Source organism: Pongo pygmaeus, chromosome 22, assembly GCF_028885625.2.
Source record: "Pongo pygmaeus isolate AG05252 chromosome 22, NHGRI_mPonPyg2-v2.0_pri, whole genome shotgun sequence".
NCBI classification, from domain to species: domain Eukaryota; kingdom Metazoa; phylum Chordata; class Mammalia; order Primates; family Hominidae; genus Pongo; species Pongo pygmaeus.
This window is the reverse complement of record NC_072395.2, coordinates 465,144-537,232: the sequence shown is the minus strand read 5'-3', so window position 1 is coordinate 537,232 and position 72,089 is coordinate 465,144. Positions and strand designations below refer to the sequence as shown.

The following is a 72,089-nucleotide window of genomic DNA, read 5'->3' as shown; positions in this document are numbered from 1 at the left end:
GCCTGTCTAATTTTTGTGGTTTTAGTAGAGATGAGGTTTCACCATGTTGGTCAGGCTGGTCTCAAACTCCTGATCTCAAGTGATCCACCCACCTTGGCCTCCCAAACTGCTGGCATTATAGGCGTGAGCCACTGTACCCAGCCTATACATATACATATATACATATATATACTTTTTTTTTCTTTTTGACACAGAGTCTTGCTCTTTTGCCCAGGCTGGAGTACGGTGGTACAATCTCGGCTCACTGCAACCTCCACCTCCCAGGTTTGAGTGATTCTTCTGCCTCAGCCTCCTGAATAGCTGGGATTACAGGTGCACGCCACCACACCCAGTTAATTTTTGTACTTCCAGTACAGACGGGGTTTTGTCATGTTGGCCAGGCTGGTCTCGAACTCCTGGCCTCAAGTGATCCACCTGTGTCAGCCTCCCAAAGTGTTGGGATTACAGGCATGAGCCACTGCACCTGGCCTCTAGTGCACACTTTAAACCTGATGGCCAAATTACATGAAAGAAAATTCAGAACTCAAATAGTTACTATTTTTAAAAACCCTAAAATGAAAAAGTCTCAGTTCTTTTGCCTATCTATTTTTTTCCCCTGCCTACTTTGAATCTGCTGACTTGTCTACTGGTGTTGAGACAAAACTTACTGTCTGTGGTGTTACCAATTCAAGGTTACTTGGCTGAAGAAAAACAAAAGAATGAAACAATTCTTTATTTTTTTTCTCTTTTTGAGACAAGGTCTCTCTCTAAGGTCTCACTCTGTTCCCCAGGCTGGAGTGCAGTAGTGGGATCATAGCTCACTGTTACCTCAACCTCCCAGGCTCAAGCAATCCTCCTGCCTCATCCTCTCCAGTAGCTGGGACAATAGGCATGCACCACCATGCCTGGTAATTTTTAATCTTATTCTTAGTAGAGATTGGGTCTCACTATGTTGCCCAGGCTGGTCTCAAACTCCTGAGCCCAAGTGATCCTCTTGCCTCAGCCTCTCAAAGTGCTGGGATACAGGCATGAACCACTGTGCCCAGATGAAAGAGTTCTTTTATAAATACAAATAATTTAAAAAGTATTGATAAAATAAAAATAGAAATGTCTTCAGAATTGTCAGCACATTTTTGACTGTGTTTTATATTTACATTTGCTAGATATTTTAAGGTGCTAGGGTTTGGCGTGAAGGTCATAAAGCTATAAACACAGGAAAAAAAGAATATTTGTTAATGTGATTTTTAAAATACATGAGACCAATTTAATACGGTTTGTTGAACAAAAATAATGGAATTTTCTGAGTTATTGGTAAAATACCCAGGTATTTAACTTTGAAGTCCTCACTTACGTGAACACCTGATATTCACAGGCTATAACATGGTTAACAAGAAAATAACCTAGAAATGATGACCAGCTTTGTCTAATACCTCAGTTCTCACAAATACTCTAGATAAACTGTTAAAAATAAGTGAATGTAAATGGATAAATGTCTATACAAGACATCTTAATGTATTTTTGAAATTTTTTTGAGACAGTGTCTCTGTCTGTAACCCAGGCTGAAGGGCATTGGCATGATCACAGCTCACTGCAACCTTGACCTCCTGCGCTCAAGGGATCCTCCCACATCAGCCTCCCAAGTAGCTGTTAATTACAGGCGTGCACCACCATGCTCAGCTAATTTTTATTTTTTTTGTGGAGTCAGCATCTCACTATTTTGCTCAGGCTGGTCTCACGATATTCCTGCCTTGGCCTCCTAAAGTGTTGGGATTACAGGTATGAGCCACCACGCCCAGCCTATTTTTGAAATTGTAGTTATGTTAAATTAAATAATAGATACCCATAAATATCTGGGTTAGTTTCAATTTAAAAACTTACATTTTAGCCCGGCTGTCATGGCTCATGTCTGTAATCCTAGCACTTTGGGAGGCCAAGGCAGGTGGCTCATCCGTGGTCAGGAGTTCAAGACCAGCCTGACCAACATGGTGAAACCCCATCTCTACTAAAAAATACAAAAAATTAGCCAGGTGTGGTGGTGGGTTCCTGTAATCCCAGCCACTCAGGAGGCTGAGGCAGGAGAATTGCTTGAACCCGGGGGGCAGAGATTGCAGTGAGCTGAGATCATGCCATTGCACTCCAGCCTGGGCAACAAGAGCAAAACTCCATCTTAAAAAAAATATATGTTTTAGGAACACGTAATTCTAAATTATGAAATCATTCTCATCTGTAAGATATCGCTATATGACAATTCAAGATTTCTTGCTTCCTGGGTTTTTTATTAAAATTAGGGTTACTAAGTGTTAATATTGTGGTAGATATATGTGATTAAGACTACTAGATACAAGAGAAACAATTCTGTATGCAAAATGTATACTGGTTTTTGTTTCAGAGAAAGTAAATTCGCTTGGAGATTTTTAAGGATTATTTTAAATTGAAGGAATAAAAAAGATAGATAAAACTAAATGTGTATAAAAAGTTGGGAAAGATGGAAAAAATTATACAAGGTTATTAAAAGTTTATGTAAATCTTACCTCGAGGTCAAAACTGATTGATATCAGATAGATTGTTTGTAAAGTTTATTTAAATTAGCTGTAATATTAAAAACATAGTGATACAAAACTAAAAATTTTGGTTAAAACAACAAGGTTTTCTTAAAGTATTTATTTGCTCTTAATAAGAGGTAATAAATATTGACTTTTAATATTGAAATCTGTTACTATAAAAACTTTTCAGATTTGTATATCAGAAGTTCAACTTTTCCTGTACTTTCATGTTACACGTGACTCACGGATCACATCATTGTCTTCTGTTCCTTCTTGAGAAGGAATAGAAGGCTTGGCTTTTCTGCTTGGCTGGGATGATAACTCCTTCAGCTTTTTCATCAGGTCTAATTTTGTACTCTTGGCTTTTAAATATGTCTGAATTACTTCATGTAACCAGGAAACTTCCATGCTATCACTGTGAGCTATGGATCCCCACTGCTCTATGCTCTGGTTTTCCTGTTTATATTCCTCTGTAATATTATGCTCACTCACGACCCTGGACACACTCTTTCTATGTCTAATTAAATTCAAGTCTCCTTGTCATCCGGTTTGACTTCCAAGTGATTTAAATTAGCTTCCCGTAAGAAGACACAATTATGCCACAGAAGCATTTACCCTTTAAATGACTGGCCTGTAATAAAGATTTTAGGTTTTATCAAGGTAATCCATGTGTTGCCTTTATTGTTTTTTTAATTACTTGGGAAAACTGAGGTTTTTCAGTTTTCACATCCATGTAACCTTCTATGTTGCTTTTGATGTCTTTTGGTTGTCATGCTAATTAAATGAATGACTATTATTTAAAAATGACATGTGGCTGTGTGCAGCTGCTCATGCCTGTAATTCCAGCACTTTGGGAGGCCAAGGTGGGTGGATCACTTGAGCCCAGGAGTTCAAGTCCAGCCTGGGCAAAATGAAAAAACCCCATCTCTACTAAAAACACAAAAACTAGCTAGGTGTGGTGGCACATGCCCATAGTCCTGGCTGCTTGGGAGGCTAAGGTGGAGGATCACCTGAGCCTGGGATGTTGAGGCTGCAGTAAGCCGTGATTGCACCACTGCACTCCAGCCTGGGCAACAGAGTGAGACCCTGTCTCAAAAAAATAATAAAATAATAATAAAAAAAGTCATTCTGTTTTGGTCAAATGTTTTTAATTTTTTGACGTCTTTGCTAAAACTTAGTTGATAACATTGTATGTGAAGCATTGCCAAAAAATAAATAACACTAAATCTTCTTTTTTATTTTTTTCTCTGAGACAGAATCTTGCTTTGTCACCCAGGCTGCAGTGCAGTGGCATGATCTCGATTCACTGCAACCTCTGCCTCAAGGTTCAAGTGATTCTCCTGCCTCAACCTCCCAAGTAGCTGGGACTACAGACACGTGCCACCACGGCCGGCTAATTTTGTATTTTTAGTAGAGACAAGGTTTCGCCATGTTGGCCAGGCTGGTGTCAAGCTCCCGACCTCAGATAATCTGTTCAACTTGGCCTCCCAAATTGTTGGGATGACAGGCATGAGCCACTGTGTGTGACCTAAATCTTCTTTTGGTTACATTTGTAGGTATGTTATTAATATAAATATTTTAAATGTTATATAAATTATAAAAATCTAATATGGTATCAGTGATAATTTTGATGATGTTAAATCTTTTCTAAAGTTGTATGTGTATAGATATATTATTAATATAAATATTCTAAAGATTTTATAAAATTTGTGGAAGTCTGTTGGATCTGATGTGTTGCCATCAGTCATGATTCTGGCTGTTATCTTAAAATGCTACATATAGTAGAAATAACTAAATTTTCTTGCCAGTTGAGAACTTCCACTGGATTTTAACCAAAGGCTATTCTAAGTTTTTGTCATCCACAGTGATTGCTTAAAGTTCTTCTCTAAAACCCTTTACAGGCCGGGCGCGGTGCTGGACGTGGTGCAGGGTGTGGTGCTGGGCCTGGTGGAGGGTGTGGTGCTTGACGTGGTGCAGGGCGCAGAGCTGGGTGCCGTGCAGGGCGCGGTGCAGGGCGCGGTGGCTCACGCATACAAAAATCCCAGCACTTTGCAAGGCCAACGTGGGTGAATTGCTTGAACTCAGAAGTTTGAGAGCGGCCTGGGCAACATGGTAAAACCCTGTCTCTATAAAAATACAAAAATTAGCCAGGCATGATGGTGCATGCCTATGGTCCCAGCTACTTGGGAGGCTGAGGTAGGAGGATGGCTTGAGTTTGGGAGGGAGAGATTGCGGTAAGCCAAGACCATGCCACTACACTCTATCCTGAGTGATAGAGCCAGACCATGTCTTGAAAAGAAAAAAAAAAAAAGCCTTTACAATCAGCTATCATCTAAATTACTTTTAATGGAAAGGACTCTGACAAGTTCTTTTAAATATGGTTTCTGATAACTTTGGGGATCATACCATTGGACTAGGAAAATCTTCCAGGACTCTAAAAAGCTGAATGAGAATTTCTAATTGAAATCAAGCAAAACACAAAAAGCTGAATGAGAATTGCTATTTGAAATCAAGCAGAACAAGATTTAGTTACATGGGACTCAACTTATAAAAGACAGAAAAGATTTTATTCATGGCCCTTTCATTGGAAACATTGTTGATTCTCTTTATGTTTTGTTTTCCAAAGTCAAGAAATTTTTTTTTCTTTTCAGCTATTTTTAACATACAGTACATTAGATAAACTATATTGTGAACAAAAATTTGAGCCATTTATCTGTCTCTCTAACTGATTTCTTCAGAATTCAGAAGCCATTCATGAGCATTCTTAAATTATGGCAATATAATTATTTGCCTAATTTCAATAAGAATCTGTTTCTGGTAACAGGATTCAATTGGAGACACTTTTTGTTTTATCAAGGCTTTAACTTGAATGGCAGATACAACCAGACCACTTTAAGGAATTGAGGTTGGCTTTATAGCACCAATACAAAGCCCTTTAGAATGACTGGCTTGGAGTCTTGTCTACAAGGGTCCTTTACAAAGTTGCTGTCCTTGTGGTAAGAAGTAATGTCACTTTGTGATGGGCCCAGGAACCTCAAGATATTTGGGGACCTTGAGAAGAGAGGACTACACCCATTCATAAAAGTATTACAGGAGAGCTGGCAAGATGTCTGAATAGGAACAGCTCCGGCCTGCAGCTCCCAATGAGATCAACCCAGAAGGCGGGTGATTCATTCATTTCTAACTGAACCTCCACTAGTGAAGGCAAATAGCATCTGGAGTGGACCTCCAACAAACTCCAGCAGACCTGCAGCAGACGGACCTGACTGTTAGAAGGAAAACTAACAAACAGAAAGAATAGTATCAACATCACCAACATCAAAGACCAGAGGTAGATAAATCCACAAAGATGGGAAAAAAACAGTGCAAAAAGGCTGCAAACTCCAAAAGCCAGAATGCCTCTTCTCCTCCAAAGGATCACAACTCCCTACCAGCAAGGGAACAAAACTGGACAGAAAATGAGTTTGACGAATTGACAGAAGGAGGCTTCAGAAGGTGGGTAATAACAAACTCCTCCGAGCTAAAAGAGCATGTTCTAACCCAAGGCAAGGAAGCTAAGAACCTGGAAAAAAAAGTTAGATGATTTTTTGTTCTTGCGATAGTTTACTGAGAATGATGATTTCCAATTTCATCCATGTCCCTACAAAGGACGTGAACTCATCATTTTTTATGGCTGCATAGTATTCCATGGTGTATATGTGCCACATTTTCTTAATCCAGTCTATCATTGTTGGACATTTGGGTTGGTTCCAAGTCTTTGCTATTGTGAATAATGCCACAATAAACATATGTGTGCATGTGTCTTTATAGCAGCATGATTTATAGTCCTTTGGGTATATACCCAGTAATGGGATGGCTGGCTCAAATGGAATTTCTAGTTCTAGATCCCTGAGGAATCTCCACACTGACTTCCACAATGGTTGAACTAGTTTACAGTCCCACCAACAGTGTAAAAGTGTTCCTATTTCTCCACATCCTCTCCAGCACCTGTTGTTTCCTGACATTTTAATGATTGCCATTCTAACTGGTGTGAGATGGTATCTCATTGTGGTTTTGATTTGCATTTCTCTGATGGCCACTGATGGTGAGCATTTTTTCATGTGTTTTTTGGCTGCATAAATGTCTTCTTTGGAGAAGTGTCTGTTCATGTCCTTTGCCCACTTTTTGATGGGGTTGTTTGTTTTCTTCTTGTAAATTTGTTGGAGTTCATTGTAGATTCTGGATATTAGCCCTTTGTCAGATGAGTAGGTTGCGAAAATTTTCTCCCATTTTGTAGGTTGTCTGTTCACTCTGATGGTAGTTTCCTCTGCTGTGCAGAAGCTCTTTAGTTTAATTAGATCCCATTTGTCAATTATGGCTTTTGTTGCCATTGCTTTTGGTGTTTTAGACATGAAGTCCTTGCCCATGTCTATGTCCTGAATGGTATTGCCTAGGTTTTCTTCTAGGGTTTTTATGGTTTTAGGTCTAACATTTAAGTCTTTAATCCATCTTGACTTAATTTTTGTATAAGGTGTAAGGAAGGGATCCAGTTTCAGCTTTCTACATATGGCTAGCCAGTTTTCCCAGCACCATTTTCTCACTCATAGGTGGGAGTTGAACAATGAGAACACATGGACACAGGAAGGGGAACATCACACTTCGGGGACTGTTGTGGGGTGGGGGGAGGGGGGAGGGATAGCATTGGGAGATATACCTAATGCTAGATGACAAGTTGGTGGGTGCAGTGCACCAGCATGGCACATGTATACATATGTAACTTACCTGCACATTGTGCACATGTACCATAGAGCCTAAAGTATAATAATAATAATAATAATAATAATAATAATAATAATAATAAAAAGAAAAGAAAAAAAAAAAGAAAAGTCCAGAAAACAAATCTAACATAAATGGAAACAAAGATAAGAATAAATATATAATGAGTTCCTTTTAAATGAAGGCAGCAGAGCAAAGGCAGGACTACCATCTGTGTACAAACTAAACTGTTAGGGGGATGGCATGGGTATGTAGTGGTTATGTTTGGAAAGACGCAAAACCCAAATCCTTCTATCTAAATCTGTGTAAGAGGCACAACATCTCAGGACTCTGCCATCTATGATACAAAATGCATAAAGTGAAATTTCTGCTTTATCTTACATTCCATGGAAATATCTTTATTGGAATAAAGTGGCCTACATTTACATTCACTTCAAAAAAAAAAAAAGTTAGATGAATTGCTAACCAGAATAACCAGTTTAGAGAAGAATATAAATGACCTGATGGAGCTGATAAACACAGCACAAGAACTTCATGAATCATACACAAGTATCAATAGCTGAATCAATCAAGCAGAAGAAAGGATATCAGAGATTGAAGATCAACTCAATGAAATAAAGCAAGAAGACAAGATTAGAGAAAAAACAGTAAAAAGAAATGAACAAAGCCTCCAAGAAATAGAGGACTATGTGAAAAGACTGAATCTACGTTTGATTGGTGTACCTGAAAGTGACGGGGAGAATGGAACCAAGTTGGAAAACACTCTTAAGGATATTATCCAGGAGAACTTCCCCAACCTAGCAAGACAGGCCAACATTCAAATTCAGGAAATACAGAGAACACCACTAAGATACTCCTCAAGAAGAGCAACCCCAAGACAGAAAATCTTCAGATTCACCAAGGTTGAAATGAAGGAAAAAATGTTAAGGGCAGTCAGAGAGAAAGGTTAAGTTACCCACAAAGGGAAACCCATCAGACTAACAGTGGATCTCTTGGCAGAAACCCTACAAGCCAGAAGAGAGTAGGGGCCAATATTCAACATTCCTAAAGAAAAGAGTTTTCAAGCCAGAATTTCATATCCAGCCAAACTAAGCTTCATAAGTGAAGGAGAAATAAAAATCCTTTACAGACAAGCAAATGCTTTAAGATTTTGTCACCACCAGGCCTGCCTTACAAGAGCTCCTGAAGGAAGCACTAAACATGGAAAGGAACAACTGGTACCAGCTGCTGCAAAAATGTACCAAATTGTAAAGACCATTGACACTATGAAAAAACTGCATCAACTAACGAGCAAAATAACCAGCTAGTATCATAATGACAGGATCAAATTCACATATAACAATATTAACCTTAAATGTAAATGAGTTTAAATGCCCCCAATTAAAAGATGCAGACTGGCAAATTGGATAAAGAGTCAAGACCCATCAATGTGCTGTATTCAGGAGACCCATCTCATACACATAGACTCAAAATAAAGGGATGGAGGAACACTTACCAAGCAAGTGGAAAGCAACAAAAGGCAGGGGTTGCAATCCTAGTTTCTGATAAAACAGACTTTAAGCCAACAAAGATCAAAAGAGACAAAGAAGGGCATTACATAATGGGAAAGGGATCAATGCAACAAGGAGAGCTAACAATACTAGACATATAATCACCCAATACAGGAGCACTCAGATTCATAAAGCAAGTTCTTAAACACCTACAAGGAGACTTAGACTCCCACCCAATAATAGTGAGAGACTTTAACACTCCACTGTCAATATTAGATCAATGAGACAGAAAATTAACAAGAATATCCAGGACTTGAACTCAGCTTTGGACCAAGTGGACTTAATAGACATCTACAGACCTCTCCACCCCAAATCAACAAAATATACCTTCTTCTCAGCACCACATTGCACTTATTCTAAAATTGACCACATAATTGGAAGTAAAACACTCCTCGGGAAATGCAAAAGAACAGAAATCATAACAAACAGTCTCTCAGACCACAGTGCAATCAAATTAGAATGTAGGATTAAGAAACTCACTCAAAACCTCACAACTACATGGAAACTGAGCAACCTACTCCTGAATGACTACTGGGTAAATAACGAAATAAAGGCAGAAATAAAGATTTCTTTGAAACCAATGAGAACAAAGACACAACGTACCAGAATCTCTGGGACACATTTAAAGCAGTGTGTACAGGGAAATTTATAGCACTAAATGCCCACAAGAGAAAGCAGGAAAGATCTAAAATTGACACCTTAACATCAAAATTAAAAGAACTAGAGAAGCAAGAGCAAACAAATTCAAAAGCTAACAGAAGACAAGACATAAATAAGATCAGAGCAGAACTGAAGTAGACAGAGACACAAAAAACCCTTCCAAAAATCAATGAATCCAGGAGCTGGTTTTTCAAAAAGATCAACAAAATAGACCACTAGCCAGACTAATAAAGAATGAAAGAGAGAAGAATCAAATAGATGCAATAAAAAATGATAAAGGGGATATCACCACCAATCCCACAGAAATACAAATTATCATCAGAGAATACTATAAACACCTCTATGCAAATAAACTAGAAAATCTAGAAGAAATAGATAAATTCCTGGACACATACACCCTCCCAAGTCTAAACCAGGAAGAAGGCAAATTCCTGAATAGACCAATAACAAGTTCTGAAATTGAGGCATTAATTAATAGCCTACCAACCAAAAAAAGTCCAAGACCAGACGGATTCACAGCCTAATTCTATCAGAGGTACAAAGAGGAGCTGGTACCATTCCTTCTGAAACTATTCCAAACAATAGAAAAAGAGAGAATCCTCCCTAACTCATTTTATGAGGCCAGCATCATCTTGATACCAAAACCTGGCAGGGACACAACAAAAAAAAAGAAAATTTTAGGCCAATATCCGTGATGAACATCGATGCAGAAATCCTGAATAAAATACTGGAAAACTGAATCCAGCAGCACATCAAAAAGCTTGTCCACCATGATCAAGTTGGCTTCATCCCTGGGATGCAAGTCTGGTTCAACATATGCAAATCAATAAATGTAATCCATCACATAAACGGAACCAATGACAAAAACTACATGATTATCTCAATAGATGCAGAAAAAGCCTTTGACAACATTCAACAGCCCTTCGTGCTAAAAACTCTCAATAAACTTGTATTGATGGAAAGTATCTCAAAATATTAAGTGCTATTTATGACAAACCCACAGCCAATAACATACTGAATGTGCAAAAACTGGAAGCATTCCCTTTGAAAATCAGCACAAGACAAGGATGCCCTCTCTCACTACTCCTATTCAACATAGTGTTGGAAGTTCTGGCCAGGGTAATCAGGCAAGAGAAAGAAATAAAGGGTATTCAATTAGGAAAAGAGGAAGTCAAATTGTCTCTGCTTGCAGATGACATGATTGTATATTTAGAAAACCCCATCGTCTCAGCCCAAAATCTCCTTAAGCTGATAAGCAACTTCAGCAAAGTTTCAGGATACAAAATCAATGTGCAAAAATCACAAGCTTTCCTATACACCAATAACAGACAAACAGAGAGCCAAACTATGAGTGAACTCCCATTCACCATTGCTACAACAAGAATGAAATACCTAGGAATACAACTTAAAAGGGACCTGAAGGACCTCTTCAAGGAGAACTACAAAACACCCCTCAAGGAAATAAGAGAGGACACAAACAAATGGAAAAACATTCCATGCTCATAGATAGGAAGAATCAATATCGTGAAAATGGCCATACTGCCCAAAGTAATTTATAGATTCACTGCTATCCCCATTAAACTACCATTGTCTTTCTCCATGGAATTGGAAAAATATACTTTAAATTTCATATGGTATCAAAAAACAGCCCAAATAGCCAAGACAATCCTAAGCAAAAAGAACAAAGCTGGAAGCATCATGCTACCTGACTTCAAACTATACTACAAGGCTACGGTAACTGAAACAGTATGGTACTGGTACCAAAATAGATATATAGATCAAAGGAACAGAACAGAGCCCTCAGAAATAACAACACACATCTACAACCATCTGATCTTTGACAAACCTGAGAAAAACAAGCACTGGGGAAAGGATTCCCTATTTAATAAATGGTGTTGGGAAAACTGGCTAGCCTTAGGCAGAAAGCTGAAATTGGATCCCTTCCTTACACCTTATACAAAAATTAACTCAAGATGGATTGAAGACTTAAACATAAGACCTAAAGCCATAAAAACCCTAGAGGAAAACCTAGGCAATACCATTCAGGACATAGGCATGGGCAAAGACTCCATGACTAAAACACCAAAAACAATGGCAACAAAAGCCAAAATTGACAAATGGGACCTAATTAAACTAAAGAGCTTCTGGACAGCAAAAGAAACAATCAGAGTGAATGGGCAATGTAAAAAATGGGAGAAAATTTTTGCAATCTATCCATCTGTCAAAGGGCTAATATCCAGAATCTACAAAGAACTTAAACAAATTTACTAGAAAAAACAACCCCATCAAAAAGTGGGTGAAGGATATGAACAGACACTTCTCAAAAGAGGACAATTATGCAACCAACAAACATATGAAAAAAAGCTCATCATCACTAGTCACTAGAGAAATGCATCTCATGCCATCTCAAGCCAGTTAGATACCATGAGATACCATCTCATGCCAGTTAGAATGGCGATCATTAAAGTCAGGAAATAACAGATACTGGAGAGGGTGTGGAGAAATAGGAATGCTTTTACACTGTTGGTGGGACTGTAAACTAGTTCAACCATTGTGGAAGACAGTGTGGCTATTCCTCAAGGATCTAGAACTAGAAATACCATTTAGTCCAGCAATCCCATTACTGGGTATATACCCAAAGGATTATAAATCATTCTACCATAAAGACACATGCACATGTATGTTTAGTCCAGGACTGTTCACAATAACAAAGACTTGGAACCAACCCAAATGCCCATCAATTATAGACTGGATAAAGAAAATATGGCACATATACACCATAGAATACTATGCAGCCATAAAAAAGGATGAGTTCATGTCCTTTGTAGGGACATGGATGAAGCTGGAAACCGTCATTCTCAGCAAACTAACACAAGAACAGAAAACAAAACACCACATGTTCTCACTCATAAGTGGGAGTTGAACAATGAGGACACATGGATACAGGGAGGGGAACATCACACACTGGGGCATGTTGGGGGGTGGGGGCGGGGGGAGGGATAGCATTAGGACAAATACCTAATATAGGTGATGGGTTGATGAGTGCAGCAAACCACCACAGCACATGTATACCTATGTAACAAACCTGCACGTTCTGCACATGTACCCCAGAACTTAAAGTGCAATAAAAAAATAGGTTAAAAAAAGTATTACAGACACAGTCTGATTCAAATCTTTGACTTGGCTAGCCTCAAGGCTTTTAAAAGTCTAAGATTCCTTATTAAAAATTTCCAACAAAGCCAATTTTAAGAAGCCTATATGGTCAATAAATATTCTTTCTGCACTTTATGCAAATAATCAGACCAGGTATGATAAGACTAAAACTTATTTTGCACACAAATTGGTCCTACTATGATTTGTCTTTGATAAAATGATGGACTAGAGAGAGAAAATTTGTGTTCCAAAAGAAAACTATGACATATGCTATTAGATTCCAGCCCTGATCATTGTTTTCGAGTTTTTATTATTTGCCTATAATTTGGGCTGAATCCTGAATTATTTCCTGGCTCCAAGTGTTCCCTAGTGAACCTGGATATAATATATTGTAAAAAACTAGTTTTATCCTGTCAGGACTGAGATGTATTTTTGAAGGACTACTTAAACTAGCAATTACAATTCGATTATTATGATTATAGAATCTCGGGATTTCTCTTCCTTCTTGTCAAGGTCTTTACCTGATGTTTGTCTCATTAGAAAAAAAAAAAATCAGACTGATTACACTCTACTCAAGACTGAAGACATGTACTTTAACCTGTCCCTATTACCAGTAAGCCAAAGCCTTAACTTTCAGAATCTGTCAGGGACACTGTGTGGTCCCTGGATCAAGCACCCATGGGCTTATGAATGTGTTGACTGCTGGCATATGAGAGGTAATTGTCTATTAGGTTATGTGGCTCTTCCTCTTTCTATTTATAACTCCAATGTTTCTGAACGTTGAAGTAGTTCATCAAAATTATTTTCCAGGATTAGACAAACTGTACCTGCAAACCAAGGAGATGAATTTTGGCCTATGTTTGGCAGAAGTCTCTTGCAATGATGGGGAATAACCTCTCATGAACGTATAATTAGAAGCCTGTCAACCACTCTAGGTAACTTAGCAAATGAACTAGCTGAAGCCATAGCTACCAAATAAAGATCTTTTGACCCTTTAGCCAGGATAGTCATGGATGACAGAATAACTTTAGGCTACATAGTGGTGAAACAGGGAGAAATTCATATGGCAGCTAGCTAACACATCGCGTTGTGTTTAGATCCATACATCTTCTGAAGTTGAAACACATGTAAAAAAATAAGACAATATGGAATTAATTATGACAAATCCTAGGGAAGAGGCTGAAAGAGCTGTAACACAAACAGGGCTGAGATATGCCCCTTGCTCACCACATTGTGTGCAAAGAGAAGGAAAGAAGAGCTGTGGCCCTTTGGGGAGCCCAGACCTGGGAGCTCCCCGAGCCAGGGCTGTGATACCCTCTTTGGGGCCCTGTGGTTCCTGGTATCTCCAAGCTTCTGGATGCCACTGTGTTCCCAGTGTGCCAGCTATAGAAGCTGCTTGCGGTGCCCGTGGTCCAGCCACAGCCTTTTGGAGAGCTGGTGCCCGTGTTGGCACCTGGAGCTACCTGCCCCACTGCAGCAGCCGGCAAGTCTGACTGCACAGTGGCCAGACCCCATGCTCGCTCACACACCCCTTGCCACTCCATGCAGTCTCCATTGGCAGGCATGGGATCCAACGTGGTAGCATGAGCTGAGCACAGCCTGCCAGGCTGAGTGTGTGTGGCCCAGCAAAACTCAGGCAAAAGTGCCACCAGACACAGAGGTTTCTGTCCAGAAAAGTGACACTCCAAGGATCCCATAACATCACTACTCTTCCCAGCCTCTGGAAACTCTCAGTCTACTCTCTATCTTGATGAGTTCAATTGTTTTAATTTTTAGCTCCCACAAATGAGTGAGAACATGCAAAGACTGTCTTTCTGTGCCTGGCTCATTGTACTTAACATAACGTCCTCTAGTTCCATCAATGTTCAAATGACAGAATCTTATTCTTTTTCATGGACGAAGAGTACTCCATTGTGTATATGTATTACATTTTCTTTATCCCTTCATCTGTTGATGCACACTTAGGTTGCTTCCAAATCTTGGCTATTAGGAATAATGCTGAAATAAATATGGGAATGCAGATATCTCTTTGATATACTAATTTTCCCTCTCTTGGGTATATACCCAGCAGTGGGATCGCTGGATCATATGATAGTTCTATTTTTAATTTTTTGAGGGACCGCCATATTGTTCTCCATAGTGAATGTACTAATTTACATTCCCACCAACAAGTAAGAGTGTTCCCTTTTCCCCACATTCTTCGAAGCATTTGTTTTTGCCTGTCTTTTGCATAAAAGCCATTTTAATGGGGTAAGATGATAAGATATCAATCTTATTGTAGTTTTGATTTGAATTTCTCTGATGATCAATGATATTGAGCATTTTTCATATACCTATTTGACATTTATATATCTTCTTTTTTGTTCTTGCTCATTTTTTGAGACAGGGTCTCACTCTGCCACCCAGGCTGGAGTGCAGTGGTATGATCATGGCTTAATGTAGTGTTGACTGCCAGGGTTCAAGCAATACTTCCACCTCAGCCTCCTGAGTAGCTGGGACCACAGGCATGCATCACCATGCCCAGGTAGTTTTTAAAATTATTTGCCATGTTGTTCAGGTTGGTCTTGAACTCCTGGGCTCAAGTGGTCCACCCTTCTTGGCTCCCTAAAGTGCTGGAATTACAGGTGTGAGCCACTGCGCCTGACCTATGTGCCTTCTTTTGAGAAATGTCTGTTCAGATCTTTTGCCCATTTAAATAATTGGATTATTAGTTTTTTTCTTATAGAGTTGTTTGAGCTCCTTATATATTCTGGTTATTAATCCCTTGTCAGATATATAGTTTGCAAATATTTTCTTCCATTCTGTGGATTGTCTTTTCACTTTGCCCATTGTTTTCTTTACTATGCAAAAACTTTTGAACTTGATGTGATACCACTTGTTCATTTTTGCTTTGGTTGTCTGAGCTTTTGGAGTATTACTCAAGAAATCTGTGCCCAGACCAATTTCCTGGAGAGTTTCCCTAATGTTTTCTTTCATTAGTTTTGTGTCTTTGATTTAAGTCTTTAACCCATTTGGATTTGATTTTTGTATATAGCACAAGAGAGGGTTCCAGTTTAATTATTCTGCCAATGACTTTGGGAGGCTGAGGTGGGCAGATCATGAAGGCAGGGGATCGAGACCATCCTGGCTAACACTGTGAAACTCCGTCTCTACTAAAAATACAAAAAAAAAATTTAGCCAGGCATGGTGGTGGGCACCTGTACTCCCAGCTACTTGGGAGGCTGAGAAGGAGAATGGTGTGAACCCAGGAGGTGGAGCTTGCAGTGAGCCCAGATCACACCACTGCACTCCAGCCTGAGCAACAGAGCTAGACTCCATCTCAAAAAAAAAAAAAAAATTATTCTGCCAATGAATATCTAGTTTTCCCAGCACAATTTGTTAAAGAGACTGTCCTCTCCCCCATGTATATTCTTGGCACCTTCATTGAAAATGAGTTAATTGTAAATGTATGGATTTATTTCTGGGTTCTCTATTCTGTTCCTTTGGTCTATGTGTCTGTTTTATGCCAGTACCATGCTGTTTTGTTTACAATTGCTCTGTAGTATAATTTAAAGTCAGGTGATGTGAGTCTTCCAGTTTTGTTCTTTTTGCTCAGGATGGCTTTTGGTATTCTGGGTCTTTTATGGTTTCATATAAATTTTAGGATTTTTTTCTATTTCTGTGAAGAGTGTTGTTAGTATTTCAATAGGGATTGCATTGAATCTGTAGATTGCTTTGTGAAGTATGGGTATTTTAACAATATTTACTCTTCCAATCAATGAACATGGACTATCTTTCTATTTTTTTTTGGTGTCCTCTTTAATTTTTTTGCATTGGTGTTTTATAGTTTTCATTGTAGAGATCTTTCACTTCTTCTGTTATGTTTATTCCTAGAAATTTTACTTTATTAGTAGCTATTGTAAATGGGATTACATTCTTGATTTTCTTCTTTAGATTGTTCATTTTTGGCATTTAGAAATGCTACCAACTTTTGTAGTTTGATTTTCTATCCTGTGACTCTGAATTTGTTGATCAGTTATAATAGTTTTTTGGTGGAGTCCTTAGGTTTTTCCAAATATAAGATCAAATAATCTGCAAACAAGAAAACAGTAATAATTTTGCTTCTTTCCAATTCCTTTTATTGTTTTTCTCTTGTCTGGATTGCTCTAGCTAGGACTTCAAGTACTATGTTGAGTAACAGTGTTGGAAGTGGAGATTCTTGTCTTGTTCCAGATCTTAGAAGAAAGGCTTTCAGCTTTTCCCTGTTCAGGATGATACTGGCTGTGGGTCTGTTGCATATGGTTTTTATTGTGTTGTGGTATGTTCCTTCTATATCTAGTTTTTTTTGAGGGTTTCTTTTTATCACGGGGATGTTGGATTTTATTAAATGCTTTTCAGCTTCAATTGAAATTATCATATGGTTTTTGTCCTTCATTCTGTTGATATGATGTGTCACATTGATTGATTTGCCTATGTTGAACCATGTTGGCATCCTTGGGATAAATCCCACTTAGACATGATGAATGGTCTTTTTCATAGAATGAGTTTGGAAATACTACAGCCTCCTCTGTTTTTTGGAACAGTTTGAGTAGGATTGATAGTAATTCTGCCTACAATGTTTGGTAAAATTAATCAGTGAAGCCATTGGATCCAGGCTTTTCTTTGCTAGGAGATGTTTTATTATGGCTTCAATTTCATTTATCCATTTCTTCTAGGTTTGTTGTTTGGTTGGTTTTTTTTTTTTTTGAGATGGAGTCTTGCTCTGTCACCCAGGCTGGAGCGTGGTACAATCTCAGCCCACTGCAACCTCTGCCTCCCAGGTTCAAGTGATTCTCCTGCCTCAGCCTCTGGAGTAGCTGGGAGTATAGGTGCATGCCACCATGTCTGGCTAATTTTTGTATTTTTAGTAGAGATGGGGTTTCACCATGTTGGCCAGGCTGGTCTTGAACTCCTGACCTCAGGTGATCACCTGCCTTGGCCTCCCAAAGTGTTGGGATTACAGGCATGAGCCATGGTGCCCAGCCGTTTCTTCCAGGTTTTTCAATTTATTGGAATATAGTTGGTTGTAATAGTTTCTAATGATTCTTTGAATTTCTGCGGTATCAGTTGTAGTGTTTCCTTTTTAATCTCTGGTTTTACATATTTGAGTCTTCTCTCTTTTTTCTTAGTCTGGCTAAATGTTTGTTGATTTTGTTGGTCTTTTAAAAAATATTAACTTTTCATTTCCTTGATATTTTATATTTTTAAATTTCAATTTCATTTATTTCCGCTCTGATCTTTGCTATGTTTCCTTCTACTAATTTTGGTTTTGGTTTGCTCTTGCTTTTCCAATTATTTAAGATGCATTATTAAGTTGTTTATTTGAAGCTTTTCTACTTTTTTTGATGTAGGTGCTTTTTGCTATAAACTTACGTCTTAGTACTGTTTTTACTGTATCCCATAGGTTTTTTTTTTGTTTTGTTTTGTTTTTTTGAGACGGAGTCTCGCTCTGTTGCCCAGGATGGAGTGCAGTGGCACGATCTTGGCTCACTGCAAGCTCTGCCTCCTGGGTTCACGCCATTCTCCCACCTCTGCCTCCCAAGTAGCTGGGACTACAGGCGCCTGCCACCACGCCCAGCTAATTTTTATTTTTTGTATTTTTAGTAGAGACGGGTTTTCACGGTGTTAGCCAGGATGATCTTCATCTGCTGACCTCGTGATCCGCCCGCCTCGGCCTCCCAAAGTGCTGGGATTATGGGCATGAGCCACTGCGCCCGGCCTGTACCCCATAGGTTTTGGTTTGACTTTAAAGTTTTTCTTTTCTCGAAAACTCAGTGTCATGGTACCGGCTTCTAGTGCTTTGGGCAGTGAGACCCTTTTACTTGATAACAGTGGTAGCTGGGACAACTTGGCAACGTAAATAAATAAACGGCATCTAGACTGGAAAGGAAGAAGTACAGTTATCTTTATGTACAGATGACATGATCTTGCATTTAGAAAATCATAAGAAGTTTATTAAAAAGTATTAGGACTCGTGAACAAATTTAGCAAAGTAACACTATATAAGATTGGTATACAAAAATAACTGTATTTCTTTACCAAGAAATCAAGAATCCAAAAATGGAATTACAAAAATAAATCTTGTTACAATAGAATTAAAGCTAGGGAAGCTTAAACTTGAACACTAAAAACTACAATACATGGTTAGTGTTGGAAACATCCAGGTACCATCCCTGAGCCTTCTCTCCTTGGCTCTGAGGACTTTACCTTCACGGGGTGAGGAAAGGGGTTGCATTCTTGGATTTTACATTATATTACGTGGGTTTGGGGTGAGGTATCTGCAATTCAAATGAGTATTACAATCTCTACTTTTATGGATAAGAGACTGAGGCCCACAAAGAGAGGGAATGACAGTCCATATCCTGGAAGGCGAATTGTCAGGCACTGATTTCCGCTATGTAACCCCTGCCAATCATCGTGTATTTAAAGCATCCCCAGATACCATACCAATAGGTATTCAAGAGAGAGGCCTGTAATCCAAGCGTCCCAGAAGGCAAGTCTAGAGATTCCAATATTGGAGACAACACGGCTCTGGGAAGATTAAGGTTGAGTTTTCTGGATCTCTAGAATAGAGTCACTGAGGAGCAATCGCAAGATCAGAGGAGATGAAAGAACAAGTCAGGGCATGCTTAGGAAAAGAGAAAACCAGGGACAGGTTTTAGGCAAGAGTCACACTGAGGAAGGGCAGGTTCTTGGAGTCGCTCAGGAAGGAATTCAAAAGCAAGCCTGTGGTGGAATAAAGTAGCTCTACGGAGGCACTGGCGGTGTAACAGCCCTGCGTCTGCTCCTGCAGGGCAGGGAGCCCTCGGTGGGTTGTGCTCCCAGAGTAGCAGCCTAGGGGTGGCTTGTAGTCATTTTCATAATTCACTTTTAATGGCATGCTAATTAAGGTTACTCAGAAATAGCTAGAAATGGGCAGTAACTTCCAGCTGTTCCCATGGCAAGGGGTGGGGACTTCCCGTGCTGCCATGGCGATGGCAAACTGTCACGGCGCTGGTGGGAGCGTCTTCTGGTGATCTGAGGCGTGAGGTGCTTTCGCTGCCTCTCCCAGTTTCCTGCGTGCCTCTTACCTGAAAGCTCTTCACACCCCCATCTGCCCACCTACAAACTTCACTGCCCTTTCACCCCACCCCCGTTTCACACGCACCCCCACATCAACCCTGAGCATTCAAGCCGGCGTTTCCCTGTTAGGAACCTCGGTGGTAGCCGGAGCTCTGAGAAACCCCTAGGCAGAACTCCTTGCCTAGTTTGTGGCAGAAATCAGGGAACGAAAGGCAAAGTTCAGGTCTTTCTCACAATAAATAAATAAAGATAGGTAGATTTGATTGATTGATGGATGAAACGTGGGAGTTTATGGGCAAATATTTATCAGACACTGGAAGTGTAAATTGTCACAAAGATTATGGAGTGCATCTGTCTTATGACACTGTTATTTTATCCTAGTATATGCACTAGAGCATTTTTTCTAACTGTGTAAATTGAAGGCTTACAAATTAGTTTAGTGAGAGAAAAGATAACTGATTGGAAGAGAATTACCATATTCATTAGTTGTGTTTTTAAAAATTTAAAGTAAAATAGAGACATGATTTTTTTCATGATTTCGAATGCATCTATAAAAAATAGACATGAGGGCTGGGCGCGGTGGCTCACGCCTGTAATCCCAGCACTTTGGGAGGCCGAGGAGGGCGGATCACGAGGTCAGGAGTTCGAGACCAGCCTGGCCAACATGGTGAAACCCCGTCTCTACTAAAAATACAAAAATTAGGCGAGTGTGGTGGCGCGCGCCTGTAATCCCAGCTACTCAGGAGGCTGAGGCAGGAGAATCGCTTGAACCCGGGAGGCGGAGGTTGCAGTGAGCCGAGATCGCACCATCGCACTCCAGCCTGGGCGACAGAGCGAGACTCCGTCCCCCCCACAAAAAAAGTTACTCATTAACAGCATAGACCAACTGGCCGCTATTGAAATTTCTCCATTATTTTCACAATGTCCCAGGCTGTGAAACCAGGATTTAATAAAGAACCAGAATGCCACATCTGTGTCATGTGGGTAGGGACCAGTCCTGATCCATTAAGTCCAGGTCTCCGGGTAACTGGACTCACTGCTAGGCAAAACAGAATGTCCGGCGTGGGTTCCTAACGGGGGGCCGCAGAGCCTCATGGGAAATGTAGTGTCACCTTCCAATGATGTTACCATCAAGGACCTTGGAAACCTGCTTTTCTCTCTGCGCATGCGCCTGCCCGCCCACTCCGCCATTTTCCTCCGGAAGTGCGGAACCCACGGGCGGTCCTGCAGCTAGGCAGGCCTGGGGCTTGGTTCTATGTCCCTGCGGGTCGGTGCGAGGGCGAAGAGGAACCTGTGGGCCTCGGGGGATCCCGGGGAGCCGGACCAGTGTTCCCCAGTTGTTGGAGCAGACGCGTGAGCGCATCGCGGGCGGGCAGGGCCTGACGTGCAGGTGCGGGCCGCGGACCCTGGCAGGGGCTGGGAGGACAGGCGTGGGGTCCTGGCAGTGAAGCGGGTTCCAGAGGCGCAGGAGCGCGTAGGCGAGGCCGGTGGCCCTGGGCCCGGAGTCTGCAGGCCGCGCTCCTGTCCTGCCACTGAGGGGCCCGGTTATCCAGCCGCATATCGCTCAGTTTGCCCATCTGTCCCGGTGCTAACACACAGTTCTCGGGAGACGTTCCCCATTCCCAGAGGAGTAGTGCGAAACGCGTGCGCCTCGAGTCCTAAACTGGGCGTTTGTATTAGTTGGGTTTCCCTGTGTCTCTTTAGCAAGTGAAGTTTCTGGTTCCGTTCTTCACTGTGTGACCTGCCTAGTCCTCCCGGGTTGCGTTTACGGAAGTTTGTACCAGACCTAGTTTCCAGGGAAGAACTCACTGATTCCGCGAGGGAGGTGGGGTACTGGATGATGGTCTTCAGCCTTAAGGGTACTTCAGTCTTAACCGTGTGTTATAAAGTTTGAAGGGGAGGGTTCCCTATGAATAAGAAGCGCACTTGAAAGAACAGCCCTCTGGTCTAACCTCTCACTGGTGTTTCAGAGGAGGAAAAAAGTCACAGGTGAAGATCCTAGTTTTCCTCGCTCAGGAAATATTAATTCTGCTCCCTAGAACGTACAAGATTTGCAAAGACTAGATGATAGTGGAAGGTTTGGACGAACTTTCAGAAGGTTGAGGTGAATTCGGCTGAGAAGAACAGGCAAGGACCTAGGAAATATTCCTTATTTGAAGGGGCCTGAAAGTGTGGTCTGGGGTGCAGGAGTGACCTGTCATTCTTGAGATTAAAATACTCTCCAAACACAGTCCCATTCTTTCAACCTTAGCTCATTGTTTCCAGCGTCTGAGATATATTAAACCTAGTCCATCACCAAACTTAGCGTTAGATTGTGAAGTTCTATTTATTGTATTTGATTTGTAATTTAAGACTTTTTCCCCCTACATAATTTTGTTAAAAACATATTTAATTCTGTTCACTTAGGTGTAACAGTGAATACTTGCTGTTTAAGGAATTAATTAAACCTTACTGGCTTATAAAAAACAACCACCATTTTATTTGTTTGAAGTTCTGTGGATCTGCATTTTGGTGTGGTGGATTCAGCTGGGTGGTTGATATATTTGTGTTGCCTGGATCACAAAAGAGGCCTTGGTCACCTGGTGCCTTGACTGAGCCTGGTTGGTTGAAGATAGTTTCCTTCACAATCTGGCGGTTTGTGGTGACTCTTGGCTAGGCCCTGTGTCTCCAACAGGGTAGCTCCAGACCTCCTCACAATATGACTGTGTCCAAAAAAGGCAAGAACCAATGGATAGTTGCGTGACATTTTCCATTGTCCATTCACTGGACAAGTCAGATAGAAAAGCCCAATTTATTGTCAGACCATAATATGAGGGCTTGGATACAGGGAAAGGTGTTATTGGGAAATGTGAGTAGAATGGTGTACTGCAGGAAATACATATTATGTACATTTAAAAAAACGTAATTGTAGGCCAAAATTGCTGGGTTGCAAGATGCACTTTACATGATGTTCAGGTATAGAAAAGCAAGATGTACTGTCATGGGAGCACTCATGAAGTTATTTGTGGAGTCCACATATTAATAGGAAAATAGTTAATACAGCCAAGTATATTTCTATAACATTTATTTTAGTGAACTTATAGTGTTTCTTTGTATTATTAGATTATATCTTTAGGTAATATTGTTGTTAAATTAGTAGGTAATACATATTTTTATTCAAAAATAAATTGTGCATCTAATGTCTACCAATTAATGTACTTGTAGATGTATCTTATCTTAACTTGAGTCTTTGCTGCCCCTAATGAGGCGTGAAGGACTCTTCTCCCACGGGGAAGTTTTTCTTTTTCAGGAGGGAGGAGGGCTTTTCCAGGTAATGTGTCTAGAGTGTTGGGCAGAAGAATCTGGGACCACACCACACCAGTTCTCTCCTTAATCCACGTCATTTGCCTTCTCTCCCAGCTATGTTTCCAGTGTCCTCTGGGTGTTTCCAAGAGCTACAAGAAACAAATAAATCTCTGATGAGTTGTTTATTTGTTCTTCACTTTGTTTTACACTGTATTTTCTTAGTTTATGGGTGTCTGTGAATTAAAAAGGAAAAATAGAAATAAGTAAAACTCAGGTTGAAGGAAATATACATAAATAAGATAAAGCTGACCTGTAGATATAGGCAGGTTATAAGAGCTTAGAGTTGTCTAAGTTGAGTGCAAATTTTCCTCTGACGTTTCTGATGCTGTGACAAAAAAGGCAGTCGTGGTTGTTACGTGATTGGAATGGGACCCGAGAAGAGAGCATGCTGTGTTCTTGTGGGACAGGAAAGCTTGTGTGCACCAAGTCTGAACCACCACCTTCATTGGTGACAGATTATGTGCTGGAACATATTTCACACCGGCCTGGCAGTAAACACTTGTAGTGTTGTGCAGTGGAAACGGTCATCTTCCGCTAAAGCATGGCGTGTTGTGCAGTGGAAACGGTCATCTTCCGCTAAAGCATGGCGTGTTGTGCAGTGGAAACGGTCATCTTCCGCTAAAGCGCGGCGTGCTGTGCAGTGGAAGCGGTCATCTTCCGTTAAAGCACAGCGTGTTGTGCAGTGGAAATGGTCATCTGCCGCTAAAGCACAGCTTCTATCGTAAGGTATGCTCCTTGCTCAAAGAGTGTGGTCCCAAACAGCTTTTGGGAGGTCCTCCTTGATTCATGGATGAAACCCGGAACATCTTGGGGACTGAGTTAACCACAGGTCCTTAAATAACTCTCCACACCTTTTTCTTAGTTTATCTCTACGTGCAGGGTGTGCAGCAGCCTGTTCAAAGTTATATTTTCTGGGAAATATTACCAGTGTTTATTTGCAATTTAGCCCACTCTGTGTAGTCCTAACTTATTTCTTCGAAACTCACCATTAACCTAAATAATAGTCAAATTTAGGGGGACTGTATTTTCCTTACTCGAGTCTTCTATCATAGTTGAAATGGTCGTACCCGAGAGAGTTAGAGAGAAACGCCACACTTTGAGACGAATTCAGGAGTCCTTTATTAGCCGGCGACTGAGAGATGGCTAACGCACGAAATTCTCTCAGCCCCGAAGAAGGGGCTAGATTTTCTTTTATACTTTGGTTTAGAGAGGGGAGGGGGAATTCTAGCTGCAGCAACTTTACAGAAGAAAAAACAGACAAAAACGTTAAAAAGACAGATGGTTAAAGGAAAACAAACTGTTCCGAGTGCAGGGGCTTTAAATTCACCACAAAATGGTAGGTGAGGGGGCTCTGGGCGTTATCTGCTGCACAAACATGGGGGCTTTATGATACTATCTCTGAGTAAATTGCTGGGAACTGTGGACATCGCTTGCCTCAGCACTTTATCAGTTAATTGCACTCTTTGATATGTTGAAAGTCAGCTTGCACAAGTTAAAGTCCTTGAGGAAAGGGGGTGGGTAAGGAACACTTGATGTCTTATAAATGAAGGAGCCAAATGGAGTTTGTCCAGTTTTCTCTGCTAAGGGAGAGTCTATTCATATTAAAAACAAGGTTAGGTATCTAAGGAAGAGTCTATTCATGTTAATACAACGTTGGGTATTACAAAACATCTGTTCATGATCCGGAAATTCTTCTGTGTTAGTTCTGTTAAAAGAAAAGCTTTAAAGGAGTTTAATTGAGCAATAAACGATTCGCGAATCGGACAGTCCCCAGAATCACCGCAGATTCACAGAGACTCCAGCGCAGTCATGTGGTGGAAGAAGATTTATAGACAAAAGGGAAGTGGCATACCGAAATTGGAAGTGAGGTACAGAAACAGCACAGCGTTTGCCTTGTTTGAACACAGTTTGAACACTTGGCAGTGACTGAGTGGTTGAAGTTTGGCCACTGGGATTGGCCAAGATGCAGCTGTTGTTCCAGGTGCATACTCTCAGGTTAGGTTTTCATTCTTGTCTACCTATTAAGGTAGGTTGCAGTTCATCCACAAGGACTCATATGTAGAATTATGGAGTCCTTCTCAGGCCATACTTAGTTCACTTTAACAATTCCTTCTCTTTGGTTATTTTCTCAATTTTGAGAGATTGGCCAAAACTTCAGTCACTGGTGTCACTGTTACCATTGCAAATGTACTTACTTGGTTTAGAAACCCACTGGGAAATAGACCAGTGAGTTTTGAAAAGGTGGAACAAGGACTTGAGTAGAAGGTACCTTCTTATGCTGGAACGTCCTGTTTACAGGAGAAAAACAAAACCTGGTTTGTTCTAGGATTTATGTGTTTCCTTAAAGTCTTACTTTGATCATGTTACATTTAGCATGAGTGACTCCATTTTTGTCTGCTTTGGTCTGTTGGGACCTATTGCATGAGCTTAGTTTAAAACAATGGTCTCCCATAATTTTGCTTAAAAAATTCCTCCTTTTGGCTGGGCACAGTGGCTCACGCCTGTATTCCCAGCACTTTGGGAGGCCAGGGTGGGCGGATCACAAGGTCAGGAGATTGAGATCATCCTGTCTAATACGGTGAAACCTCATCTCTACTAAAAATACAAAAAATTAGCCGGGCATGGTGGTGGGCGCTTGTAGTCCCATCTACTTGGGAGGCTGAGGCAGGAGAATGGCCTGAACTCAGGAGGCAGAGCTTGCAGTGAGCCGAGATCGTGCCACTGCACTCCACACTGGAGTGAGACTCTGTCTCAGAAAAAAAAAATTCCTCCTTTTTAGTCAAGTTCTCACTTAGTTGAGAGTGTGACCAAAATGTAGGGCCTTAGCACCACTCTTAGTTACCAGCGTTTTGGGTTCCAGATTTAGCACGTCACTCCCATTGTTTTGGGTTTCGGGTTTAGCACATCACTCCCATTGTTTTGGGTTCCGGTTTTAGCAGGTCACTCCCATTGTTTTGGGTTTCTGGTTTAGCAAGTCACTCCCATTGTTTTGGGTTTCTGGTTTAGCATGTCACTCCCATTGTTTTGGGTTCCGGTTTTAGCACGCCACTCCTATTGTTTTGGGTTCTAGTTTTAGCACGCCACTCCCATTGTTTTGGGTTTCTGGTTTAACACATCACTCCCATTGTTTTGGGTTTCTGGTTTAACATGTCACTCCCATTGTTTTGGGTTTCCGGTTTTAGCACGTCACTCCCTTTGTTTTTGGTTCCGGTTTTAGCACCTTACTCCCATTGTTTTTGGTTCCAGTTTTAGCACCTTACTCCCATTGTTTTGGGTTTCTGGTTTAGCATGTCACTCCCATTGTTTTGGGTTTCCAGTTTAGCATGTCACTCATAGGTTATGGTGTCCTTATGGTTGCACATTTTTTTTTAACCTCTTGTCATTCCAGTTGAAGAGATACCATTTGACGTTTTAGAGATGGCTGCATGCAAACTCTTAAAACATTTGAGGAAGTACAGTGCACCAGGGAGACTCTTATGACTACTGGGATAACACTAAGAATTTGGCATATGCTCCTTACTTAGGGTCTCCATAAATCAAACCACCTAAAATCAAATAGATTAAAGAATAAGTTAGGTAAAGAATTTACTTGCTTAACTAAGTGGGTTTTTTGTTAATTCCATACAACCAAATCTTTATAATACCTGATGTTTTCTCCATATGCCATAAGTGTTAGCAGCTGCACAGATACTTAAGAGTTTCATGATAGTAGAGAAATCTTGATCTGTGATCTTGGGAAAAACTGTTCACATTAAGGATGCCATCTTCTTCTGGGGGGAAATTGTCCTTGTTAGCTTTACCTTAAGGGTTCTAATGGGTATACAGTTCCGAGTGTGGAGGGACCCTTCTGAATTGTGAGACTATGAACCCAAAGTTTAAGGTTTTAAAGTTTTGCTGTCTTGTGGATGGCAAGGGCAGTCCTTCTTTGATGTTCTCAGAAGATCCAGTCATCAGATTCTAGATTGTGAAGGGGTTGACTGTCCTCAGTGAACCATAAAAGGCTTTCTTTAGCTGGTGAAAATACACTTCAGAGTAATAATCTAGTGTTTTAACATCAACCCTCTTGCATGGAAGAGCTTTTATACAATCAGAAAACATGCACTGAAAATGACAACTGAATGAAATCCCTTTATAAAATGTTTAAATGGCCCATTGGGTAATGAAATGTACCTGAAGTTTTGATTGTTTTCCTAGGAATATAGGTTTCACAAACCAAACATTGGTTGTAAACTATTTTAGCAATTTAGAAATCACCACACAATATATTTAATTTGGATCATTTTATTTTTTCCATGATGAGTTATGGAATGCAGAACTTTTAATAACAAAAGCTTTAAGGACTTGAGAAGGACAAGGTGGCCATCCTGGTTCTTCATAAGTCCGTGCTTAATTAACATTAGACTTACATCCTCTTGAATACCAGCTGTTTCTCCAAATTAGGTGCATGGCACTGGTAACTGATGAGTTATAGGTAATTTGACTTAGACCATGGAGTTTATTTAAATTATATATCTAAACAATTTCAGTATTGGTGATTTAGCATGCAAATCTGGAAAAATATTTCCTTGGTATTCAATTTTTGTTTTACTTGGGTTAGCAGTTTTATAAACCAGTTGGTCTTTTTATTAAATTTTGGGAATTTTTTTTTTTTTTTTTTTTTTGAGGCAGTCTCAGTCTGCTACCTAGGTTGGAGTGCAGTGGCACGATCTTGGCTCACTGCAACCTCCGCCTCCTGGGTTCAAGCGATTCTCCTGCCTCAGCCTCCTGAGTAGCTGGGATTATAGGCGCACACCACCACGCCCGGCTAATTTTTGTATTTTTGGTAGAGACAGGGTTTCACCGTTGGCCAGGCTGGTCTCAAACTCCTGACCTCAAGTGATCCGCCTACCTTGGCCTCCCAAAGTGCTGGGATTGCCGACGTGAGCCACTGCACCCAGCCTAACTTTTGGGAGTTCTTAACCAGTCCAATTCTTGGGGATCGGGGAACTTATGGGGAATTTTTATCCATGATATTAAAGTTATTAGAAACCTGTGTTCACGAGTGTTTTTCAGGGTCCTTTTCATTCTTTCATGAATCTTCTAAGAGACACCATATTCTAGAATTTTGCATGCTTGTGAAGTTTTTAGAAACTGCATCACCATTAAGCAATTAACTGTGGAATTGACTTTAAATAGTTAAAGACAATTGACAAGGAAATTTGGTTATTTCTGTGGTCTACAATAACTTAATAACCATAATTAGGGTGGATGTGGTGGCTCATGCCTGTAATCCCAGCTGTTTGGGAGGCCAAGGTAGGTGGATCACCTGAGGTCAGGAGTTTGAGACCAGCCTGGCCAACCTGGTAAAACCCTGTCTCTACTAAAAATAAAAAAATTAGCCAGGTGTGGTGGCAGGTGTCTGTAATCCCAGCTACTTGGGAGGCTGAGGCAGGAGAATCGCTTGAACCCAAGAGGTGGAGGCTTCAGTGAGCCTAGATCACTCCATTGCACTCCAGCCTGGGCGACGAGAGTGAAACTCTGTCTCAAAACAAAACAAAACAGGTAATTGTGATAGATAGCATACATATAGACATATTAGAATTTTAGAAATCCTGGCCAGGTGCAGTGGCTCATGCCTGTAATCCCAGCACTTTGAGAGGCTGAGGTGGACAGATCATGAGGTCAGGAGATCGAGACCATCCTGGCTAACATGGTGAAACCTCGTCTCTACTAAAAATACAAAAATTAGCCAGGTGTGGTGGTGGGCGCCTGCAGTCCCAGCTACTTGGGAGGTTGAGGCAGGAGAATGGCGTGAACCTGGGAGTTGGAGCTTGCAGTGAGCCGAGATCGCGCCACTGTACTCCAGCCTGGGTGACAGAGCAAGACTCCGTGTCAGAAAAAAAAACACACAAGAATTTTAGAAATCTTATACAATTTGAGAACGGATTGATGACATACACTAAATATAACCTGAAGAAGGTTCAATGTTATTTTTTATTTTGACAGTGCTTCCCATGTGACGTAACATGTTAAATAGTCCTGTTTACCTCTCTTTTGGGTGCTTCAGGGGCCTCTGTAGCATCCCAAAGTTAGAGGTCAGAAAAGACAATTTTGAAGTTGAAATTTGATTTTGGGAAGCCTATTAAATATATTAAAGGTTTAAACACTTGATGTTATGAAATAGAATTCCAGGTCACCATAAGTCATTCATTTACCTAAAATCATGACTTAAAAAATTTTTAAACAGCAAAAATCTTTAATCATTGGTAGAGGGAAGACTTACCTTCCTGAACAATCTGCCTCTTGTTTTTCCTTTTTTTTTTTTTTTGGTAGTTTATTTACAAGGCAAACAAATTTTTCATTATTTTTTAATATTACCTGAAAATCTTCTTTAAAGAAAGCCAAATGTCACCCAATTTTTCATAAAACCTTATAGACAAATCTATTATTATTATTATTATTTTTGAGATGGATTTTCCCTCTTGTTGCCCAGGCTGGAGTGCAATGGTGTGATCTCAGTTCACTGCAACCCCCTGTCTCCCAGGTTCAAGCGATTCTCCTGCCCCAGCCTCCTGAGTAGCTGGGATTAGAGGCATGCGCCACTATGCCCAGCTAATTCTGTGTTTTTAGTAGAGCCAGGGTTTTTCCTTATTGGTCAGGCTGGCCCTGAACTCCTGACCTCAGGTGATCCAGAAGGACTCTAGTGGCTGGGGATGTGGAGCAGGCACCCAGCCCTCTTTTTGTGGCCAGCACGGACTTCCTCCCAGCCTGGCAGTGTCAGGCAGTCAGGTTTGTCTGGCTTCTCCCAGGGTGTGTGCCCAAGAGGCCCAGGCAGAAGCTGTAAGGCCTCTCATGATCACCCCTCAGAAGTCCCAGAGCATCTCTCCTACCACACTGTCCAGTCGTACTCATCACTGAGACCAGCCACGATTCAAGGGGGGAAGGTGATTAGATTCCCCTTTTGATGAGAAGCATAGTAGGAACCTGTAGCAGTCTAATAAACCACAGCTTGTCTTCTGACTACAAACTATTAACATTTCTCCCACATGCAAATTATGCTTTGCCCCTCTCAAAAGCCCCAGAATGGTTTTCCTTATGGCACTGGCTGGAAGCCCAACTGAATCCTGAATCAGGCTGTGATTGTGGTGGCCTGTCATCTGCCCCCTGACACACTCAGCCGCAGTGAGGACTGAATCAGGTTGTGGTGGCCTGTCATCTGTCGCCCACACACTCAGCCGCAGTGAGAACTGAATCAGGTTGTGGTGGCCTGTCATCTGTCCCCCGACACACTCAGCCACAGTGAGGACTGAATCAGGTTGTGGTGGCCTGTCATCTGTCCCCCACACACTCAGCCACAGTGAGGACTGAATCAGGTTGTGGTGGCCTGTCATCTGTCCCCCACACACTCAGCCACAGTGAGGACTGAATCAGGTTGTGGTGGCCTGTCATCTGTCCCCCACACACTCAGCCACAGTGAGGACTGAATCAGATTGTGGTGGCCTGTCATCTGTCGCCCACACACTCAGCCGCAGTGAGAACTGAATCAGGTTGTGGTGGCCTGTCATCTGTCCCCCCACACACTCAGCCGCAGTGAGGACTGAATCAGGTTGTGGTGGCCTGTCATCTGTCCCCCACACACTCAGCCACAGTGAGGACTGAATCAGGTTGTGGTGGCCTGTCATCTATCCCCCACACACTCAGCCGCAGTGAGGACTGAATCAGGTTGTGGTGGCCTGTCATCTGCCCCCTGACACACTCAGCCGCAGTGAGGACTGAATCAGATTGTGGTGGCCTGTCATCTGTCACCCACACACTCAGCCGCAGTGAGAACTGAATCAGGTTGTGGTGGCCTGTCATCTGTCCCCCCACACACTCAGCCGCAGTGAGGACTGAATCAGGTTGTGGTGGCCTGTCATCTGCCCCCCGACACACTCAGCCGCAGTGAGGACTGAATCAGATTGTGGTGGCCTGTCATCTGTCGCCCACACACTCAGCCGCAGTGAGAACTGAATCAGGTTGTGGTGGCCTGTCATCTGTCCCCCGACACACTCAGCCACAGTGAGGACTGAATCAGGTTGTGGTGGCCTGTCATCTGTCCCCCACACACTCAGCCACAGTGAGGACTGAATCAGGTTGTGGTGGCCTGTCATCTGTCCCCCACACACTCAGCCACAGTGAGGACTGAATCAGGTTGTGGTGGCCTGTCATCTGTCCCCCACACACTCAGCCACAGTGAGGACTGAATCAGATTGTGGTGGCCTGTCATCTGTCGCCCACACACTCAGCCGCAGTGAGAACTGAATCAGGTTGTGGTGGCCTGTCATCTGTCCCCCCACACACTCAGCCGCAGTGAGGACTGAATCAGGTTGTGGTGGCCTGTCATCTGTCCCCCACACACTCAGCCACAGTGAGGACTGAATCAGGTTGTGGTGGCCTGTCATCTATCCCCCACACACTCAGCCGCAGTGAGGACTGAATCAGGTTGTGGTGGCCTGTCATCTGCCCCCTGACACACTCAGCCGCAGTGAGGACTGAATCAGATTGTGGTGGCCTGTCATCTGTCACCCACACACTCAGCCGCAGTGAGAACTGAATCAGGTTGTGGTGGCCTGTCATCTGTCCCCCCACACACTCAGCCGCAGTGAGGACTGAATCAGGTTGTGGTGGCCTGTCATCTGCCCCCCGACACACTCAGCCGCAGTGAGGACTGAATCAGATTGTGGTGGCCTGTCATCTGTCGCCCACACACTCAGCCGCAGTGAGAACTGAATCAGGTTGTGGTGGCCTGTCATCTGTCCCCCACACACTCAGCCACAGTGAGGACTGAATCAGGTTGTGGTGGCCTGTCATCTGTCCCCCACACACTCAGCCACAGTGAGAACTGAATCAGGTTGTGGTGGCCTGTCATCTGTCCCCCCACACACTCAGCCGCAGTGAGAACTGAATCAGGTTGTGGTGGCCTGTCATCTGTCCCCCACACACTCAGCCACAGTGAGAACTGAATCAGGTTGTGGTGGCCTGTCATCTGTCCCCCACACACTCAGCCACAGTGAGAACTGAATCAGGTTGTGGTGGCCTGTCATCTGTCCCCCCACACACTCAGCCACAGTGAGGACTGAATCAGGTTGTGGTGGCCTGTCTTCTGTCCCCCGACACACTCAGCCGCAGTGAGAACTGAATCAGGTTGTGGTGGCCTGTCATCTGTCCCACACACAGTCAGCCACAGTGAGGACTGAATCAGGTTGTGGTGGCCTGTCATCTGTCGCCCACACACTCAGCCGCAGTGAGGACTGAATCAGGTTGTGGTGGCCTGTCATCTGTCCCCCCACACACTCAGCCGCAGTGAGGACTGAATCAGGTTGTGGTGGCCTGTCATCTGTCCCCCAACACACACTCAGCCGCAGTGAGGACTGAATCAGGTTGTGGTGGCCTGTCATCTGTCCTCCCACACACACTCAGCCGCAGTGAGGACTGAATCAGGTTGTGGTGGCCTGTCATCTGTCCTGCAACACACTCAGCCTCAGTGAGGGGACTGGTGTGAAAACAGTCGGCATTTCCCTTTAGATGGGGTTGGTGGGAGGCAGGAGGTAGGTGCTGCCCTGTAGGCCCCGTCTAACAGTTGGTCATTCCCATGGGGCACCTGTTGCAGTTCTCTAATGAGTGCCCAGTCCTGGTCCCTGAGAACGGCATCCGGTCCTGGTCCTCGAGAATGGCGTTTGTGTCTTTTTACTCCTCCCTCTGGGCTTTTGTCATTCTCCATGTTCTTTTTCTTTCAGTGCCTGGGTTGCCATTGACTAACTTTCTCTGCCTTTTTCTTATGGTCAATAGGGTATTCAATGGCTTCTTTTTGATTTTTTTTTCTTTTTCTTTTTTTTTTTTTTTTTTTACTTTGGCCTTTTGAGACAAGAAATTATTTCTTTATATGTTCTCTAAATTCTGTTTGAAAACTGAACCTCCTTCTTTAGTTCATGTCTCTCTCCTGTCATATTTATTCAGTGACAGTTAGGGGAGGTTGGTAGCACTTTCCACATTCTTCCTAGATGTCTCTTTAGACAGATCCCTGAGATGGTGTAGTGCCCTTTCAGTTTCCTTGTTGTGGCCGTAGTTTTCCCACAGTCCCTCAGCACGTAACTCCCAGGCCTTTTCTCCAGTTTCCAATGACATTTTTTCACCGTTCTTCAGGCCCTCACCAAGAGTCTTGATGCCCTTCCAGCTTGCATGAATGGTCTCCTTGAAGCCCAGTTACAGCTCAGCCTCACAGTCGTGGCACATGTTGTAGCTTCTGATTACCACAGCAGCTGATTTCCAGCTGCCATATTCTTTTCCAGTTATCTATTCTGAAGAAACCATCTCCAAAACTTGGCAGCTTAAAACAACTCATTATTACTTGTTTTTTGGCTTAGAGAGTCTTGGTGGCCAGCTCGTCTCACACACAGTTGCAGCAGGGCAGCAGCCGAGCTGGATTGTGTGAAAGCACAGCAGGGTGGTGTGCAGGGTGGCTCATTAGTGGTTGGGAGTGGGTGTTGCAGGAGGCTCAGTGGGGGCTGTCAATGAGTGTAGCTAGTGTGGTTTCCATCATAGGGGTCTCAGGGGAGTGAGATTTCCTGCCTGGTGACTGGCTTTCTCCTGGATAAGTGTTCCGTTCTCTCAGCCCGGCTTCTGAAGTCCCCAAATACCACCTTTGTCACCTTCTGTTGGCCAACTAAGTCAGTAATCTGGGCAAGGTTCAAGAGGAATTGGTTCTGACAGAGAGAGGAGCAGGAAAGAAGTTGTCACCTTTAGTCTACCAGAAATGTGATTTTTATAACAAGTTTGTTCCAAATACATTCCAGTTCCCCTTGTGAATACTTTTTCTGACTCACAGGGTATTTCAAAGTTTATTACTTGGTTTTCAGACATCTGAGCCTTTTCTGGATATCTATTTGTTGTTGGTTTCTAATTTAATTTCAAGTGTTCAGACAACACACTTTGTATACTTTCAGGCTTTAACTTTTCCTCAATAGATCGACATACAGTCTGTCTTGGTAGTGCTCAACTGTGTGCTTCATAAAATACCATTTGGGTCAGGATTTTGTCATTTAGATCCGTATTTTTCCTATTTTTTATCTGGTTGTTCTGTCAGTTACTGAGAGAGCAGTATTAATTCACTAGCTATAATTGTGGATTGTCAATTTCCTGCTTTTTTTCTGTCGTTTTTGATTCATGTACTTTGAGGCTCTGTGTGTGTGTGTACTTTGTGTGCACTTTGAGGCACAATTTGTAATTGTAATATCATCCTCTCTGATTCTTTTATTTTTATGAAAGTACCTGTTTATTTCTGGTGATATATTTTGTTCTGAAGCCTCTTTCATCTAGTGTTAACATCTCTGTTGAAGCTTTTTATGATTAGTGTCTGGATAGCATATTTTTATGATTAGTGTTTGCATAGCGTATTTTTTCTCATAGTTTGTTTGTGTCTTTGTGTTTAAATTGTGTCTCTGTGGATGCCATATTGTTGGGTCTTGCTTTCCTCTCAGGTCTGGCAGTTTCTGTCTTAAGTAGAGTGTTTGTCCAGTTACACTGTAACTAATCATTAGTAAGGTTGGATTTAGGTCTGCCATTTTTCTACTTATTTTCTATTTGTTTTTTTATTTTATTTTTTTAAGACAGGGTCTTGCTCTGTCACCCAGACTGTAGTGCAATGGTGCAATCTTGGCTCACTGCAACTTCTGCCTCCCAGGCCCAACCAATCCTAACTTCAGCCCCCTGAATAGCTGGGACTACAGGTGCATGGCACCACAACTGGCTAATTTTTATATATTTTGTAGAGATGGGGTTTTGCCATGTTGCATAGGCTGGTCTTGAACTCCTGAGCTCAAGCAATCTACCCACCTTGGCCTCCCAAAGTGTTGGGATTACAGGCATGAGACACCATGCCTGGCCTTCATCTGTCTTTTGATCTTCTATATATTCTTTCCTAACTTCTTTTGGGTTAATTAAATATTTCTAAATATTCCAGTTTGATTAATCTTTTGGCTTTTTGAAATAATTTTTTATAGGCTGGGCATGGTGGCTCATGCTCATAATCTCAGCTCTGTGGGAGGCCACCAAGGGAGGTGGATTGCTTGAGCCCAGGAGGTTGAGACCAGCCTGGGCAACATGGCAAAACCCTGTCTGCAAAAAAACCAAACCAAAAACTAGCCTGACATCGTGGTGTGCACCTGTAGTCCCAACTATTCGGGAGGCTGAGGTGGGAGGGTTGCTTGAGCCTGGGAGGTTGAGGCTGCAGTGAGCTGTGATCATGCCATTGCACTCCTGCCAGGGCAACAGAGTAAGATCCTGTGTCAAAAAAGATTATTTTTTATAAATAATTTATTATTTCGAATTTTGGTGACAAACACATACCTTAAAATTTACCGTCATAACCAGTTGTAAGTATACAGTTTTGTAGAGTTAAGAATATTTACAGTGTTGCGTAGCAGATTTCTAAATTTTTTTTTTTTTTATCTTGGAAAATTCTATACTCATTCAACAACTATTAATTTCCCCCTCCTTCCACCTCCTGGCAAGCACTATTCTACTTTGTGTTTCTAAAAATTTGGCTTATATACCTGGGGTTATATAATATTTGTTGTTTTGTAAGTAGGTTCCATGTTATGTGTCAGATGTGTCAGGATTTTGTTCCTTTCTATGGCTGAATAACGTTTCTTTGTGTGTGTGTGTATATATATATATATATTTCCTGGATGGACGTTTTGGTTTCTTCCACCTTGTGGCTGTGTAATGCTGCTGTGAGCATAGGTGTGCACATATCTGTTTGAGGTCCTGCTACTAGTTATTCCGTCTCTCTGTAGAAGTTGGATGGCTGGATCATATGGTCATTTTATTTTATTTTTTTTGAGGAGCCAGTTCATATTTCCACCAACAGTGTACAAGGGTTTCAGTTTCACCTGCACTTCTTACTTTCTGTTGGGTTTGAAGTGATGTCCCATTGTGGTTTCTATTTGCATTTCTCTAATGATCTTCTCATATATCTCATGTATCTGTTGGCTATTTGTATATCATCTTTCATCTTTGGATAAATGTTCTTTGTCCACTTTTTAATCACTTTATTTTGTTGTTGGGTTGTAGTGGTGTTTTTTGGTCATGATCATTCATTATCTCACAGTTCATCCTCATTATGTTGGGCAAACTGTCATGCTGCAGGGTATAGATTATGTTATTCTGTTACTTTCAGGTAGAATTGGGGTCCAGGTTCTAATTGTCTCTAAGTTTAGGTTCTGAATGAGAATCAATAGAGGTAGACCACTGCTGCTGAGGCCTGGGGACTGCTGGGAAAAAGGCAGGAAACAGATACGGACCTGACCACGGAGGGTTTGTGTTTTACAGCTCCCATCTGGGTACCCAAGAAACCTACATGTAGCTCGTGTGTGGAGAGCTCACATTGCCCACTCAAAGCAATTGAGGATGGAACAGGCTTTGGGCTGGAGCTCATTATTTGGAATGATAACCACATCTGCACAGAGAGGACCTGATAAGATGTTGTCCTTCCATCTATATCTGGGAATCCTGTGTAGGGTGTCTCTGTAAGGACAGGGGCAGGGTTGGCTCCTTGGCCTCTAGTTAGCCTCACGAGTAGTCTAGTAAAGGTTTTGCAAACTTGTCACTATCTGTGGACATTCTGGCCAGCTCTTGTTTTCACCCTACTGACTTCTTCAGACACCCACTATTGCTTTAGACCATTCATGGTTTTTCTTCCTCTTCAAATCAGTAATCAATAAATCCTCTTCAAATCAATAAATTTCCACTCCTTTAGGAAACTCTGATCTTCTGGTCACTCCAAGGTTTACTTAACTGGTTTGATTGTTTTTCTGTTTTCTTGGTTTCTTTTTCCTTCTTCCTAGGGGTTTCTAATAATTTTAGTTTGATGTCTCACTTTCTCCATTTTTTATTTCTTAGTTTTCTTCTGTGATTATTTTCACTGCAGCTGCAGGGCCTAATCCTGGGTTGGCAGAGAACTAGCACTTACTCTGCCCTAATTGGAATCCAGGAGAGATAGGAGGTGCCCTAGTGTGAAAATGTGTTTGCTCCTCTCTGCTTCTGGTAGTCTCTCTGTAGGAGTTCTTTACGTATTCTGGATGTTCACTTCTTATGAGATACATGATGTGCAACTATAGGTTGAATGTCTCTGATCCAAAAATCTGAAATCCCAAATGCTCCAAAGTCTGAAACTTTTCGAGAGCCAACATGACACTCAAAGGAAATGCTTATTGGAGCATCTCAGACTCAGGTGTTTGAATTCGAGATGCTCAACCAGTAAGAATAATGCAAATATTACAAAATCTGAAACACATCCCAAGCATTTCAAATAAGGGACACTCAACTGGTATTTTCTTTTATTCTATAGTTTGCCTTTTACCCTGTTGGTTGTGACCTTTGAAGTACAGAAGCTTTTAGGTTTGATATATTTTTGCTTTTACTGCCTGAGCTTTTAATAATATCCTAAAAATTATTGACAAATTCATTGTCATAAAGCATTTTCCAAATTTGTTTTCCCTAGGAGTTTGATAATTCTAGTTTTACATTTAGGTTTGTAATTCACTCTGAATTAATTTTAACGTGGTGTAAGGTAAGAGTCCAACTTCATTGTTTTGCATGTGGATATACAATTTTCCCAACACCATTTATTTTAGAAACTCTCCTTCATCATTGAGTGGTCTTGGCATCCTTGTGGAAGATCATTGGACCATATATGCCATGTTGGTTTCTGAGGTCTCTGTTGTGTTGGTCCATAAGTGTGTCAAGTGTGTCTTTATGCCATGACCACATTTTTTTTTTTTTTTTGGCTTATTGCAGTTTTGTAATTGTTTTGAGACCTTTAATTTTGTTCTGTTTCAAGATTGATTTGCCTATTCATGGGCCCTGGAGATTCCATATGAATTTTAGGATGGGTTTTTCTGTTTATCAGAAATGTCATTGGAATCTTTATAAGGATTGTATTGAATCTAGGTCACTTCGAGTAGTGTTGACATCATTCCGAGATGAAATCATCTAATCTGCAAACCCAGCTTTTCTTTTCATTTATTTGTGTTTAATTTCTTTCAAAAGTGTTTTGTAGTTTTCCGTGTTCAAATCTTTTGCCCTCTTGGTTAAGCTTATTTCTAATTTTTAAAATGCTGTTGTAAATGTAATTCTTTTTTTTTTTTTTTTTGAGTTGGAGTCTTGCTCTGTCTCCCAGGCTGGAGTGCAGTGGCACTGTCTCAGCTCACTGCAACCTCCGCCTTCCTTATTCAAGCGATTCTCCAACCTCAGCCTCTCAAGTAGCTGGGATCACAGGTGCGTGCCACCGCGCCCAGCTAATTTTTTGCTATTTTTAGTAGAGACAGGGTTTCTCCATGTTGACCCGGCTAGTCTTGAACTTGTGACCTCAGGTGATCTTCCCGCCTTGGCCTCCCAAAGTGCTGGGATTGCAGGCATGAGCCACTGCATCTGGCCAAATGTCATTCTTTTTAAAAATTTCTTTCCTTTGTTTTCCTTTCTTTTTTTTTTTCTTTTCTTTCTCTTTCTCTTTCTTTCCTTTCTTTCTTTTTTTTTGAGATGGCGTCTTACTCTGTTTCCTAGGCTGGAGTGCAGTGGCACAATCTCAGCTGACTGCAACCTCCACCTTACAAGTTCAAGCAATTCTCCTGCCTCAGCCTCCCAAGTAGCTGGGACTACAGGTTTCTGCCACTACACCCAACTAATTTTTGTATTTTTAATAGAGACAGAGTTTTACTATTTATATTAGAGATAGGGTCGGCCCAGCTGGTCACAAACTCCTGACCTCAGGTGGTCCACCCGCCTTGGCCTCCCAAAGTGCTGGGATTACAAGCGTGAGCCACCGTACCTGGCCTCTCTTTTTAAAATTTTATTTGCAGATTGTTCATTGTTAGTTTATAGAAATGCAACTGACTTGTGTGTGTTACTGTATCCTGAAACTTTGTTGAATTTCATTATTCTACCAATATTTTGTGGAATTTCAGGATTTTTACACATTACATCCTGTTGTCTGTGAACAAAATTTTGTACTTCTTCCTTTCCAATTTGCATGCTTTTTATTTCTTTCTGTTGCCTAATTATTCTGGGTAGAAATTCCAGTACTGTGGTGAATAGAAGTGGCAGGAGGAGATGTTGCTATCTTGTTCCTGATCCTAGAGGAAAAGTTTTTAGTTTTTCACCACTGAGTATGATGTTAGCTGTGAGCTTTTCATGTACGATCTTTATTTACTGTGGAGTTTCCATCTATTACTAATTCTTTGAGTGTTTTTATTATGAAAGGTGTTCATCTGGCTCTGGAACCAGATAAATGTTGACCTGATAGAATAGATTGGAATGTCCCCTCCTGGTTTTTGAATATTTTTGGAATATTTTGCAGAGGATTGGCATTAATTTTTCTTGAAATGTTTGGTAAAATTATCCAGTGAAGTTATCTGGACCTGGAATTTTCTTTTTTGGGGGGTTTTTGATTACTGGTTGAATCTTCTTACTAGTTACAGGTCTCTTTGGATTTTTTATTTCTCCGTGATGCAGTATAGTGGTTTGTGTTTCTAGGAATTTATAAATTTATTCTAGGTTGCCCAGTTTTGTGGCATATGGTTGCTCACATTAGTCTCTTGTAATCTTTTTCATTTCTGTGGCATCTGTTGTACTGTCACCTCTTTTATTTATGATTTTAGTATTTGAGATTTCTCTTTTTTTCTTAATACAGCTGTGAGTTTTAAAATTTTTATTGATCTCTAAAAAAAACAAACTCATTGTGGTTTTTTTTTTCCTTTTTTTTTCTGGTCTTATTCTGCTAATCTCTGCTCTAATCTGTTATTTTCTTCCTTTTGCTTGATTCGTCATTAGCTTTTTTCACTTCAGGTGTAATGTTAGGGTATTGATTTGAGACCTTTCTTCTTTTTAATTTAAGCACCTACAGCTATAAGCTTCCCTTTAGCATGGGTTTGAGATCTTTCTTGTTTTTAATTTAAGCATCTGCAGCTGTAAGCTTCCCTTTAGCATGGGTTTGTGATCTTTCTTCTTTTTAATTTAAGCATCTGCAGCTGTAAGCTTCCCTTTAGCACTGCCTTTGTTGCCTCCTCCTGAGTTTGGGTATGTCATGGTTTTGTTTTCATTTGCTTAAACATTTTTTTGTCTTATTGTAATATAATTGCATTGTTTTTAATAAAGGTGATTAGTGAAACACGTAATGAATTGTGCTTCTGTTTTTATAATATTTTAAGCTTTCTTAACTCAGAAATGTAAACTTTAGAAAAAAATTCCAGGCCAGGCAGATTGGCTCACACCTGTAATCCCAGCACTGTGGGAGGCTGAGGTGGGTGGATCGTCTGAGGTCAGGAGTTGGAGACCAGCATGGCCAACATGGTGAAACCCTGTCTTTACTGAAAATAGAAAAAAAATATATAAAAGTTAGCTGGGTGTGGTGGTGGGTGCCTGTAATCCCAGCTACTCTGGAGGCTGAGGCAGGAGAATCACTTGAATCTGGGAAGCGGAGGTTGCAGTGAGCTGAGATTGCACCACTGCACTCCAGCCTGGGTGACAGAGCAAGACTCCATCTGAAAAAGAAGAAAGAAAAAATTTTAGACATATTTATATGTATTTCAATTTAGAAACTATGATCTCCTAAGTGTATTGACATAGCAGCCTGACATAAAGATAAATAAATATGTACCAAAACGGAAACTTGCAAATACCTGTTTTTTATTAATTTTTAATTATATATATTTAAAAATTGCCGGGTGCAATGGCTTACGCCTGTAATCCCAGCACTTTGGGAGGCTGAGGTGGGCAGATCACATGAGGCCAGGAGTTTGAGACCAGACAGGGTTTCACCATGTTGGCCTGGCTGGTCTCGAACTCCTGACCTCAGATGATCTGCCTGCCTCGGCTTCCCAAAGTACTGGGATTACAGGCGTGTGACACTGAATATATACATCTTAATGAGTTTAGAGGTAAGTATTCGCCCAAGGACTCATCAAAATAAATAATGTCATAAACATGACCATCACTCCCCAAATATTTCTCATTCTCACTCTTTTTAAAAAATGAGACCGGGAATGGTGGCTCATGCCTGTAATCCCAGCACTTTGGGAGGCCGAGGCGGGTGGATCACGAGGTCAGGAGATCGAAACCATCCTAGCTAACACAGTGAAACCCCGTTTCTACTAAAAATACAGAAAATTAGCCAGGCATGATGGCGGGCCCCTGTAGTCCCAGCTACTCGGGAGGCTGAGGCAGGAGAATGGTGCTAACCTGGGAGGCGGAGCTTGCAGTGAGCCGAGATCGCATCACTGCACTCCAGCCTGGGCAACAGAACGAAACTCCATCTCAAAAAAAAAAAAAAAAAAAAAATGAGATGACTATTTCACCTAAAATATACCCTCTTTAAGTTTTTTTTTAAGTGTACAATACAGGACGGCCATGCATCAGAGATATATGATGTGGGTTTGGTTCCAGACCACTGCAATAAAGTGAGTTATACAATTTCTTTTGGTTTCCCAGTTCATGTAAAAGTATGTTTATACTGTGCTGTATAAAGTGTACAATAGCATATGTCCACAAAGTGCACACACCTTAATTTACAGATACCTTATTGTTAACAAGTGCTAACAGCCATCTGAGCCTTCAGCAAGCTGCAATCTTTTTTTATGTGTGTGATAGGGTTTTACTCTGTGGCTCAGGCTGGAGTAATTGCAGCCTCAACCTCCTGCTCAATCAAACCCCGACCTCAGACGCCTGACTAGCTGGGACTACAGGTGCATGACACCATGTCCAGCTAATTTTTGTATTTTTTTTTTTTTTTGTAGAGATGGGGTTTTGCCATGTTGCCTCGACATCCTGGGCTCAAGCAGTCCACCCACCTTGGCCTCCCAAAGTGTTGGGATGACAGGTGTGAGCCACTGCACCTGGCCAAGTTGCAGTCTTCTTGCTGATGGAGGGTCTTGCCCTAATGTAAGATAGTGGTTGCTGAGGGTTAGGGTGGCTGTGGCAATTTCTTAAAATAAGAAAGCATTGAAGTTTTGCTGTGTCAATTGACTCTTCCTTTCACAAAAGAATTATCTGTAGCATACGACGTTGTTTGATAGCTTTTTACCCACAGTAGAACTTTCAGAATTGGATTCAATTTTGTCAAACCTTCGTACTGCTGTACCAACTAAGTTTATGTATTATTGTAAATCACTGGGTTCAATTCTGTCAAGCCCTCCTTCTGCTGTACCAACTAAGTTTATTCTAAATCTGTTGTCATCTCAACAATGTTTACACTATCTTCACCACGAGTAGATTTCATCTCAAGAAACCACTTTCTTTGCTCATCCGTGGAAGCAACTCATCCACTCATGTTTTCTCCGGAGGCTGCTGCAGTCTCGCCACATCTTCAGGCTCTGTCTCTGATTCTAGTGCTCTTGTTATTTCCACTATATCTGCAGTTACTTCCTCCACAGAAGTCGTGAACCCTCAGTGTCATCTGTGAGAGTTGGAATAATCTTCCCAACTTCTCTTTTTTTTTTTTGAGATGGAGTCTTGCCTGGGCTGGAGTGCAGTGACATGATCTCAGCTCACTGCAACCTCCGCCTCCTTGGTTCAAGCAATTCTCCTGCCTCAGCCTCCCAAGTATTTGGGATTATAGGCACCCCCACCAGACCCAGCTAATTTTTTGTGTGTTTTTAGTAGAGACACGGTTTCACTATGTTGGCCAGGCTGGTCTCAAATTCCTGACCTCGTCATCCACCCGCCTTGGCCTCCCAAAGTGCTGGGATTACAGGTGTGAGCCACCACGCCCGGCCCCAACTTCTCCTAATGTTGCTATTTTGATTCTTTTTTAAATCATGAATGTTCTCAATGGCATCTAGAATGGTGAATCCTTTCCAGTGGGTTTTCAATTATTTTGCCCAGATCCATCAAAGGAATCACTTTCTAGAGAAACTATAGCTTTATGAAATACAAATTTTTTAAGTGATAAGACTTGAAAGTTGAAATTATTCTTTGATCCAAGGGCAGCAGAATGAATGTTGGGTTAGTAGGCATGAAAACAATATTCAGATCTTTATACATCTCTGTGAAAGCCCTTGAGTACCAGGAACATTGGCAGTGAGTGGTAATACTTTGAAAGGAATCTTATTTCTTGAGCAGTAGGTGTCAACAGTGGGCTTAAAATATTTAGTAAACCATATTTGTAAACAGATAGTCTGTCATCCAGGCTTTGTTCCCATTTGTAGAGTACAGGCAGAGCTGTTTTATCATAATTCTTCAGGGCCCTCAGATTTTCAGAATAGTAAATCATCATTGGTTTCAAGTTAACATCACCAGCTGCATTAGCCCTTAACAAAAGAGTCAGCATGTCATTTGAAGCCTTAAAGTCAGGCATCAACTCCTCTCTAGCTGGGAACATCCTAGATGGCATCTCCTTCTAATAGAAGGCTGTTTTTTCTCCATTGCAAATCTGTTTAGTGTAGCCATCTTAATCAGTTATCTTCTAGATAGCTTTCTGCAGCTTTTCCATCAGTACTTGCTGCTTTATCTTGCACTTTTATGTTATGGAGATGACTTTTTCCCCTAAATCTCATGAAACAAGCTCTTCTAGCTTCAGACTTTTCTTCTGCAGCTGCCTCACCTCTCTGAGCCTTCATAGAATTGAAGAGAGGCCGGGTGCGGTGGCTGTCATGCCTGTAATCCCAGCATTTTGGGAGGCCGAGGCAGGCAGATCACCTGAGGTTGGGAGTTCGACACCAGTCTGACCAACGTGGAGAAACCCCATCTCTACTAAAAATACAAAAAATTAGCCAGGCGTGGTGGCGCATGCCTGTAATCCCAGCTACTCGGGAGGCTGAGGCAGGAGAATGGCTTGAATTTGGTAGGCAGAGGTTGCTTGGGAGGCAGAGGTTGCGATGAGCCGAGATCACGCCATTGCACTCCAGCTTGGGCAAGAACGAAACTCCATCTCAAAAAAAAAAAAAAAGAAAAAAGAGAGTTAGGCTTAGGCTTAATGGATTTTTTTTTTAATCTTCTATCTAGACCAATTAAACTTTCTTCATAATGGCAGCAAGATTGTTTAGCTTTTTATCACTCGTATTCACTGGAGTAGTACTTTAAATTTCTTTCAAGAACACTTCCTTTGCATTCACGACTTGGCTAAGTGTTTGTTGCATGAGGCCTAGCTACTGGCCTGTCTTGCTTACAGCATGCCTTCCTCACTAAGCTTAATTATTTCTTCCTTTTGGTTTAAAGTGACAGACATGCAACTCTTCTTTCACTTGAACACATAGAGGCTATTGTAGGGTTATTAATTGACCATATTTTAATATTAATAAAAAGAAGCCTGAGAAAAAGAGAGAAAGAGAAATGACCCGTTGGTGTGGTAGTCAGAACACATGCATTTGTCAATTGTTTGCTGTCTTATCCGGGTGTGATTTGTGGTTCCCAAAACAATGGCAATAGTAGCATTAAAGATCACTGATTACAGATCACCATAACAGGTTCAATAATAAAAGGCTTAAAATACTGTGAGAATGACCAAAATGTGACACAGAGACGTGAAGTGAGCACATGCTGTAGGAAAAATGGTGCCAGTGAGACCTGCTTATTGCAGGGTGGCCACAAACCTTCAATGTGTAAAAAACATGGTCACAAAACACAATAAAGCAAAGTGCAGTGAAACTAGATGTGTCTGTCTTTTGATAGACTCTAACAATCTCTGTCTTTGAATTGGTACATTTATACCATTAACATCCAAAGTGATTATTGATATCATTGGATTAATATCTACTATATTTGTTACTGTTTTCTATTCATTCTTCTTAGTCTTCATTCTTTTGTCTACCACTCTTTTTCTGCCCTTTGCAGTTTTCATTGATGATTTTAGATGACTACATTTTCATTGTCTTTCTTAGCATGTACTTCTTTTTTTAAAACTTTTTTTAACTAGTTGCCATAGAATTTGCAATATACATTTACAACCAATTCAAGTCCACTTCCAAATAATGCTATCCCACTATCCCACAAATAAGACTACTTACTTAACAAAGAAAACACCTAATTCCTCAATATACATTTACAACCAATTCAAGTCCACTTTCAGATAACACTATCCCACTTCATGGGTGACTACCTACTTAACAAAGAAAACACCTGATTTCTCCCTCCCTTCCTTCCATTCCACTCCTTGTATTATTATTCCTTATTTCACTTGTGTATAAGCATATATAATCTATCTGTGTGTATTTATTATTATCTACAAACTTATTGATCAGATCAATTATGAATAAATTCATGTTTTTATTGTACCACAATTCCTCCCTCCCATCTTCCATTCCATTCCTTGTATTAGTGTTACTCACTTCACTTGTGTATAAGCATACATAATTTATCTGTGTGTATTTATTATTATCTATAAACTTCTTGGTCAGATCAATTAAGAATAAATACATAAGTTTTTATTGTACCACAATTCTTTCTTTAATGCTCTTTTAAAAAAAAAGTTGATCCAGGTTTCGGTGATATATCTTTTGTTTCCCTCTAAAGAATTTCATTTAACATTTCTTGCAAGACAGGTTTCCTGGCAACAAATTTCTTGAATTTTTATTTTTCTGAGGAAGGCCTTAATTCTCTTTCACTTTTGAAGGGTGGTTTCAGTGGGTACAGAAACTTAGGTTGGTGGGTTTTTTTCTGTCAACATTTTGAATTTTTCATTTCACTGTCTTCTTGCTTTCACAGTTTCTGCAATGTTGAATGCAGTTCTTATCTTTGTGTCTCTGTAGGTAAGGTGTTTTCTGCCCCACCTCTGGTTTCTTTCAGAGTTTTCCTTTATCTTTTATTTCATATAGTTTGAAAATTATACATCCAAGTGTAGGTTGTTGGCATTTATCCTGCCTGGTGTTCTTGGAGCTTCCTGGATCTTTGGTTTGGTGTCTGACATTAATACTGGAAGTTCTCAGACATGGTTGTTGCAGATCTTTCTTCTATTTCTTCTCCTCCTGGTATTCTTATTACTCTGATTCACCTTTTGTAGTTGTCCCACAGTCTTAGATATCATCTTCTGTTCTTTTCAGTGTTTCTTTTCTTTTTTAGTTTTCGAAGTTTCTGTTGATAAATCCTCAAGCCCAGAGATTCTTTACTCAGCTGAGTCTAGTCTACTAATAAGCCATCAGAGGTATTCTTCAGTCATTTACCACATTTTTTCACTACATTATGTTGATGGTTCTTACGATGTCTGTCTTTCTGATTGCATTACCCATCTACACTTGAATGCTGTCTACTTCATTCATTAGAGACCTTAGCATATTCTCCAGTGGTTAAAAAAAAAATTCCAAAATCATAGCTTTGTCTGCTTCTGAAGCTTGCTCTGTTGCTACAAATTGTATTTTTTTTTCTTTTTTTGCCTCTTAGTATGCCTTGTAATTTTTTCCCCTTTATTCCCAGGCATGAAGTACCCACTAAAAGTGACTGCTGTTAATATAGCTTCAGTAATGTGGTGATGAGGTGTCAGGGCAGGTGATGCTCTCTTAGTCTCTTTAGGCTGCTGTAATAAAATACTTTAGACTGAGTAATTCATAAACAACAGATAATATTGCTCACAGATCTGGAGGCTGGAAAGTCTAAGACTAAAGTGCCAGGACATTTGGTGTTTGGTGAAGGTCAAACATTCAGACACTCGCAACAACCCTAGTGGCAGCAGCAGTGTTCAGGAATCCTATGTGAGGGACAAACACTCAGACCCCAGCTGGAGTGTTCTAGAATCCTGTGTGAGGGAAAAACATTCAGACCCTCATACCCATGTTCTGGAATCCTATGTGAGGGACAAACATTCAGACCCCAGCAGTAGTGTTGTGGAATTTTATGTGAGGGACAAACATTCAGACCCTCGTAGCAGTGTTCTGGAATCCTGTGTGAGGGACAAAGATGCAGAAGGCAGCAACAGTGTTCTGGAATCCTATGTGAGCAACAAACTATCAGACCACAGCAGCAGTGTTCTGGAATCCTATGTGAGGGACAAACATTCAGACCCCAGCAGGAGTGTTCTGGAATCCTATGTGAGGGACAAACATTCAGACCCTAGCAGGAGTGTTCTGGAATCCTATGTGAGGGACAAACATTCAGACCCTCATAGCAGTGTTCAGGAATCCTATGTAAGGGACAATTCAGCCCACAGCAGGAGTGTTATTCAGACCCTCGTAGCAGTGTTCAGGAATCCTATGTGAGGGACATTCAGCCCACAGCAGGAGTGTTCTGGAATCCTATGTGAGGGACACACATTGAGAGCCCAGCAGCAGTGTTCTGGAATCCTATGTGAAGGACAGACATTCAGACCCTCTTAGCAGTGTTCTGGAATCCTATGTGAGGGACAAACATTCAGACCACAGCAGTAGTGTTCTGGAGTCCTATGTGAAGGACAAACATTCAGACCCTCGTAGCAGTCTTCAGGAATCCTATGTGAGGGACAGACATTCAGACCACAGCAGGAGTGCTCTGTAATCCTGTGTGAGGGACAAACATTCAGAACCTCGTAGCAGTGTGCTGGAATGTTAAGTGAGGGACAGACATTTAGACCCTCGCAGCAGTGTTCTGGAATCCCATCTGAAGGACAAACATTCAGGCACTCGCAGCAGTGTTCTGGAATTCTATGTGAGGAACAGACATTCAAACACCAGCAGAAGTGTTCTGGAATCCTATGTGATGGACAGACATTCAGACACCAGCAGAAGTGTTCTGGAATCCTATGTGAGGGACAAACTTTCAGACCACAGCACGAGAGATCTGCAATCCTATGTGAGGGACAAACTTTCAGACCACAGCAGGAGTGTTCTTGAATCCTATTTGAAGGCAAACATTCAGACCCCAGGAGCAGTGTTCTGAAATCCTATTTAAGGGCAAATATTCAGACCCCAACGTGAATGTTCTAGAATCCTATGTGAGGGACAAACATTCAGACCATAGCAGGAGTGTTCTGGAATCCTATGTGAGGGACATTCAGACCCTCATAGCAGTGTTCTGGAATCCTATGTGAGGGACATTCAGACCCTCATAGCAGTGTTCTGGAATCCTATGTGAGGGACAGATATTCAGACCACAGCAGGAGTGCTCTGTAATCCTATGTGAGGGACAAACATTCAGAACCTCGTAGCAGTGTGCTGGAATCTTATGTGAGGGACAGACATTTAGAGCCTCGAAGCAGTGTTCTGGAATCCCATGTAAGGGACAAACATTCAGACCTTCCCAGCAGTGTTCTGGAATTCTATGTAAGGGACAGACATTCAGACCCAGCAGCAGTGTTCTGGAATCCTACGTGAGGTACAAACATTCAGACACCAGCAGAAGTGTTCTGGAATCCTAGGTGTGGGATAAACATTCAGACCCTTGTAGCAGTGTTCTGGAATCCTATGTGAGGGACAAACATTCAGACCACAGCAGCAGTTTTCTGGAATGCTATGTGACAGAAAAACATTCAGACCCTCGTAGCAGTTTCCTGGACTCCTCTATGTCAAGGACATTAAGACAACAGCCACAGTGTTCTGGAATCCTGTGTGACAGACAAACATTCAGACCACAGCAGAAATGTTCTGGAATCCTATGTGAGGGACAAACTTTCAGACCACAGCAGGAGTGTTCTGGAATCCTATGTGAGGGACAAACATTCAGACCACAGCAGGAGTGTTCTGGAATCCTAAGTGAATGACAAACATTCAGACCTTCGTAGCAGTGTTCAGGAATCCTATGTGAGAGACAAACATTCAGACCACAGCAGGAGTGTTCTGGAATCCTATGTGAGGGACAAACATTCAGACTGTTGTAACAGTGTTCTGGAATCCTATGTCAGGGACCAACATTGAGACCCTCGTAGCAGTGTTCTGGAATCCTATGTCAGGGACATTCAGAGAACAGCCTCAGTGTTCTGGAATCCTATGTGACTGACAAACATTTAGACCACAGCAGAAATGTTCTGGAATCCTATGTGAGGGACAAATTTCAGACCACAGCAGGAGTGTTCTGGAATCCTATGTGAGGGACAAACATTCAGACTCCAGCAGCATTGTTCTTGAATGTGATATGAGGGACAAACATTCAGACTACAGCAAGAGTGTACTGGAGTCCTATGTGAAGGACAAACATTCAGAACACAGCAGGAGTGTTCTGAAATCCTATGTGAGGGACAAACATTCAGACCACAGCAGGAGTGTTCTGGAATCCCTTGTGAAGGACAAACATTCAGACCCTTGTAGCAGTGTTCTGGAATCCTATGCGAGGGACATTCAGAACACAGCAGGAGTGTTCTGAAATCCTATGTGAGGGACAAACATTCAAACCACAGCAGGGGTGTTCTGGAGTCCTATGTGAGTGTCATTCAGACAACAGCAGGAGTGTTCTGGAATCCTATGTGAGGAACAAACATTCAGACCACAGTAGGAGTGTTCTGGAATCCTATGTGAGGGACAAACATTCAGACCCTTGTAACAGTGTTCTGGAATCCAATGTGAGGGAGAAACATTCAGACCCCAGCAGCAGTGTTCTGGAATACTCTGTGAGGGAAAAACATTCATACCCTTGTAGCGGTGTTCTGGAATCCTATGTGAGGGAAAAAAACTCAGAATCCCAGAGCAGTGTTCTGGAATCCTATGTGAGGGACAAACATTCAGTCCACAGCAGCAGTGTTCTGGAATGCTATGTGAGGGACAGACATTCAGACCACAGCAGGAGTGTTCTGGAATGCTATCTGAGGGACAAACATTCAGACCCTAGCAGCAGTGTTCTGGAATCTTATGTGATGGACAAACATTCAGACCCTTGTAGCAGTCTTCTGGAATCCTATGTGAGGCACAAACACTCAGAACCCAGCAGCAGTGTTCTGGATTCCTATGTGAGGGACAAATATTCAGACCCTTGTAGCGGTGTTCTGAAATCCTATGTGAGGGACAAATGCTCAGAATCCAGCAGCAGTGTTCTGGAATCCTATGTGAGGGACAAATGCTCAGAATCCAGCAGCACTGTTCTACAATCTTATGTAAGGGACAAACATTCAGACCAGAGTAGGAGTGTTCTGGAATCCTATGTGAGGGACAAACATTCAGATTCCAGCAGCAGTGTTCTTGAACGCTATGTAAGGGACAAACATTCAGACTACAGCAGGAGTGTTCTGGAGTCCTATGTGAGGGACAAACATTTAGAACACAGCAGAAGTGTTCTGAAGTCCTATGTGAGGTACAAACATTCAGACCACAGCAGGAATGTTCTGGAATCCCTTGTGAAGGACAAACATTCAGGCCTTTGTAGCAGTGTTCTGGAATCCTATGTGAGGGACAAACATTCAGAACACAGCAGGAGTGTTCTGAAATCCTATGTGAGGGACAAACATTCAAACCACAGCAGGAGTGTTCTGGAGTCCTATGTGAGTGTCAGACATTCAGGCAACAGCAGGAGTGTTCTGGAATCCTATGTGAAGAACAAACATTCAGACCACAGTAGGAGTGTTCTCGAATCCTATGTGAGGGACAAACATTCAGACCCCAGCAGCAGTGTTCTCGAATCCTCTGTGAGGGAAAAACATTCATACCCTCGTAGCAGTGTTCTGGAATCCTATGTGAGGGGAAAAAACTCAGAATCCAGAAGCAGTGTTCTGGAATCCTAATTGAGGGACATTCAGTCCACAGCAGCAGTGTTCTGGAATGTTATGTGAGGGACAAACATTCAGACCGTAGCATGAGTGTTCTGGAATCCTATGTGAGGGAAAAAAACTCAGAATCCAGAAGTGGTGTTCTGGAATCCTATGTGAGGGACATTCAGTCCACAGCAGTAGTGTTCTGGAATGCTATGTGAGGGACAAACATTCAGACCATAGCATGAGTGTTCTGGAATCCTATGTGAGGGACAAACATTCAGACTATAGCAGGAGTGTTATGGAATCTTATGTGAGGGACAAACATTCAGACCACAGCAGGAGTGTTCTGGAATGCTATCTGAGGGACATTCAGACCCCAGCAGCAGTGTTCTGGAATCCTACGTGAGGGACATTCAGACCCTCATAGCAGTGTTCTGGAGTCCTATGTGAGGGACAATCTCTCAGAACCCAACAGCATTGTTCGGAATCCTATGTGTGGACAAACATTCAGACCACAGCAGGAGTGTTCTGGAATCCTGTGTGAGGAGCAAACATTCAGACCCTTGTAACAGTGTTCTGGAATCGTATATGAGGGACAAACATTCAAACCCCAGCAGTAGTGTTCTGGAATCCTATGTGAGGGACAAACTTTCAGACCTTCATAGCATTGTTCTGGAATCCTATGTGAGGAACAGACGCTCAGAACTTAGCAGCAGTGTTCTGGAATCCTGTGTGATGGACAAACATTCAGACCACAGCGGGAGTGTTCTGGAATCCTTTGTGAGGGAGAAACAATCAGACCACCGTAGGAGTGTTCTGGAATCCTATGAGAGGGACAAACATTGAGAACCTTGTAGCAGTGTTCTGGAATCCTATGTGAGGGACAGACACACAGAACCTAACAGCAGTGTTCTGGAATCCTATGTGAAGGAGAAACATTCAGACCACAGCAGGAGTGTTCTGCAATCCTATGTGAGGGACAAATATTCAGACCCTCATAGCACTGTTCTGGAATCCTATGGTAGGAACAAACATTCAGGCCACAGCAGCAGTTTTGTGGAGTCCTATGTGAGGGACAAACACTCAGAACCCAGCAGTATTGTTCTGGAGTCCTATGTGAGAAATAAACATTCAGACCACAACAGGAGTGTTCTGGAATCCTTTGTGAGGAACAAACATTCAGACCACACCAGCAGTGTTCTGGAATCTTGTTTGAGGGACAAAGATTCAGATCCCAGCAGCAGTGTTCTGGAATCCTATGTGAGGGACAAACATTCTGACCCTTGTAGCAGTGTTCGGGAATCCTATGTGAGGGACAAACATTCAGATCACAGGAGGGGTGTCCTGGAATCCTTTGTGAGATTGAAATTTTCAGACCACTGCAGCAGTGTTCTGGAATCCTATGTGAGGAACAAACTTTCAGACAACAGTAGGAGTGTTCTGGATTCCTATGTGATGGACAAACATTCAGCCTCGCAACAGTGTTCTGGAATCCTATGTCAGGGACAACGATTCAGACCCCAGCAGCATTGTTCTGGAATCCTATGTGAGGGACAAACATTCAGACCACAGCAGGAGTGTTCTGGAATCCTTTGTGAGGGACAAACAATCAGACCACAGCAGGAGTGTTCTCGAATCCTATTTGAGGGACAAACATTCAGACTCTCGTAACAGTGTTCTGGAATCCTATGTCAGGGACAATGATTCAGACCCCAGCAGCATTGTTCTGGAATCCTATGTGAGGGACAAACATTGAGACCACAGCAGGAGTGTTCTGGAATCCTTTGTGAGGGACAAACAATCAGACCACAGCAGGAATGTTCTCGAATCCTATTTGAGGGACAAACATTCAGACCCTCGTAGCAGTGTTCTGGAATCCTATGTGAGAGACAAATATTCAGACCCCAGCAGCAGTGTTCTGGCATCCTGCGTGAGGGGCAAACATTCAGACCTTTGTAGCAGTGTTCTGGAGTCCTATGTGAGGGACAAACCCTCAGAACCCAACAGCAGTGTTCTGGAATCCTATGTGAGGGACAAACATTCAGACCACAGCAGGATTATTCTGGAATCCTATGTGAGGTACCAACATTCAGACTCCAGCAGCAGTGTTCTGCGGTCCTAGTGAGGGACAATCATTAAGACCCTCGTAGCAGTGTTCTGGAATCCTCAGTCAGGGGAAATACTCAGAACCCAGCAGCAGTATTTTGGAATCCTATGTGAGTAGTAAACATTCTGACCACAGCAGGAGTGTTCTGGAATCCTTTTTGAGGAACAAACATTCAGACCACAGCAGGAGTGTTGTTGAGTCCTATGTGAGGTACAAACATTCAGACCCTCGTAGCAGTGTTCTGGAATCCTATGGGAAGGACAGACACTCAGAACCCAGCAGAAGTGTTCTGGAATCCTATGTGAGGGTCAAACATTCAGACCACATTAGCAGTGTTCTGTAATCCTATGTGAGGGAAAAACATTCAGACCACAGCAAGAGTGGTCTGGAAGCCTATGTGAGGGACAAACATTCAGACCCTCGTAGCAGTGTTCTGGAATCCTTCGTGAGGGACAAACTTTCAGACCCCAGCAGCAGTGTTCTGGAATCCTATGTGAAGGAGAAACGTTTAGACCACAGAATCAGTGTTGTGGAATCTTAAATGAGGAACAAACATTCAGACCACAGCAGTAGTGTTCTGGAATCCTATGTGAGGGACAAACATTCAGAACCCAGCAGTAGTGTTCTGGAATCCTATGTGAGGGACAAACATTCAGACCACAGCAGAAGTGTTCTCTAATCCTATGTGAGGGACAAACATTCAGACCCTCGCTGTGGTGTTCTGGAATCCTATATGGGGGACAAACCATTCAGACCCTCGTAGCAGTGTTTTGGAATCCTATGTGAGGGACAATCACTCAGACCCTAGCAGCAGTGTTCTGGAATCCTATGTGAGGGACAAACACTCAGACCACAGCAGTAGTGTTTTGGAATCTTATGTCTTATGTGAGGGCAAACAGACCCCTGCAAAGAGGGACAATTTGACCTCCTCTTTTCCTAATTGAATCCACTTTATTTCTTTCTCTTGCCTCATAGCCCTGGCCAGAACTTCCAACACTATGTTGAATAGGAGTGATGAGAGAGGGCATCCCTGTCTTGTGCCCGTTTTCAAAGGGAATCCTTCCAGTTTTTGCCCATTCAGTATGATATTGGCTATGCGTTTGTTATGAATAGCTCTTATTATTTATAGGTAAGTCTCATCAATACCTAATTCATTGAGAGTTTTTTAGTATGAGGGGCTGTTGAATTTTGTCCAAGGCCTTTTCTGTGTGTATTGAGATAATCATGCGGTTTTTGTCTTTTATTCTGTTTATATGCTGGATTACATTTATTGATTTGCATACGTTGAACCAGCCTTGCATCCCAGGGATGAAGCCATCCTGATCATGGTCGATAAGCTTTTTGATGTGCTGCTGGATTGGGTTTGCAAGTATTTTATTGAGGATTTTTGCATCGATGTTTATCAGGGATATTGGTCTAAAATTCTCTTTTTTGTTATGTCTCGTCCAGGCTTTGCTATCAGGATGATGCTGCTGGCCTCATAAAATGAGTTAGGGAAGATTCCCTCTTTTTCTATTGATTGGAATAGTTTCAGAAGGAATGGTACCAGTTCCTCCTTGTAACTCTGGTAGAATTCGGCTGTGAATCCATCTGGTCCTGGACTCTTTTTGGTTGGTAAGCTATTATTGCCTGAATTTCAGAGCCTGTTATTGGTCTATTAAGAGATTCAACTTCTTCCTGGTTTAGTTTTGGGAAGGTTTATGTGTCGAGGATTTATCCATTTCTTCTAGATTTTCTAGTTTATTTGCATAGAGGTGTTTACAGTATTCTCTGATGGTAGTTTGTATTTCTGTGGGATCGGGGGTGCTATCCCCTTTATCATTTTTTATTGCATCTATTTGATTCTTCTCTCTTTTCTTATCAGTCTTGCTAGTGGTCTATCAATTTTGTTGATATTTTCAAAAAACCAGCCCCTGGATTCATTGATTTTTTGAAGGGTGTTTTGTGTCTCTATTTCCTTCAGTTCTGCTCTGATCTTAGTTATTTCTTGGAAGTCAAATTGTCCCTGTTTGCAGATGACATGTTTGTATATCTAGAAAACCCCATCATTTCAGCCCAAAATCTCCTTAAGCTGATAAGCAACTTCAGCAAAGTCTCAGGATACAAAATCAATGTGCAAAAATCACAAGCATTCTTATACACCAATAACAGGCAAACAGAGAGTCAAATCATGAGTGAACTCCCATTCACAATTGCTTCAAGGAGAATAAATTACCTAGGAATCCAACTTACAAGGGATGTGAAGGAGCTCTTCAAGGAGAACTAGAAACCACTGCTCAACAAAATAAAAGAGGACACAAACAAATGGAAGAACATTCCATGCTCCATGCTCATGGATAGGAAGAATCAATATCATGAAAATGACCATACTGCCCAAGGTAATTTATAGATTTAATGCCATCTCCATCAAGCTACCAAGGATTTTCTTCGCAGAATTGGAAAAAACTGCTTTAAAGTTCATATGGAACCAAAAAAGAGCCCGCATCGCCAAGTCAGTCCTAAGCCAAAAGAACAAAGCTGGAGGCATCACACAACCTGACTTCAAACTATACTACAAGGCTACAGTAACCAAAACAGCATGGTACTGGTACCAAAACAGAGATATAGACCAATAGAACAGAACAGAACCCTCAGAAATAATACCACACATCTACAACTATCTGATCTTTGACAAACCTGACAAAAGAAATGGGGAAAGGATTCCCTATTTAACAAATGGTGCTGGGAAAACTGGCTAGCCATATGTAGAAAGCTGAAAGCAGATCCCTTCCTTACACCTTACACAAAAATTAATTCAAGATGTATTAAAGACTTAAATGTTAGACCTAAAACCATAAAAACCCTAGAAGAAAACCTAGGCAATACCATTCAGGACATAGGCATGGGCAAGGACTTCATGTCTAAAACACCAAAAGCAATGGCAACAAAAGCCAAAATTGTCAAATCAGATCTGATTAAACTAAAGACCTTCTGCACAGCAAAAGACATCAGATTGAACAGGCAACCTACAGAATGGGAGAAAATTTTTGCAACCTACTCATCTGACAAAAGGCTAATATCCAGAATCTACAAAGAACTCAAACAAATTTACAAGAAAAAACCCCATCAACAAGTGGGCAAAGGATATGAACAGACACTTCTCAAAAGAAGACATTTATGCAGCCAACAGACACATGAAAAAATGGTCATCATCACTGGCCAGAGAAATGCAAATCAAAATCACAATGAGATATCATCTCACACTAGTTAGAATGGCTATGATTAAAAAGTCAGGAAACAACAGGTGCTGGAGAGGATGTGGAAAAATAGGAACACTTTTACACTGTTAGTGGGATTGTAAAGTAGTTCAACCATTGTGGAAGACAGTGTGGTGATTCCTCAGGAATCTAGAGCTAGAAATACCATTTGACCCAGCCATCCCATTACTGGAATTATTCCCAATGGTATATAAATCATGCTACTATAAAGACACATGCACACGTATGTTTATTGCAGTGCTACTCACAATAGCAAAGACTTGGAACCAACTGAAATGTCCAAATGTCCAACAATGATAGACTGGATTAAGAGAATGTGGCACATATACACCATGGAATACTATGCAGCCTTAAAAAATGATGAGTTCATGTCCTTTGTAGGGACATGGATGCAGCTAGAAACCATCATTCTCAGCAAACTATCACAAGGACAAAAAACCAAACACCGCATGTTCTCACTCATAGGTGGGAATTGAACAATGAGAACACATGGACACAGAAAGGGGAACATCACACACCAGGGCCTGTTGTGGGGTGAGGGGAGGGGGGAGGGATAGCATTAGGAGATATACCTAATGTAAATGACGAGTTGCTGGGTGCAGCACACCAACATGGCACATGTATACATATGTTAAGAACCCTGCACGTTTTGCACATATATCCTAGAACTTAAAGTATAATAAATATATATATATATAAATTCAATACGGAAAATATATTAAAAAAAGAAAACCTGGTATATTATTTGGCAGTAAAAAAAAGAAAACGCTGTCATTTTTGAACAACATGGATGAACCTGGAGGACAACATGTTAAGTGAAATAAGCCAGGCACAGAAAGACAAATATATCATGACATGACTCCTACTGGTATGTAAAAAAGTTGATCTCATAGAATTACAAAGTACAATGGTGGGTATCAAAGCTAGGGGTAAAGGGGAGTTGCGGTGATGTTAATCAGAGGATACATACTTAGAGTTAGTTAGAAGGAATAAATTTCAGGAGATGTAGAGCAAGGTGATTGTAATTGATGATGACATATTGCATTCTTGAGAAATAGAAAGTTAATGTTATGTGTATTCACCAGAAAAATGATAACTATGTGAGTTGATGTATTTGTTAATTAGCTAGATTTGACCTTTTCACAATGTATGCTTACTTTGTCCCTCACATAGGATTCCAGAACACTGCTGCTGGGTTCTGAATGTTTGTCCCTCAGTTAGGATTCCAGAACACTACTGTGAGAGTCTCAATGTTTGTCCCTCACATAGGATTCCAGAACGCTACTGCATTGGTCTGAATGTTTGTCCCTCACGTTTTACATTACAAAAACTTGCAATATCATATGTCAATTAAAAATAAATATTAATAAAGTAATTTTAAAAAGACAGAAAAAAAAAAACCGGACTACAGCGGCCGTGTTCTGGAATCCTATGTGAGGGACAAACATTCAGACGCCAGCAGCAGTGTTGTGGGATCCTATGTGATGGACAAACATTCAGACCGTCCCAGCAGTGTTCTGGAATACTATGTGTGGGACAGACACTCAGACCCCAGCAGCAGTGTTTTGGAATCCTATGTGAGGTACAAACATTCAAACCCTGGAATCAGTGTTCTGGAATCGTATGTGAGGGAAAAACTTTCAGACCACAGCAGCTGTGTTCTGGAATCCTATGTGATGGACAAACATTCAGACCCTCGTAGCAGTGTTCTGGAATCTTATGTGAGGGACAAACATTCAGACTACAGCAGGAGTGTTCTGGAATCCTATGTGAGGGAGAAACATTCAGACCCCAGCAGCAGTGTTCTGGAATCCTACGTGAGGCACCATCATTCAGATCATTGCATTAGTGTTCTGGAATTCTAAGTGAGGGAAAAACATTCATAATCTAGCAGCAGTGTTCTGGAATGCTATGTGAGGGACAAACATTCAGACCCCAGCAGCAGTGTTCTGGAATCCTATGTGAGGGACAATCATTCAGATCATTGCATTAGTGTTTTGCAATCCTATTTGAAGGACAAACACTCAGACCCCAGGAGCAGTGTTCTGGAATCTTATGTGAGGGACAGACATTCAGACCGCAGCAGCAGTGTTCTGGAATCTTATGTGAGGGACAAACATTCAGACCACGGCAGCAGTGTTCTGGAATCCTATGTGAGGGACAAACAGACCACAGCAAGAGTGTTCTGGAATCTTATGTGAGGGACAGATATTCAGACCATGGCAGCAGTGTTCTGGAATCATATGTAACAGACATTCAGACCACAGCAGGAGTGTTCTGGAATCCTATGTGAAGGACTAACATTCAGACCACAGCAGCAGTGTTCTGGAATTCTATGTAACAGACAAACATTCAGAACCTCGTAGCAGTGTTCTGGAATCCTATGTGAGGGACAGACATTTAGACCCTCGCAGCAGTGCTCTGGAATCCTATGTGAGGGAGAAACCTTTAGACCCTTGCAGCAGCGTTCTGGAGTTCTATGTGAGGGACAGACATTCAGAACCCAGCAGCAGTGTTCTGGAATCCTATGTGAGGTACAAACATTTAGACCCCAGCAGCAGTGTTCTGGAATCCTATGTGAGGGACATTCAGACCATGGCAGCAGTCTTCTGGAATCCTATGTAACGGACAAATATGCAGAACCTCGTAGCAGTGATCTGGACTCCTATGTGAGGTACAAACATTCACTCCCCAGCAGCAGTGTTCTGGAATCCTATGTGAGGGTCAAACATTCTGACCCTCGTAGCAGTGTTCTGGAATTCTATGTGAGGGACAGACATTCAGACCCCAGCAGCAGTGTTCTGGAATCCTATGTGAGGGACAAACATTCAGACCCCAGCAGCAGTGTTCTGGAATCCTAGGTTAAGGGCAAACATTCAGACCCCAGCATCAATGTTCTGGAATCCTATGTGAGGGACAAACATTCAGACCCTCGTAGCAGTGTTCTGGAATCCTATGTGAGGGAGAAACATTCAGACCTCAGGAGCAGCGTTTTGGTATCGTATGTGAGGGACAAACACACAGACCCCAGCAGCCGTGTTCTGGAATGCTATGATTGGGTCTATACTGTGAACCTCAGAAGTGTTCCTCCGTTTAATTAATTTTCCACCTTAGGTGGAACATGATTAGAATGGGCTGCAGTGGAAGGGGATATTTCCCTTTCCCTCCGTTATTTAGTCTCTGATTATACTAGAGCAGATTAGGCTGAAGTTAAGTAGTTTCTCCTGTGGACAAGCCTTGTTAAGATGGGGTGCTCTGGCATATTTCAAAATGGTTTTCCTTTTTCCTTCCAAAAGGTTGAAGCAGGAGGGGAGTTTTTTCAGGTATTTGTCACAGGAGCCTGGTGAAGCTCCATGAGACAATTTTACAGTATTGTGCCCCTCACTCACAATAACTCTATCTCTTTGTAGTTTTTACCACTTAGAGTTGTCCACGCGGATCCTCCAGCCATTCACCAGTTACAGTTTGAGTTTTTCTACTCCAGCACTGATTCCAAAGTTGGTTTCAGTAGTGAGTCCGTTTTCCTGTAAGCCATAAAGTCCTATATTCACTTCTCTGTCTCTGCAATCCTGGGGGCAGTGGTTTGCCCTGTGTCCTCCCCTGAGTTTCAAATCTAGAAAGAATTGTTGATTTTTTAGTCTGTTCGGCTTTTTATTTGTTGTTAAGGTTGTGTCATATTAATTTGTTGTGAAGATTGTTATTAAAAATTATTGTAAAGTAATTATTGATTACTTCCAAGCTTCTTACATGCAGAAATAGGAACCTGGAATGTGTTTCTAAAACTGTTTTCTCAATGCGTATATGCACAGTTAAAGGATTTTTTTCCACAGGACTATGGTCGTGATGAATTATATTAGTAGACTTCCGAATATTGAATTTTTCTTTATTCGTGGAATAAACTCAGAAAGTTCCTTCTTGGTCTTCACAGTCTATTTCTTTTCTTGTGTAAATGTTAGTGTTTCTGTTGATTCTGTAGTTGTTTCTTTTATTCTTTCATTCTCTTATTTTCATTTGTTCTGATGGATTCAGGTACCATTGAAATGCTGGTAGTTTCCAAATCTTTATCTTTAGTTTTGATCTCTCTTCTGAACCACTGGAGCCATATTCCCAATTGCCAGTTGGACATTCCTACATATGGAACCTCAGATGTTTCACACATGATATGTCAAGTCTGTGTCACTTCTGGTTATCATATTCTTTTATTTTTTGCAAACTTCACTTCACAACACCAGTACCAAACTAGCTGGATCATGGCAGATAACTTGGAAACAAAACTCCCCTTTTTACCCACTGCACAGCAAATTGGTACCAAATCCTGTTTCTACATTTTTTTCCTTTTAAGAACTGCTTCCCTATTGTGTATTCTTACACTCCATGTCCTGATGTAGGTGGTCACATCTGTCTTCCTGTTTACTCCCTTCTGGCTTTCCCTTAAGCCCTTTCCCATTCTCTTTCTCAGGGATGGCTCTTAAAATGCCAATATGGTCATGTAACTTTTCTGTCCTTACTGGACCTCCTTATTTACACCTGTTTGTGAAGTGACTATGTTCACCCTGGGTGGATACAGCAATTTTTTGTCCCATAGAAAGGAAATTTTGAAATGCTAGTGTATATGCTTTTAATTATACTTACCCTTTTGTATCCATGGGTTTTGCATCTGTGGATTCAGCCAACTTCAGATTGAAAATATTCCCACAAAAATAGATGGTTGTCTCTGTGCAGAGCATCTACAGAAATTTTTCTTGTCATTATTTCCTAAACAGTACAGTATAAGAGCCATTTATGTAGCATTACATTGTCTTCAGTATTATATGTAATCTAAAGAGTTAAAGTTCAGTCATGCATGGCTTATTAATGGGATTACTTTCTGAGAAATGCATCTTTAGGTAATTTCATTGTTTTGTGAACTTCATAGTGTTACAAAAACCTACATGATATGTATATTTTTATTTATATGTTTTTGGTATATAAGTAACCAGATGGCTCAGAGCCGTTATTGAATATAGTTTTCTGCACTTCATCTGCAATGCCAATATCAGGTTTCTGTGTACGTTTCATCATCATCTTATGGGACTATTGTGATATACATGTTTCATCATTGACTGAAATGTTATTATGCAGCTCATGACTGTATATAGGAGGATGTACATAAGTTTTATGCAAATATGAGACTAGTTTATATAAGAGAGTTATCTAATCTGTGGATTTTGGTATCTGGGAGTATCTTGGAATCAGTCCTCATGGATACTGAGGAAGTAATGTAATGTAAAAATGATAGGTGCATAAGAATTTTTGAAATTAGGTCAAATATTTAAATGCAGAATCACTGCATAATCAATTCCTTAAATATTGCCTTTAGCTTTCATCACTGCCCAGGATCATTCGTCTAGGCATGGTGCTGTCCAGAGTTCCATTAAAGTGGTGTGTGTTCTCTTTGCCTTTGTGAGTAGACTTCTGATACTTTCCCATAGTCATGAGGATTCATGGTTCGTGTGGAAGAGCCAAACACCTGATTTTTCAGTAAAGTGGAACCTCATGATGCAAAATAAAACTTATTTTCTTCTTCTCTCTTATTTTAGTCTGCATTGAACTTGTGTCTCAATGAGTTCACCTAAACATCATTCCCAGTATGTGTTTATACTTATATATTCATAACCAGATCATGAGCTCCTTTGAGGAGTAGAATTTTATTCCTCTTTTTTTTTTTTTTTTTTGAGAGATAGGCTCTCTGTTGGCCAGGCTGGAGTTCAGTGGTGTGATCATAACTCACTGCACTGTCAAACTCTTGTGCTTAAGCAATCCTTCAGCCTCAGTTTCCAGAGTAGCCAGGACTACAGGCATGCAGCATGATGCCTTTTTTTTTATTATTTTTGTAGTGAGAGGGTTTTGCATTTTGTTTATACTTTTATCCCCAGCAATAAGGATGGTTCTAGATCTATAAGGTGAACTTTGTAATACAATTTTATTAATTCATAAGTTATTACAGTGGAAGCATATTTCTACTGTGATTACTCCTTCTCTCACCATAAACAGTACAAAACAAACTACATCTTATGTAAAATACATATAAGACACATGGACACACAAGAGAGTGAATTCCCAGATTCATGTTCTTTTGACCCTGGGCTGATGCTTTGACTTGAGGAAAAATGTGCCATTACAGGGGTTGGTGTCCTTTGAAGATGTGGCTGTGCACTTCACCTGGGAGGAGTGGCAGGACCTGGATGACGTTCAGAGGACCCTCTACAGGGACGTGATGCTGGAGACCTACAGCAGCCTGGTATCATTGGGTGAGTAAAACTTCCCAGTAACTCCCAGGAATGTGTTTTGTTGTTGGTAAATATAGGAACCCTTTTAAGGTATAATAATATTTACTTGTAAGATTCCAGTTGATGAAAAATGTGTCACTACTCTGTAATGAAGTGTTCAAATTGGCTCCTTCATTGCGCAGTCCCTGAAGCCCAGCTGTTGTCATTCTGAAAAGGATTTGACTTAGTGGTTTGACAAAGTCTTCCACTGTTTCTCGTTATCAGGGCATTGCATTCCCAAACCTGAGAGGATCTTCAAGCTAGAGCAAGGAGCAGAGCCATGGATAGTAGAAGAAGCCCCAAACCTGAGACTTTCAAGTCAGTTGGTGAATATTGGGCAGGGAGGCCTGGAGGACTAATGCCCAGCAGATTTTTGTAGTGTTATCTTGTTTTCACCACTTTTTTCCCTAGATCTTTGACCTGAAGACTGTTGGTCTGCATTAAATGTGCATTATATAGTCCCCAGGGGTAACTCTCATGCATATATCCCAGTCTCTTATTTTTCTGAGTATCTTCTATTTACCCCAAATCCAATCCCTGCCATCCTCTCCTCAGGCCTTTTTCTTTGCTATTTGTTTTCTCTATTTCCCTCTTTTCCTCTATTCTGATGTATCTTAAAAAATTTTTTTGGACATTCATGCATTTATTTATCTGTTGAATGTATCTTAAGCGATTTTTAAGAATCAGTCATTATAACAATGATGATGAAAATAGTGTTTCATTTTAAGCTGTAGCTTTATTCTTGTTTTATTTGTTATTAAACAGATAGTTCTCACTCTGTTTCTCAGACTGAAGTGCAGTGGCATGATTATAGTTCACTGTAATGATGAACTCCTGGGCTCAAGTGTTCCTCACACCCTAGCCTCCCAAGTAGCTAGGACTACAGGTGTGTGCCACCACACCCGGCTAATTTTTTATTGTTTGTGGAGATGAGGTCTTGTTCTATTGCCCAGGCTGGTCTCGAACTTCTGGCCTTAAATGATCCTTGTAGACCCCCACCTACAAAAAAAAAAATAGTAGCTGAGTATGGTGACATGGGCTTGTAATCCCAGGTTTTATACTTGGGAGGCTGAGGTGGAAGGATTGCTTGAGCTCAGGAGTTTGAAGCTTCAGTGAGCTATGATAGCAACACTGCACTCCAGCCTGGGTAACAGAGTAAGATCCTGTCTCAGAAAGAAATTATGAAGCTGAGGGGGACCCATCATAGGGGCCTGGATAGGGGTGGTGCTGGACCTGGGAGGAGAACCAGAAGATTCTGGGTCTCAAGTCCAAAGAAACCAATTATTTCCTGTTGAAGGGCTCAGATTTCTGTTTGAGAGTGGAGTTTGTAGTTACCATTTGAAGATGAGAAATGTACAGGAAACTTCATTTTTAAATGAAACTGTGTGACATCTGAAACTCCAAAACACAAAATAAAACCCTTCAAAAATGGTGAATTACCAAGCAGGGGTGTGTGAGTGGAGAGGGGCAGGGCTGTTGATCTCAGAAGGAACCAGAAATACACTTTTCAAAGATGACGGGCACAGCCTGAGTTGCAGAACCAATCCTTCAGATCACCAGTGTGGTTTTTTGACTGGAGCTTCTGTGCCTATTATGGTTCTGGGAAGCAGGGGTTGTCATGTTTAAGTAGGAATTTGCCAGGATCTGTTTTTGTTTAACATGGGGAATAAGAGATTTTCTGCTTGGAAAACCTCCAGACACATTTAACCATTCTCAGGGAAGAGTGAAAGGTTAAATATAGGCAAAATCCTGTCCACAAGCTACTTCCATGCTTAGGAGACAGAAAAATGGCCATCTCCTGTACCTGCCAGTTGCTGACCCAGGGAAAACTGGCTATCTTCAAAGAAGAATAATGAAAAAATAGCAGCTATTAAAACAGCCACTATTATATGAATAAATAGGAAAAAAGAGAGAAAACAAATGACAGATAATGAGCACTTATTAAAACCTATGAGTAGGAAGTAGATGCATATTATTACCAAATAATTCTTTGTGAAATAAAAAAGAACAGGAAAACTTCAAATGCAAAGAAAAACTCAATTGAACATTAGAAAATATACTGATTTATTACATTATGTTAGTAGGAACAGGAAACATATGGGTATAAAACCAATACCCATTATTTATTTTTATCAAATCTTACTCCACTGGGATAGGAAGCAGTTTTTTTTACCTTTACACAAGCATTCTGTAAGACATGCTCATGTGTGGTTCATGGATACCTTTTTCTCATTTCAGCTGTCCAGATCCTTGATGACCTTATTGAAAGGAGCCATGAAAGTCATGATAGATTTTTCTGGCAAATTGTAATCATCAACAGCAACACATCAATTCAGGAGAGAGTTGAATTAGGAAAAACATTTAATTTGAACTCAAACCATGTTTTAAATCTGATTATAAATAATGGAAACAGTTCAGGAATGAAGCCTGGGCAGTTTAATGTTTGCCAGAACATGATTTTCCCTATTAAGCCTGGTGAGACACAGTCTGGAGAGAAACCTCATGTCCCTGATATAACTAGGAGATCCCACAGACATCATGAACATCTTACTCAGCATCACAAGATTCAAACTCTGCTGCAGCCTTTTCAATGTAATGAACAAGGGAAAACCTTCAACACGGAGGCAATGTTCTTTATACGTAAGAGGGTTCATACAGGACAGAGCTTTGATAAATATAATGAATATAAGAAAGCCTGTAATAATTCAGCTGTTATCGTCCAAGGGATAACTCAGGTAGGTCAGCCAACTTGCTGTAGAAAGTCTGACATCACTAAACATCAGCGAACACATGCAGGAGAGAAACCCTATGAATGTGTTGAATGTGAGAAACTCTCCATTAGCAAATCAGACCTTATGATACAGCACAAGATGCCTACTGAGGAAAAACCTTATGCCTGTAACTGGTGTGAAAAATTGTTCAGCTATAAGTCCAGCCTCACTATCCATCAGAGAATTCACACAGGAGAAAAGCCCTATGGATGCAATGAATGTGGGAAAACCTTTCGCCGTAAGTCATTCCTCACTTTACATCAGAGAACTCACACAGGGGATAAACCCTACAAATGTATTGAATGTGGAAAAACTTTTCACCGTAAGTCACTTCTCACTTTACATCACAGAACTCACTCAGGGGAAAAGCCCTATCAGTGTAGTGAATGTGGAAAAACCTTTAGCCAGAAGTCATACCTCACAATACATCATAGAACTCACACCGGGGAAAAGCCCTATGCATGTGATCATTGTGAAAAAGCATTTAGCCATAAGTCAAGGCTTACTGTCCATCAGAGAACACACACAGGGGAAAAACCCTATGAATGTAATGAGTGTGGAAAACCCTTTATCAATAAGTCGAACCTCAGGATACATCAGAGAACTCACACAGGGGAAAAACCCTATGAATGCAATGAATGTGGGAAAACCTTTCACCGTAAGTCATTCCTCACTGTCCATCAAAGGACTCACACAGGGGAAAAACCCTATGAATGCAATGAATGTGGGAAAACGTTTCACCGTAAATCATTCCTCACTGTCCATCAGAGAACTCACACTGGGGAAAAACCATATGCATGTAACGAATGTGGAAAAACATATAGCCACAAGTCATACCTTACAGTACATCACAGAACTCACACAGGGGAAAAACCCTATAAATGTAATGAATGTGGAAAATCCTTTTACTGTAAGTCATTCCTAACTATACATCAGAGAACTCATGCTGGCAAAAAACCCTATGAATGTAATGAATGTGAGAAAACCTTTATCAATAAGTTAAACCTTGGGATACACAAGAGAACGAACACAGGGGAAAGACCCTATGAATGTAATGAATGTGGAAAAACCTTTCATCAGAAATCAAATCTCAGCACCCATCAGGGAACTCACACAGGGGAGAAACCTTACTTATGTAATGAATGTGGAAAAACTTTTTGTCAGAAATCATACCTTATTATACATCAGAGAACTCACACCGGGGAAAAGCCCTATGAATGTAATGAATGTGGAAAATCCTTTCATCAGAAGGCAAATCTTCGGAAGCATCAAGGTATTCACATGGGGGAGAAACCCTATGAATGTAGTGAATGTGGAAAAACTTTCAGTCAGAAGTCAGTCCTCACTGTACATCATAGAACCCATACTGGAGAAAAACCTTACGAATGTAATGAGTGTGGGAAAACCTTTTGTCACAAGTCAAACCTCAATACGCATCAGGGAACTCACTCAGGAGAGAAACCCTATGAATGTGATGAATGTAGGAAAACTTTTTACGATAAGACAGTTCTCACCATACATCAGATAACTCACACAGGTGAGAAGCCATTTCAGTGTAAAGAATGTAGGAAAACCTTCTCCCAGAAGTCAAAACTCTTTGTACATCACAGAACTCACACAGGGGAAAAACCCTTTAGATGTAATGAATGTAGGAAAACTTTCTCCCAGAAGTCAGGCCTCAATATACATCAGAGAACACACACAGGAGAAAAACCTTATGAATGTAAGGAATGTGGGAAAACCTTTTGTCAGAAGTCACACCTCAGCAGGAATCAACAAACCCATATAGGAGAGAAATCTGACGTAGCTGAGGCAGGCTATGTGTTCCCTCAAAATGACTCTTTTTTCCCTTGAACACACAACCTACACCTCTCCGGCTACTATTATAGATTTCTCCATGCTCAGTCTAGGAGAATATGGACACAAATGGTGACCATTACTTCCTGGCCTACCAACAAGAAGGTCTTAACCATGCTGTAACAGATGTGCTATCATGCAGGCTTTCTTGTTCCCATTGTTACAGCACACTTCACACTTTAATGTCACAGATATGGCTGTTTTCCTAGAAGCTCATGTACCAACCTCTGCCAGCTTCAAACATTTCTTCCGCAACTTCCTCACTTCTCTTCTCCATAGAATTGAAGAGAGTTAGGGCCTTTCTCAGGATTAGGCTTTGTCTCAAGGGAATGTTGGGGCTGATTTGATCTTCTGTGCAGACCACTCAGACTTTCTCTGTATCAGTAAAAATCTGTTTTGTTTTTAAAAATCATTCATGTGTTCACTGGAGTAGCACCTATAACTTCCTTCAAGAACTTTTTCTTTGCATTCACAACTTGGGTAGCTGATGCAGGAAGCTTAGCTTTGGTCTGTCTTAGCTTCCAACATGCCTTCTTCACTAAGCTTGATGATTTCTGCCTTTTGATTTGAAGTGACAGACGTGCACACTTCTTTTCACTTGAACACATGGTGGCCACTGCAGAGTGAAGTGGCCTAATTTCATTGTTGTATCTTGGGGAATGGGGGGCTGGAAGAGAGAAATAGAGACAGGGAAATGACTAGTCAATGAAGCAGTCAAACACATTTTTCCATCATGTTTGTTGTCTTCCATAGAGTTCCAGCACCCTGAGACAATTCCAATAGTAACATCAGAAATCACTGATCACAGATCATCATAACAGATGTGATAACTAAAATCTTTGAAAGATTGTGGGGATTGCCAAAAGATGTGACACAGATGTGAAGTGAGCACATGGTGTTGGAAAAATGGTGCTGGTCAGACTTGTTGAGCACTTCGTGGCCACAAATCTTTAATTTGTTAAAAAGGTGATGTTGCCAAGCAAAATAAAGTGAAGCTCGATAAAGTGAGATGTGCCTCTATTTTGATGGGCTCTAACAATTTGTCTTTTCATTGGTACATTTAGACCATTGACATTCAAAGTGATTGTACAGTTGGATTAATTTTGCCATATCATTTTCCATTCACTCCTATTGTTCTTTGTTCTTGCTTTGTCCTCCACTCTTTTTCTGCCTTTTATGGAGTTGATGATTTTATGATTTTTGTTTCCTCTCTTGCTTTTTTTTTTTTTTATTGAGACACTCACCCAGGCTGGAGTGCAGTGGTGTGATCATGGCTCCCTGCAGCCTCAACCTCGTGGGTTCAAGTGATCCTTCCACCTCAGTCTCCCAGTTAGCTAGGACTACAAGTATGCAATTAGCTAGGACTACAGGTATGCAATTAGCTAGGACTACAAGTATGCAATTAGCTAGGGCTACAAGTATGCAATTAGCTAGGACTACAAGTATGCAATTAGCTAGGACTACAAGTATGCTATTAGCTAGGACTACAAGTATGCAATTAGCTAGTACTACGAGTATGCACCACCATACCTGGCCTTTTCTTTTCTGTAGGGATAGGGTCTCACTGTGTTGCTCAGGATAGTCTCTAACTCCTGGACTCAAGCCATCTTTCTACCTTGGCATGAGCCACTATACCTGGCCTGTTTTCTCTTTTTAACATTTTTATAGTTTGGTTTTTACTAGTTGCCCTGGAGTTTGCAGTATAGACTTGCAACAAATCCAAGTCCACCTTCAAATAACAGTATACCAGTTCAGTTACTTCAACTGTCTTCTAATAGAAATGTAATACCAGTTTCTCTCATATTCCCATCTGTTGTGTTATTGTTGCCATTTGTTTCACTTATATGTAAGCATACATAGCCTTGTATATATTAAGTATGTAATTGGCTGGGTGCCTTGGCTTAAGCCTCTAATCCCAATACTTTGGGAGGCTGAGGCAGGTGGATCATGAGGTCAGAAGATGTAGACCCTCCTTGCTAACACGGTGAAACCCCATCTCTACTAAAAATACAAAAAATTAGTTGGACGTGGTGGCACACGCCTGTAGTCCCAGCTACTCGGGAGGCTGGGACATGAGAATTGCTTGAACCAGGGAGGAGGTGGAGGTTGCAGTGAGCTGAGATTGCATCACTGCACTCCAGCCTGGGTGACAGAGCAAGACTCTGTCTCAAAAAAAAAAAAAAAGTATATAATTGCATACATTGTTATTATATACAAACTGTTATATGTTAGGTCAATTAAAAATAAAAAGCAGCTGGGTACAGTGGCTTATGCCTGTAATTCCAGCAGGTTGGGAGGCCGAGGTGGGCAGATCATGAGGTCAGGAGATCGAGACCATCCTAGCTAACATGGTGAAATCCCACCTCTACTATAAATACAAAAACAAAATTAGCCGAGTGTGGTGGAGGGTGCCTGTAGTCCCAGCTACTCGGGAGGCTGAGGCAGGAGAATGGCATGAACCTGGAAGGCAGAGTTTGCAGTGAGCCGAGATCATGCTACTGCACTCCAGCCTGGGTGACAGAGTGAGACTCCATCTCAAAAAAAGCATTTTACCACCACTTATTCCTTCTCTAATGTTCTTTTTAAAGTGTAGATTCAGGCTGGGTGTGGTGGCTCATACCTGTAATCCCAGCACTTTGGGAGGCCGAGATGGGTGGATCATGAGGTTAGGAGTTCAAGACTAGCCTGGCAAAGATGGTGAAACACTGTCTCTAATAAAAATACAAAAAAATTAGCCAGGCGTGGTGGAGGGCTCCTGTAATCCCAGCTACTTGGGAGGCTGAGGCAGAGAATTGCTTGAACCTGGGAGGCAGAGGTTGCAATGAGCCAAGAATGTGCCACTGCACTCCAGCCTGGGCAACAGAGTGAGACTCTGTCTCAAAATAAATAAATAAAAATAAACACAATGTAGATTCAGTTTTCAGATGTATATCTTTTTTTTCTCTAGATAAGGTTTAATATTTTCTCACATGACACATCTGCTGGTAACAAGTTTCCTCAACTTTTGTTTGTCCAGGGAATGTTTTATTTCTCATTTACTTTTGAAAGAAGATCTCACAGGGCACTGAAATCTTAGTTGATTTTTTTTTTTTCTCTCAGCGTGTTTAATATTTCATTCCACTCTCTTTTTACTTTCGTGATTCTGAGATGTTGAATGTAATTCCTTTTTTTTTTTTTTTTTTTTTTTTTTGGAGACAGAGTCTTGCTCTGTCTCCCAGGCTGGAGTGCAGTGGCGCAATCTCGGCTCACTGCAAGGTCTGCCTCCCGGGTCCACACCATTCTCCTGCCTCACCCTCCCGAGTAGCTAGGACTACAGGCTCCCACCACGCCTGGCTAATTTTTTGTATTTTTTAGTGGAGACGGAGTTTCACTGTATTAGCCAGGATGGTCTCGATCTCCTGACCTTATGATCCACCCACCTCGGCCTCCCAAAGTACTGGGATTACAGGCATGAGCCACCGAGCCTGGCCTGAATGTGATTCTTATCTTTGTTTCTCTATAGGTAAGATGTTGTCCAGTCCACCTTTGGTTTCTTTTGGAGTTGATTTTTATACAGTTGGAGAATAATATGCCTAGGTGTAGGTTTTTGGCATGTATCCTGCCTGGTGTGCTCTGAGCTTCCTGGATCTTTGGTTTTGGTGTCTGACATTAACAGTGGAAGTTGTTAGACATGATTGTTGCAAATGTTTCTTCTATTTCTCTCTCTTCTCCTTCTGGTATTCTCATAACTCTATGTTACACCTTTTCTAGCTGTCCCACAGTTCTTGGATATTACTTTCCATTGTTTTCAGTTTTTAAAGTTTCTTTCAATGTTTCCAGAGCTCAGAGACTCTTTCCTTTGTTGTGTTCAGTCTACTAATAAGCCAATCAAAGACATTCTTCAGGTCTGTTGCAGTATTTTTTTTATCTGTTTCTTTTTTGTTCTTTCCTTGTACTTCTGTCTCTGCTTACATTGCCTATCTGTTCTTGAATGCTGTCTCCTTTGTTCATCAGAGCCCTTAGCATACTACTCAGAGATTTTTTTAAAAATTCTTGTCTGATAATTCCAGTATCATAGCTGTGTCTTGTTCTGATGATCTGCCACTTCAAATTGTGTGTTTTGCCTTTTAGTATGCCTTGTGCTTTTTCTTCATTCCTAGATATGAGATACCAGGTAAAAGGAACTACTGTAACAGTGCATCCAGTAATGCTGGGAAGCTGTGGAGGTGAGGGGAAGCTTAGTCCATCCACCAGCATAACTTAGAGCAAGTAATTTGTAAACAACAGAAGTTTATTGCTCGGTTTAGAGGCTAGAAAGTCCAAGGTCAAGGTTCCCGGAGATTCAGTGTTTGATGAGACCCATTCCTCATAGATGGTGCCAGCTATATGTCCTCTCATGTTGGAATGGACAAAGAAGCTTCCTTTGGCCTCTTTCATAAGTGCACTAATCCCAATCAGGATGTCTTTGCCATTACCTTTCAAAGGTCCCACCCCTTAATTCTAGTGCATTGGAGACTCGGTTTCAACAGGTACATTTTGCAGTGGGTCGGGCAGGGACCAAATATTCAGACCGTAGCAGAAGTGTTCTGGAGTCTTATGACTGGGCCTCACTGTTTAAGTGAGTCTCTGCTTTTGGACTATGAACTTCACATGTTTCTCTGTTTTTATCTTCCCCTTTAGGGATGACTGGAATAGGCTGGATTTGGTTATTTCCCTTCCAGCAAGTCATTTAGGATCTGATTATATGAGAGCAGGTTAGGCTGAGGTTCAGTAATTTCTCCTGAGGACAAGCCTTGCAGGGTGCTCTGGCATATTTTAAGATGGTTTTCCTTTCTCCTTCCCAAAGGTGGAAGCAGGAAGCGAGTTTTCTCAGGTATTTGCCACAGGAGCCTGGTGAAGCTCCAGGAGGTAAATTTTATAATATTATGCTCCCTCATAACTGGATCTCCCTGGCGTTTTTACCTCCTTGAGTTGTCCATATGGAACCTTCAGCAATTCACCAGTTATAGTTCAAGATTTTCTACTCCAGCACTGGTTCCTAAGGTGGTTTCAGTAGTAAGTCTGTTCCTGTAAGCCATAAATTCCTATATACACTTCTCTATCTCTCCAATCTTGGGGGCAGTGATTTGTCCTATATCCTCTCCACATTCAAATCCAAA

General features: G+C 41.4%; 1 pseudogene; it reads left to right on the top strand.

Moving 5' to 3' along the window:
• Window positions 1–20,901: 20,901 nt before the first annotated feature.
• LOC134738960 (zinc finger protein 717-like) lies at window positions 20,902–67,959 on the top strand (annotated as a pseudogene).
• The last annotated feature ends 4,130 nt before the right edge of the window (window positions 67,960–72,089 follow it).